The sequence below is a fragment of the Camponotus vicinus genome, unplaced genomic scaffold (assembly GCF_025532165.1).
Source record: "Camponotus vicinus isolate PSW18456_S1 unplaced genomic scaffold, iyCamVici1.0 SCAF_2, whole genome shotgun sequence".
NCBI lineage: Eukaryota > Metazoa > Arthropoda > Insecta > Hymenoptera > Formicidae > Camponotus > Camponotus vicinus.
Window position 1 is genome coordinate 21,362,264 of NW_028141956.1, and position 72,089 is coordinate 21,434,352.

The 72,089-nt window shown below is 32.0% G+C and overlaps 4 protein-coding genes and 1 long non-coding RNA gene across 10 annotated transcripts; 2 read left to right on the top strand and 3 right to left on the bottom strand.

Moving 5' to 3' along the window:
- Positions 1–13,254: 13,254 nt before the first annotated feature.
- On the bottom strand, positions 13,255–17,182 carry LOC145967000 (uncharacterized). Of its 4 annotated transcripts, XM_083091542.1 has the most exons (6): positions 16,352–17,182; positions 16,050–16,212; positions 15,899–15,965; positions 15,349–15,646; positions 14,987–15,145; positions 13,255–14,687 (listed from the first exon to the last, which is right to left on the bottom strand). In XM_083091542.1, exons 1-4 carry the CDS (start codon positions 16,456–16,458, stop codon positions 15,453–15,455), a joined length of 531 nt encoding a protein of 176 aa, XP_082947668.1. In that variant the 5' UTR covers positions 16,459–17,182; the 3' UTR covers positions 13,255–14,687; positions 14,987–15,145; positions 15,349–15,452. The 4 variants fall into 4 exon arrangements, 2 of the variants coding, with proteins under 2 accessions (XP_082947668.1, XP_082947667.1); XR_014437263.1 differs by lacking the exon at positions 14,987–15,145 and having other exon boundaries at positions 15,349–15,965; positions 16,352–16,854; positions 17,045–17,182; XR_014437264.1 differs by lacking the exon at positions 14,987–15,145 and having other exon boundaries at positions 13,255–14,289; positions 14,511–14,687; positions 15,349–15,965.
- Positions 17,183–24,159: 6,977 nt separating this feature from the next.
- Pdp (pyruvate dehydrogenase [acetyl-transferring]-phosphatase 1-like protein, mitochondrial) lies at positions 24,160–26,494 on the top strand. 2 transcript variants are annotated; one of them, XM_083090493.1, is made up of 4 exons: positions 24,160–24,589; positions 24,758–24,899; positions 25,007–25,564; positions 25,653–26,494. In XM_083090493.1, exons 1-4 carry the CDS (start codon positions 24,458–24,460, stop codon positions 26,330–26,332), a joined length of 1,512 nt encoding a protein of 503 aa, XP_082946619.1. In that variant the 5' UTR covers positions 24,160–24,457; the 3' UTR covers positions 26,333–26,494. The 2 variants fall into 2 exon arrangements, with proteins under 2 accessions (XP_082946619.1, XP_082946620.1); XM_083090494.1 differs by having other exon boundaries at positions 24,161–24,589; positions 25,091–25,564.
- Positions 26,152–30,361, bottom strand: Vps4 (vacuolar protein sorting 4). 2 transcript variants are annotated; one of them, XM_083090496.1, is made up of 7 exons: positions 30,263–30,361; positions 30,044–30,155; positions 29,534–29,910; positions 29,165–29,432; positions 27,559–28,001; positions 27,096–27,192; positions 26,152–27,025 (listed from the first exon to the last, which is right to left on the bottom strand). In XM_083090496.1, exons 1-7 carry the CDS (start codon positions 30,281–30,283, stop codon positions 26,913–26,915), a joined length of 1,431 nt encoding a protein of 476 aa, XP_082946622.1. In that variant the 5' UTR covers positions 30,284–30,361; the 3' UTR covers positions 26,152–26,912. The 2 variants fall into 2 exon arrangements, with proteins under 2 accessions (XP_082946622.1, XP_082946623.1); XM_083090497.1 differs by having other exon boundaries at positions 26,152–27,192; positions 30,263–30,346.
- Positions 30,362–33,969: 3,608 nt separating this feature from the next.
- LOC145966629 (uncharacterized) lies at positions 33,970–34,905 on the top strand. The gene is made up of 3 exons (XR_014437091.1): positions 33,970–34,087; positions 34,431–34,614; positions 34,753–34,905. It is a non-coding gene; the product is annotated as an uncharacterized LOC145966629 (long non-coding RNA).
- Positions 34,906–60,627: 25,722 nt separating this feature from the next.
- LOC145967185 (uncharacterized) lies at positions 60,628–61,753 on the bottom strand. The gene is made up of 2 exons (XM_083091838.1): positions 61,718–61,753; positions 60,628–61,494 (listed from the first exon to the last, which is right to left on the bottom strand). Exons 1-2 carry the CDS (start codon positions 61,736–61,738, stop codon positions 60,628–60,630), a joined length of 888 nt encoding a protein of 295 aa, XP_082947964.1. The 5' UTR covers positions 61,739–61,753.
- Positions 61,754–72,089: the final 10,336 nt, after the last annotated feature.

Below are 72,089 nucleotides of genomic sequence, written 5' to 3' on the forward strand. Positions count from 1 at the left end.
ATTTAGAATTGTCCACCCTCTTTCCATTTCACTTATTAGTCTTCTTCCTTCACTGTTCATTATCTTATCTTTCGATTTTCTTGAATTTTCCTTGTCCAAATCTTCATTTATCCATCCGCCTTCGTTTTCTGTTCTCGCGTTCCAATCTCCTGCTATTATTAAAACATCCTCTTCATTCTCCTCCATTCCATCCGATATTGTAGTCATTATTTCCTTTACATTCTGACTATACATTTGTAACGGTCGTATTTTCGGGCGTTTTTCGCAGCTACGGATAGAACGCCGGTGCAAGGTCCTTTAAAGAAAATACGCGATGTGTGTGTAATTGGATGTCTTTATTTGTATTTGAATAAATGTACAGAGTGTATGTGTGTGCGTGCGCGTGTGAGTGTGTGTGTGTGTGGGTGTGTGTGTGTGTGTTGTGCGGATATTAGTTGCGCTAAATTATTATAATTGACGTGACGACGAAGTGACGTGGTAAACGCAGTTTCGAGAGTATCGAAATATGGCCTTTATTTCGGATACGTGTTCGTGTTTATAATGCGCGAATCTAGGTTAGTGTGCCGCACGCGTTTTTGCGGCGCTTTTTCCGCGAGGAATCCCGGCGTTCCGAGAATCCCCGGTTTCGCGCGATCGACGGTCGCTTTTGTGGAAATATTAGTTTCCCAGATGTCTCGATCTATCGCAAAGATGTTAAATTATGCGTCCGGCTTTATTTAGACGGTGTTCTTCAACGACGGCGGTGGAGGCCGCAATAAACGAATGTGCTGTGCGTTCGGTGATAGTTGCAATGCGTGAAATAGGATCGCGTCGCGAAAGATGAAATTCGCGTTGCAGCTGGGTCGAGATCACTCGACTCGGGGTGGCTCTGAGCTCCACCTTCCGGGATGGCCCAGCTGCAGGATTAGGCGGATGCACTCGTACTCTGGAATCGAGATCACTCGGCTAAGACGGAGTTCGCTCCACCTTTCGTCCGTGGTAGTCGTGCTCAGTAGGATTTCTCTGTTCTCTTTCTGAAGCTCACTACTTAGAGCGGATCTGGAGAAGTGGTCCTTAGGTGCCGAGACGTGGCCTTTTTATTCCGGCTAATTACCCGCGTCGGCGCGCGGTGGTATTACCCCTACCGAGCGGAATTTCGGAAACGGTACGGTCGGGCCCGCTCGAAGGGGTTCGGGTGCACGCCGAACACGAGTTTTCGCCGGCCGGCGGTTCGGGCCACGTCAGCTACCCTCGGCGATGTTCGGCCGTTTCAAGCGGGTGTTCTGCCGGGCGGCAGCTTCCGGCGGGTGTTATGCCGGGAATCGTAACGATGCACCGGGATGCATCGTTACACACTGTCATTACTCTCCATTGTTTCTCATTGTCATTCTCTGTATTTTAAACTATATCTTTTTACTTATTCCTGTTATTATTTCTCCTCTTGCTCTCCCCTTTTCACTTTCTCTCATTGCCAGTCTACATCTCCAATCTAAATTCTTTGATAAATTATCTTTCATTTTCCTCCAACCGTCCTCTTCTATCCATGTCTCCGTTAGTCCTATTATATTCGAATTTACTCAGATACTCCCACACTTCTTTGTCCTTATTTACAACTCCAGCAATATTCCAAAAACACATTCTCGCACATTCTCTCACCTCCTATTCTCCCTTCTTCCTCCTTCTTCTATTGTTTTCCTCTTCTTTCCTTCTCCTCCATCACACAGTCTTCCTTTTCATTCCATTTAAACCATTTTCCATCTATACACTATATTTCATGTGACTTACTTATATTTCATGTAACTTACTTTTACCTCCTTTTCTTTTTCTTTCTCTTCCTTTGTCATTTTTCTTAATCTTCCTTGAATCTCTCTTTCTCTCTTAGTTAAATCATCATCTATATATATATTCCTTTCTCCAGATTATTCTTCTTCATCATTATATTTCTTTTCATTTCCCAATCTTCTACTGTCATTACTATGCCTTTCTTTCTGTCTCTCCCTTTTATCTCGAATGCTTTCTCTACTTTTATTCCTATACCTAGTTTCTCTTCTACAAACTCTTCTATTCTCCTCTCTATATTTGTTTTTTCAACGTTCACTCCTCTTATCACCAAATTCTTCTTTCTTCTACTTCTCTCTATCTTTTCCTGCTCCATTTCTAATCTTTTTATTCTTTCTAGAATTCCTTTTTTCTCTTCCTTTCATTTGCTCCATTCCTCTTCTCTTGCTGCTCTATCTTCTTACATTTCCATTTTTATGTTTTCCAATATTTTCTCCATCGTCTCCATTCTCTTGTCATTATGTTCTTTTATTCTTTCATTATTTTCTTTCATTTCTGATACCGTCTCCTTTTTAAGCATTCTCATTAATCCTTCTAACCTCCTCCCCATGTCCGGCTCCTCGTTTTTGCTCATGCCAAAGGGTCTGTTCTTTTCAGCTGCACTGCTGCACTAGTGCAATAAGTTAGAAAGAGACAAACATACTTTCTTTCACTCTAACTAATTGCACTAGTGCAGCAGTGCAGCTGAAAAGAACAGACCCAAAATCTTCTAACGTTTTGTCCTTTGGTTCACTCTTACTTCCTGCTGGTCTTCCTACCTTCCCTGCTACCATCTAGCGTCACTTCTCCAAACTTCTTACCGGCCACCTGTCTACACTAGCTCCTCGCTCTTCGAATCACTCTAGAAGGTTCTTCCTTAATCTCCAAATCCACCTTCTAATCTTCCTCTATTTCCTCTGTGTTCCTTTTCCTTCCTTTCCTTTCTATTCCTTTCACTTCCTCACTTTCCCTCTATCTCCAACTCACTCACTGCGCTCTATTTTCAGCCCTACACCTCCTCTTAACTTAGAAATCACTCCCTCTTTCCTTCCCACTAACTGCGAGCACTTTACACTATAGCTTTCCAACCGGACGTTAATATATTTAATTAATTAAATATATTAATATTAATTTAATATATTAGTTAATTTTTCACAAGAAATATTCTCTTTTGTGTTTTCCATTATGGGAATGGCATATAAAGTTAATATATCAGTTTCTTCTTCACCACTTAAAAATTCATTTTTATCATTACTGCTACTTGAGAAACATGAGTCTTTTTCTTTTATTACAAAAGAAGATGAAACAGATATTATCGCAATTAATTGTGATTTAGTAAATTTTAAACCGTCATCCATATTGCATGAATTGCATGAGATCTGTTCCGTTATTAGAGGTGCATGATCTGTGCGGGAGTGCCTCGTTTGACCACGTTGCGATTGACCACAGCCAATTATATCGACCTGTGCCTAGGGTAACCAGCAACGGTTGACTAATCAGAGAGTCCTATTTTGAATTGGCCAATTGGCGACGTGGTCAATCGGGTGTCACCCGATCCATACATGAAGAAACGGAACGGACTCTGCACTTCATGCTCTGCACTAGACACTCATCCCAGTAAGCAAAATGTTAACAATTGCGTGCAAATTGGCAGCAAATTTAATCAAAATTCCACACCAAATCCATAGCCATCTGTGTCCGCATTAAGCTCGTGTTTTGCTAGCAAACCTTGCTGACATAACCTGACAGCAAATTGGTGACAAAACCCGAGCAAAGCTTGCTGACATGTTGACGTCAAATTGTCGGCAAAAACCGAGCAAGATCTGCGCGCGTGCAATCTGACAGCATATTGACGGTAGAAACCGAGCATGATCTGCTTTTGACCAAAGTGCAATAAAATTCAATATTACAGAATAAGTTTTATTGGTAAATTATAATTTTCTTTTCATAAATAACTATGAAATGTAATGTTATATCGTAGTTATATCTCACGTAGCAAATTCTCTTTCAACTTAATTAAATTAATAATAAAGTAAATTGTGAAAATAATTAAATGTAATTTATAAAATTGAGACATAATTTATATGATAATTAAACTTTTGCTTTATGCTTTAAATAGGATAATTTTCCATTTATCCTGTTGATTCTAATCAGTTTAATATTCTCATATTAGGCTTGTATGAGATATCAAAAATTAAACCAATAGAAATATACTTTTGATCTTTTATTAATAGCCACTAGCAGGCTTTATATCTACTTCTAACAGAAATTTGATTGCGAGAAAGCGTGCATCGCGTAACGGAAAGCGAAGGAACTATTGAATCAAGGCCTCTAAATACCGATTATGCATGTTTTGCTCGGTTTCTGCCACTAATCTGCCGTCAAATTATGCGCGCAGATCTTGCTCGGTTTTTGCTGCCAATTTGACGTCAAATTTTGTGTGCCCAGATCTTGCTTGGTTTTTGCCGCCAATTTGACGTCAAGTAATGCATCAAGCTTCGCTTGCTTTTTGCCGCCAATTTGTTGTCGGATTTTGTCAGCAAGCTTTGCTCGGTTTTTGCCGCCAATCTGCCAACTTAATCAGGTAATAACAACTCTTGTAGCAAAATTGTAGCCTTTTTGCTGACAACAATTTTTAGCAAGCACTTGGCGAAATCTGTTCGAGCAGACTTGGCTAACTGGGGTGCGTTTCATGCATGAAACCATTGAACTATAGAACTAACTGGAATGAGCGCTCCTTTGTTAGGGCCAGCGCACAAACATTGCCGTAGCGCCTTACGCCACCTTACGGAAGAACCTTATGTTACGTGTCACGTTACATAAGGTTCTTACGTAAGGTGGCGTAAGGCGCTACGGCAATGTTTGTGCGCTGGCCCTTACGAGCTGAGCCTGTCTGTGCGACGAAGGCCATCGCTATTTGGAATCGCTTTCTCTGTTACACTAACATGCTATAGTATATTTCTCCTATAATTTCATGACGTACTATCTGTGCCCATACCTTAGTCAGTATATGTTTGAACAATGAATATACAAAAAATATTATTGTAATGAAATGGATTATTTAAGGAAATATAATGACGACAATAAACGAAATAAAATAATGCTTTATTTTTTATGAAAAAATTCTGTACGCAACTTTAATGCGCAGACGTACATTTTTAGCTAAGGTAATACATGAAAAAGAGAGACGGCAATACCAAATAGATACTGTCTCCCTCGGCTCGAGGTCACCGGGCAATAACAAAGGCAGCGCTCGTTCCAGTTAGTTCTATAGTTCAATGCATGAAACGGAACACACCCCAAATCATATCTCCTATCATCAACTTCCTGCACAAACACAACCTTGCACAGCACTGGCAGTAAATTCGGAACACGGCCACAGTATATACAGGGTGCTATCTAATTGTTTAACACATATGTGCACAAATGTGCACAGGAAAGGACAGTGTAGCGATGTGCACGATTCAATTGGAACGAAATGTATACCATAGCATGGTGTAAGTAACAAGGTGTGCTATCTTCTCGGACGAATTTTGGTCACATTCTGCGCAGCACCAAGTTTCCTCCATCTTACAAAATCACCATAGCAACGCGACGCTGAATTTAAACGAAATATCATGAAATGTCATGATACATAGTGTCATAATGCACAGTTTTGCAGCAGTTTTGTGAATGCAATACAAAAAAAAATCCTTTTTATAATGCCGTCGTGTTCATTTAAAAAGTGTAAAAATACATCACGAAATAACAAAAATGTAAGGTATTTTTCATTTCCAAAAAATCAAGAGATGATTACGAAATGGAAAATATTTTGTAAAGAAAACGTCAATCCAAAGAATGGTATGTATATAATACTGACAGGTGGTAAATGGAATTTAACACAATTAAAAAAAATTAAAATATAATAAAATTGATAAAATACATTATTTAAAATTTGTTTATCTAGCTCGGGTTTGTTCCCAACATTTTCATTCTTCACAATACAAAGATCGATCGTTGTTACTTGGGCTACTACCTAACTATAGCCCTGTGAAGTCTCGGAAATTGAAATCTGATGCAATTCCAATGGAATTTGTAGAGGACAATGCAACAACTGTGGTGGAGAAGGATCTGAGTATGTATAGAGATATACTTCCATTTATGTGAATAGGTTTATGTTTCAAGTAATTGTATTCATAATGTTTAAATAATACTGCTATCTTCCATATAATATATTGAATATACTTTCAGGAACAGATGTAAGAGAATGTACACACGTTGCTACAGACTGTGTTGAATCGAGCTTTAAGAATTTTGCGATATCGATGCTTGCAAGTGAAACCGCATTAAACTTCACAAATGAAGAAGCATCATGTTCTGCGAATCAAGTCGCATCGAACTCTGAGACTCGAAATACACCAAGCTCTGTGAATCCAGTTGCATCATGCTCTACAAGCAGTGATAAACTTTAGTACGTCCTTCTATTATGATTTCTTTGCTAAATTTTTAGCAAAGTTTTATTTATTTATTTTTATATCTCCTCATGAAGGTTCAATACAAGTTCCTTTCAATGAAGATGACATACAGAAACTGATACGGGAAAATGCAGACTTGGTTCACCAAAATGAAATTCTTCAAAACAAAGTTCTTCAATTGGATCAGATTAATAAACAGCATGAGAAAGAGATCAAGAATATTAATAAACGACACGAGCAAGAGATGAAGAACAAATTGCAAGAGATGCTAAACCCCTTTTTTACACCTGGACAAGTAACACTTCTAATGAATCCCATGCAGAAGACAACCCGTTGGTCTTCAGAGGATATTGCAGCTGCAATATCATTGAAAAGCGTAAGCCCGAAAGCTTACAAATATTTGCGAAAAACCAAAAAAATTCCTCTTCCGGCACTGTCAACTCTCCGAAAGTGGGTAGCATCATTCAACATTGATGCAGGAATTTTGTATGACGTCATGCTGATCATGAAATATAAAGGTAAAAACATGACAGAGTTAGAGAAAGCTACAGTAATCTGTTTTGACGAAATTCACTTGTCAAATCAAATGGCGATTGAAAGAAAGCAGGAGAGAGTTATTGGTCCTCATAAAAAATGCCAAGTCGTTGTAGCTCGTGGTTTATTTAAAAAATGGAAACAGCCTGTCTTCTACGATTTCGACCAAGATCTCACCAAAGAATTATTATTTAAAATAATTGTCCAATTGTATAATAGTGGCTATACTGTGTTCGGAATGACCTGTGATCTGGGACCATCAAATCAAAATTTAATAAAACAATTAAAAATTAATATAATGGAAAATGAGGATGAAACATACTTTGAGCATCCGTGTGATGAAAATGTAAAGGTCCACGTTTTTACCGATGCTCCTCATTTAATGAAATTACTTCGAAATCATTTTTTGGATTCCGGATTACATGTAAATGGGCATTTTGTGACTTCGGCGGCTTTGGAAAGGTTACTTGAAATTAATAATGGGGATTTGAAAATTGCATTCAAGCTGTCGCGTATTCATTTAGACGTCCAAGGAACACAACGACAAAATGTTAAACTCGCAACCCAGATTTTCTCTGCGACAAATGCATCTGCAATTGAATGGTGCGGTTCACGAGGATTTATGGATAATTGTCCAGAATGGGTTGCAACTGCTACATTCTTAAAAATGTTCAACGATTGGTTTGACATTTTTAATAGCGTTTGTAAATACGGAAATCATCCTGGACGAAATGGATATGGTATTGATCTTGTACAGCAAAATAATATTCTTGCCAAAGTAACATCATTGCAACAATTAAACATATGAAAGTTGGTAGTCGACAGGGTTTGCTTCCTTTTCAAAAAGGAATTCTTATATGTAATTCATCATTACGAAACCTGTATTATGATTTAAAGAAGAAATTCAATTCAGAAATGTCATATGTAATTACAAGTCGATTGAACCAAGACGTAGTGGAAAATCTTTTCGCCTATTTACGATCAATGGGAGCAGCAAATGATAGGCCCACGGCATTAGATATTCGCTACAGACTTCGGTGGTATATATTGGGGAAGCATTCAACGGACTTCTTCACACAAGGAAGCAATACCATCGCTCATGACTCAACCATAGACGAAATGTGTCTCACTAGCGGCATTGATTTTGACTCAAATGTAATGTCACCGACCGACGATGATGTTGAGTTTAACATTGGTAATGTCACCAATTTTCAAGATTTACCTGATTGTGAAGCGAATACGTTTTATGAAGAAAATGCTGATTGTGGTAAGTTTGATAATTAGTATACTTTCATTATTAAGTATTAAGGTAATGTAATTGTAATTAAGTAATTATATATTAATAAGTAATTTACTTATATTAAGGTAATTTTAATGTAATTGTAATGTAATTTTATTCTAATTTAAATTGTACTTTTAATTAGAATGGTAGTTTATTGGTAGTTTATGGTAGTTTATGGTAATTTATGCTAGTTTATGGTAGTTTATGGTATTTTATGATAGTTTAATTACATTGTAAGCATATTGATGTACTGTTATAAAAGAAATTCAATTATATATAATTAGCCTTATATACTTTATAATTATTATAATTATTAATTGTGATCGTATTATTAATTAGCGACGTGAACAATCGAGTCCCATTCATATAAATGAGTGAAATCATTGCAAATAAATTGAAATTTCAAATTGTCAAAAAGTGTTTTTCCGATATAATATACAGGGTGATTCTAAATAACTTTATGTTTTTGTAAAAACATAATCTTGACCGAATTCTAAGACGATTTTTCCTTTGGCAAAATTTCGTCCAAAGCTTAGTTTTTGAATTATTAAAGGAAGTAGTTAACGTATGACGGGTCGAATACAAGAGGCAGGCAAGGGTGGCGCGATTCACCGTCAGACGCGGGTGCTTACGCGGGGCGCCTGCTGCGATCAGCTGGTCGCTATACACATACAGACACACATGCGAACACATACATTCTCTCTCTGTCTGTCTGTCTGTCTGTCTGTCTGTCTATGTCTGTCTGTCTGTCTGTCTCTCTCTCTCTCTCTCTCTCTCTCTCTCTCTCTCTCTCTCTCTCTCTCTCTCTTATTCGCTCACTCACCTGTAATTTTTTTTTTTTTTTTTTACGAGAGAGGGGAAAATGCATTTTATGCATACTCACCGGTCGATCCAGTGAGTTATGTGGGACTCGAGTACCAAGTCGAATTACCAACTCGGTACTCCCTATCCACTAAAAACCCCTCTCTTTTCACGAATTTCCTTTGACACACTGTCCCTCTGACTTCCCGAGATCTGTTTTCACATAACGTCAAAAAATAGTTATTATTACCTTGTCGATGACTTTTGATGTATTGCTGTAATTGCTTGAAGGAGAAATGAATTTTCCGATAGATCGTACGTTCTCAAATTTAACGTAGATATCACGTTGCAAAAGACAAGAAATCCACACTAAATTATTAACTGAAAGTTTTTCTTCTTTCATGAACTGTATTTTTTTTAAACTTTTACGTAATCACATTTATTTACTCACTCGATGAGACGAGAAATTTACTAATGACTCTATCACTAATCACTATTAATCACTGTCGAATAATAACTGTTGGCGATTAAAAATCACTCGATGAAAGAAACACGCGCGGACACGTTACTACACGACACGACGACGCGACAATGCGACGATAATTATTCGGCGACTGCAAGCAGTTTTTTGTCATGGTAGGTTGCGGTAGGTTAAGGTACTACTGGCGCTATCGAACGCGATCATGTGTTCGATTGAAGAATGCGGTAAACATAATAAACATTTAACATATTAATATTATTATTATCATGAATGTGTGTGATATCCATACATCGTATGATATCTATTTAAAAATTAATTAGATTAAATAAGTGTTTTTAAAATATTTATTACTTTTACTATTATCTTAAATAAATATTTAATATTAATATTTTATACGATAATAGTAAAAGTAATAAATATTTTAAAAACACTTATTTAATCTAATTAATTTTTAAATAGATATCATACGATGTATGGATATCACACACATTCATGATAATAATAATATTAATATGTTAAATGTTTATTATGTTTACCGCATTCTTCAATCGAACACATGATCGCGTTCGATAGCGCCAGTAGTACCTTAACCTACCGCAACCTACCATGACAAAAAACTGCTTGCAGTCGCCGAGTCGTAATTATCGTCGCATTGTCGCGTCGTCGCGTCGTCGCGTCGTGTAGTAACGTGTCCGCGCGTGTTTCTTTCATCGAGTGATTTTTAATCGCCAACAGTTATTATTCGACAGTGATTAATATTGATTAGTGATAGAGTCATTAGTAAATTTCTCGTCTCATCGAGTGAGTAAATAAATGTGATTACGTTAAAGTTTATAAAAGAATACAGTTCATGAAAGAAGAAAAACTTTCAGTTAATAATTTAGTGTGGATTTCTTGTCTTTTGCAACGTGATATCTACGTTAAATTTGAGAACGTACGATCTATCGGAAAATTCATTTCTCCTTCAAGCAATTACAGCAATACATCAAAAGTCATCGAACAAGGTAATAATAACTATTTTTTGACGTTATGTGAAAACAGATCTCGGGAAGTCAGAGGGACAGTGTGTCAAAGGAAATTCGTGAAAAGAGAGGGGTTTTTAGTGGGTAGGGAGTACCGAGTTGGTAATTCGACTTGGTACTCGAGTCCCACATAACTCACTGGATCGACCGGTAAGTATGCATAAAATGCATTTTCCCCTCTCTCGTAAAAAAAAAAAAAAAAAATTACAGGTGAGTGAGCGAATAAGAGAGAGAGAGAGAGAGAGAGAGAGAGAGACAGACAGACAGATAGACAGACAGACAGACAGAGAGAGAATGTATGTGTTCGCATGTGTGTCTGTATGTGTATAGCGACCAGCTGATCGCAGCAGGCGCCCCGCGTAAGCACCCGCGTCTGACGGTGAATCGCGCCACCCTTGCCTGCCTCTTGTATTCGACCCGTCATACGTTAACTACTTCCTTTAATAATTCAAAAACTAAGCTTCGGACGAAATTTTGCCAAAGGAAAAATCGTCTTAGAATTCGGCCAAGATTATGTTTTTGCAAAAACATAAAGTTATTTAGAATCACCCTATATATGCATGTTTTGCTTCACATCTTTTCTTTCAGAGCCAAATAGTAGTACATTTAATTATTCTCCTACTTCTGAAGAACTGAAATTATTGAACCAAGTGGAAAATTTAGAAGAAGTTGTGAACATCGTAGAAAATGAAGGCCTAAAATATATTGTGGGTTATGCCGCTTTTAAATTTATAAATAAATATAAAAATTTAGGTACTCCTACTGAGATGTTGGTTAATCCAGAAAATGACTGGATTAATTACATTTCTAGAGGGAAAATTATAAGTCCTTCTTCAGACTTATTCAAAGTGGCAAAAGTAATGAATGAAGAATTTCAAGATTACCATGGATCCTTCATGCGGAAAGATCCGTGGATATTTAAAACAGTCGCTGATAGGGTTTTAAAAAAAAATGAAAAATATAGTAATTCCGCGTGAGGTTCTATTATGTTTAGTTAGAACAAGATCATACATAAGACTTCGAATAATTAATAAAAAAATTTCGGCAGAAAATAATAGAATAAAACATAAAAGAAAAATGACAAAATTCACAAATAAAAAGTAATTTCATTTTTATTATATCTTCTATATTGTTTATTATGTGTTATGTATTCTCTATCGTTTATTATATGTTTATTGTTTCTTATATGTGTTTATGTGTCTTATATTTGTTTATTTATATTTATGTGTTTGTATTTATTATATGTTGTATTATGTGTTATGTGTTATGTATTCTCTATCGTTTATTATATGTTTATTGTTTCTTATATGTGTTTATGTGTCTTATATTTGTTTATTTATATTTATGTGTTTGTATTTATTATATGTTGTATTATGTGTTATGTGTTATGTATTCTCTATCGTTTATTATATGTTTATTGTTTCTTATATGTGTTTATGTGTCTTATATTTGTTTATTTATATTTATGTGTTTGTATTTATTATATATTGTATTATGTGTTATGTGTTATGTATTCTTTATCGTTTATTATATGTTTATTGTTTCTTATATGTGTTTATGTGTCTTATATTTGTTTATTTATATTTATGTGTTTGTATTTATTATATATTGTATTTATTATTTATTATATTTTTTCTAAAAATATATTCACCTTAATTATAATTACACACGAAAGATTTTTCATTAAAACCCTTTCTCTTGCCCGAATCTTCGTTTTAATATCCATTTAAATTATACAAGATGGCGGAATCTTGTCACGCTCTCTTATTGGTCAGTAGAAATGCCTGCGCAGTAGCACACCTTGTTACACCATGTACCATAGTATCTATACTGTATTCATGCCTTGGTATTTTTTAGTCTATGGTGGAGATAGAAACTGTTTTTAATAACAATAACATATGCATGTTACGTCAATATGTAGAAATGGAAGACAAATAAATATTGCTTTATTCATTAAATATATTTAAATTCTATTTGGTCCATATTCTGAATCTTCTTTTATCGAATAAAAGTATTTCTAAAAATAATTTGTTGCCAATCAGAGGCTTTATAAGTTATTTTTAGAAGCACTTTAAAGATGCCTTTTCACGAGTCGCTGAAACCGATTGTTCGAGCGACAAAAATGATCACGTGACAACTTTTGTCGCTGAACTATTACAACGGTAATTTTTGTACATGAAAAGGGTAGCAGCGACAAAATTGAAAATTGAGACAGATTTTGCGTTATTTGTGTAATCAGTTAAGACAGATTTTGCATTTTTTTTATTTTCTTCATGTTCATCTTCCTCGAATAGATTCATCTTTGCATCTTCATGGATTCTTTAAGAATTCTCGGTTCTGTCTGCAAGGTTATGTCACAGGTTATGTCTTTCTTGGTACACACATAGACTTCCAGACAGAGCATGAACTGCCATCTTAGGCAAGGGGGGGTAGGTCGAGAAGCAAAGGGGGAACTGTGGGTGAAAGTGGGGAGAAACTAATGTATTTCGGTTTATTTCGGTTCTTTTCGGATATATTCGGTAAAATTAGGTTAGTTTCGGTAAAGTTGATGTGCAGAGCGTTTTGCGCACATATGTGGCGCGCTCACTACAATCGACTCCTTTAGAAATGTAAATAAAAAAAAATTATATATAAAAAATTTGTATAAAATACTTTGTTATCAATATTTATTATTTATTCATATTTATATAAACTTTTACTAATTAAATAAAAATTTGTTGAAATATATATGCAAAATATATTAAATATTAATATATTATAATATGAATACGCATGATAAAAATTAAAACTACATATAGCTGAAAATTTAATTTTCATTATATAATTATGTATATGTGTGTGTAAATATAATAAAAAAAAATTAATATATTTTATGTATTTTTATTGGCCTTTAAATATAATAATTTTATTTAGCTTATGCCTATCGCTTAAATTTACATTTTGTATATAGTATGTTAACCTAACTTTGGCATATAAACTTATAATGGATTTTATTAAGTGATTTAAATGATTACTAAAAAAACATTGATCATTAATATGATCATTTAACTCATTAAATATACTTTGACTAGTATAAGAAAAAATATTTTGCATTAAGTCATTCGTAAAACTATTAATATTAATATTACTTAAATTTTTATTTATTTTTATATACATGGTTATCGCGCTATCAACTTTTTTGCATATATAAATAACATCTCTTGATGGATATATTAATAATCCTCTGTTTTTTATATTTATCAAATTTTGATCTATTTCGTCATTTTTTCCTATTAACGCATTAATACATTGGGCGCAACGTAGATTTTTCATTAGCTTCTTAACTATAAATCCTGCTATATAAGAAATAACTTCATTTTTATATGTTGTTGTATACAAAGGTAAGCACATATTAAATGAATAATCATGATCTACTTCAACTGTATGAAAAATATCCAACCATTCTTCATGAGAACTTACTGTTTTATTTATAATATTCACTGAATTTTGTAATGATGAAACATGTAATATTGGTATGTGCTCTAAATTAATGCAGTTACCAGTACTTTTCTCGCGTATTTCTGTATTTATAATTAATTTTTTTACAGCAGATTTAAATTGCTTTGTAGTTGGATTGTTATTATATCCGCCATGAGATCTTATACTTCCAAACATTAGTTCAAGATGATCTTGACTAACTTTATACATAGGTATATATTTCAAATAATTATTGTCAACACAAGTAAACTTGTACATTTCAATCATACTTTTAATATTGATTAGAAATCCAAGAAAACCTGTTTTTACTTTGGAATTTAATATATTTTGTTTGTTATTAGGTAATGACAATTTTTTAATATATTCAGCACACTCCTCGAGTTTTGTAATTATTGCTGAAGAATTTTTTACACTTATTGGTTTTTGAAATCCATGTTGTCTCTGATTTTTGGAGTTTAAAATGTCAAATAAGTCATTAAAAATGGATGTAAATTTAGCTGTTGCAGAACAATTTTGAAACTGTGGCAGTTTTAATGTATCTTTACAAAAAGAAAGTGAATTTGCAACTGACGTGCTTAGTAACTGAGCAGCTAATTTGACTTTCATTTTATTTTTCTCAAATGCTATGTGTTTACTTCTAACTTTATTGGCTAAATGCAAACCTTCTGCTTCCTGTAATTGATGCAGTTCTTCAAAATATGTATTTCCATTCAATTATATTCTCAGCTTCATCGAAAAGTATTTTTAATTTGGCAAGAATATTACGTATTAATTTTAGCATATGACTAGGATCCAAATACGTAAACATTGGTATCATTAGCTGGATGTTGAAACCAAGTCTGGAAATTATTAGGATCATTAAAATTACAGCCTAAACTCTCTAACATTGTTATATTACTTTGCAAACCATCACACGTTAGAGACACAATTAACATTCCAGTTTCTTGAATAGCTGTCAAGCATTGCACAGTTAAATTTCGTTTTTGTTCAGCAGTTAAGCCATTTATGAGATAATACGCAATAAGTATTTTCCACTCTTGATTAATGCAAACAACACAAAACACTAACGCTTCCTTAGCAATTTTTGTTGAATCGCACTCTATATAGCCACCACAATCAACGTAACCAATAAATTTACCTTTATAATTGTCAACATGCTGATGAATTGCCATTTCGTCGAAAACTAAAGCACCTATTAGTTTATATGAAACTGATTGTACATGCAGTTTTATAGCATGCAGAGCTTCAATAAGAATGCCAACTTCTCCATCAATTGAACAATACCACTTAGAAATTGCTTTAGCATGCGGCAAAACATTATTAAATTTATAACGAATAAAATCATAAGCCCTTGGTGAGTAAAAATGTAAAGATAGTGCAAATTTACGTAAACTAGGATTATATTTTCTAGGTATAGACAAATTTTTTTTTTTTTATTGCAAGTTTTACTAATTCTTTTGTTCCTTCACTTAAATGTTGCAAAATATCAAATTCACTTACTGTGATCAAATTACGCTTTTGTAATTTCTTTAAAGTAGCTTTTAAGGTAATAATTTTTCTTTTCGCCATTCTTTCGCTCTTTGTTCTATAATGTAGATTTTTCCTCAGCAGTTGCATTTCTTCTGCATGAATCTTCCGAAGTCTTTCCGAATCTTGGTAGGAGAATTAAATATTCTCTCGAGAGAAATGCGTGTCGATTGGTTAACCATAGTAGGAACATTTTGTACAGAGACACTTTTAACATTAGAGCATGTAGTTTCATTTATTGATGCTAAGATTTCTTCATTATTATTAGTAGCTAAATAATGTTTTATTATTAGTAGCTAAATAATGTTTTATTATTAGTAGCTAAATAATGTTTTATCCCTATAAGCGCATAATATTATATAATATTTAAGATATATTCAAAGTATATTTTTAGAAGATATAATATTCTAAGAATATACCTTAAATATTATATAATATTATGCGCTTATAGGGATTAATATAACATCAGTGAAAACAAGTGTATTTCTTTCATGCAAACAGAAAAATAATATATTGTATTCACCAAATTCAATATTTTCTAAACTTTCTGTAAATAAAGATTCAGGCAAAGACTGCTCCTTCATAGGCAACTAAAAACAAATGTTTATTTATTATAATATAAAATATTTATTGTAAGAAAAAAGTATACTAAATATTATTATTTTAATACGTACATATGGAATAGCATTTGCTTTTAGTTTTTTTTTTACAGAACCTGGTTTGTAATCTTCTTCTTTAAAGTGTTTGGAACATACAGTTGCTGTTTTGGATGGATTATAATTTTTCATATCTAATACTTCTAACCATTTGTTTTTTTTATTCGTATCTTTAGGAAACCTAATGATTATTTAAAATATTATTTTTAGTAATTACATAATAATCACAATATTCTTTTTAATAAACAATGACTATTATTTATTAAATTTATTAAAAATTAAAAGATAACATAACCCTAAATTTTATATATTTTACTTACAAGTGAAAAGAAAATTTATTACAATTTTTCTCTTCTTCTTCTTGTTGTTCCCAGTTCTTTCTTTTAGAAGAACTGCGATTATGACATCCAATTACACAGCAACTCATATTTTATCACTTTTAATAATTAGGTCATGAAAAACCGATGTTTTAATGTTTCAAACTAGAACTCTTTGCCTCTCTTTCGTCTAATGACCGAATATATCCGAAAAGAGCCGAAATGAACCGAAATACATTGGTTCCCCCCTTACCGCTGCCCGTACCTTCCCCTCGGGAAAATGCTCCGTCTGAAAGTCTGTGAGTACACACAATCACACAGCGCGGCAGTAGCGTTTCACATAGCAATTGAGCGATAACACTTTTTCTCTCTTTGTAGTTGAATCAGTTCAAACTACAAAATTATAGCCGCTGGAATACGTGCGACAAATTTGTCGCTTTAATTGTTTATTTTAGCAGCACGTGAAATTGCACCTTTATCGATAAAAGAAAACTCGGAATATAGGCCTTTAACAAAAATTCATTATACAAGATAATATGAATTACTTATTACCTCAATGATACTTTTAATATTAATAATTAGGAATTTGGCTCAAATAAATAAATAAATTATTTATTTAGATAGTTTTAATATTTTCGCAATCCATGTTACATTTTTTTGTTAAGTAAAAGAAAATATTAAAAATAAATCTACTACTTGTTGGAATTCTATATGCGCCCATATGCACTTTACGGAAATCGGTCAATGCCTATAATTTGTAACTATTATTTGTCACTAGAAAACACAAGCTTAAACATCCGACTAGTACTCCCTCGAGCTGAGTAGGCATGTGTAATGTTGTGTCACAACAGAGAGAAGACTGAGAGATGTCATGGCCCGCTTTTAGGTGATCCCTGAAAGCGATACGCCCTCTGTGGACTTAAAAACGTGCACCTAAACTACGAAGCCAAGGTGCACGAATGTTCTCAGAGGGTAACATATAAGATGCACAATTTCTGGTTCTGTTCCGTGCTATGTGCACAAAATGTCGGTAGCACCAGTGCTGTATAGCAAGGTGCTTACATATATCAAATAAATTTTAACATAAATGAGACATGACGAATTTGCGATCCTCTCTTTCTCTCTCTCTCTCTCTCTCTCTCTCTCTCTCTCTCTCTCTCTCTCTATATATATATATATATATATATATATATATATATATATATATATAGGGAGAGAGAGAGAGAAAGAGAGGATCGCAAATTCGTCATTTCTCATTTATATTAAAATTTATTTATATATAATTTTAATATAATTAAAATTATAATATATTATAAATTTATTTATATATATATATATAAATATATTTTATAAATTTATTTATATATATATATATATATATATTTTTTTTTTTTTTTTTTTTATGAATGCAATGAGCAGCGACATATTCTTTAAGAACAATCATATGTTTTCTTTACATTAACTGATTCCTCTTATTATTCTGTGCATAAAATTATTAAAGTAAAATAATTAAAAAATGAACATTTTATCAGATATTTTATAATTTATATAAAATTATGTCAACTTAAAGAATCAAATATCTCGTTAACTATTCAATTTTTGACTATCCTATCTTTATAACTTTTTACACGGAATATTGCGAGGAATCGATTTATATAAAAAAATTAGAATAGTTCCATTAAAAAATATGAAGATAATCTTGAAATCTTTGAAACGCTTCCACTTACGAAAACAATATTACTAGCATATCATGGTCCTTTTAATCGTACAATTTTCATAATTACAATTTTTTCATATCTGTAAAAATAGCGTAGATATTTCAAGTTTGCAGTTATATATACAGGGTGAGCCATTTTAATTAACGCACGCAATTATTTCGGAAACAAAGCATTTTAGAGAAAAATGTTTCAGACAAAAGTTTTGTGGTTTCGAGGGGGCCATAAGATGGTATCATTGGTTTGACCTTGAAGACTTATTTGAAGGTCACATGAAGGTCACCTTCAATTTCTTAAATGGAACCTACTATTTGTCATTGCATATTCTTGTAACTTATCTCGAAAGCTTTCCAAAACACTATAATTAAGTACCTTTTCGTTAAGTACTTTTTGAGTTATGAGGCTTGAAATAATTTCTTAATTTTACATAAACCGTAAAATATCTTGTAAAATATTCATTTTTCGATTATCTTATCTTAATACTTTTATGTACAAAATAATGAGAGGAATCAATTGGTGTAAAGAAAACAGTTGTTTTTAAGAAAAAATATGGAATTGTTAATTGCAAATAATATATTTTTTCTTCAAAACAACTATGTGTTTTCTTTACACCAGTTGATTCCTCTCATTATTTTGTACATAAAAGTATTAAGATAAGATAATCGAAAAATGAATATTTTACAAGATATTTTACGGTTTATGTAAAATTAAGAAATTATTTCAAGCCTCATAACTCAAAAAGTACTTAACGAAAAGGTACTTAATTATAGTGTTTTAGAAAGCTCTCGAGATGAACTACAAGAATATGTAATGACAAATAGTAGGTTCCATTTAAGAAATTGAAGGTGACCTTCATGTGACCTTCAAATAACTCTTCAAGGTCAAACCAATGATACCATCTTATGGCCCCCTCGAAACCATAAAACTTTTGTCTGAAACATTTTTCTCTAAAATGCTTTGTTTCCGAAATAATTGCGTGCGTTAATTAAAATGGCTCACCCTGTATATATATATGTGTGTGTGTGTAGAGTATACGGGAGTTATGTGAGCAAGTAAGAAGGTAATAAGAGAGAGCGAAATGGCAATAAGAACGAGCGAAATAGCAATAGCACGAGTAACGAAGACTCGGAAATCGAGTCTTTCTTGCAACCTGGCATACTATTTCTCTCTCGCTCGCTCCTATTACTATCTCGCTCGCTTCTGTTATTGTTTCACTCGCTCTTACGTACTCATATACTATCATGTTCATCTCGTTATCAAGCCTGCCGCTGGCAAACGGCCGATGACAAATTGTGACAAATAAATAAGTTAATCATTTTAAGATATGTTTATAAGGGTATGCGAGTAATTTTAATGGAATAATGAAAATTTTGCGATTAAAATAACATCAAACACGGTATCAATCGGATAAATGTAGTTAAATATATATAATCAAAATTTTTATTATCAGACCAATTAAAAATTATCCGATTTACGTCGTGTTTGATATCATTTTAATCGCAAAAATCTCAATAATTCATTAAAATTACTTTCAAATGGATAAAATAAAAAATTAAAGTTTCAGTTTTTACTTTATAATCTCGTAAATTGCGAATGGATAGATGAAGTGAAGAAGCCGATTGTGAGAGACTTCGGAATTCTTTGATGATAGGTCATCTCGTTCGCTCTCGACTCGCGGTTTCGCTGTCGCTCTCGCACTTGACAGGTCGTAAAGATAAGCGGACTCGGTTTCCTCGCGAATGTAAACATCTTATAAAATAAAAACTGAAACTCCTATTTTTTATTTTATCTATTTGAAAATAATTTTAATGAATTATTGAGATTTTTGCGATTAAAATGATATAAAACACGACGTAAATCGGATAATTTTTAATTGGTCTGATAATAAAAATTTTGATTATATATTTAACTACATTTATCCGATTGATACAAAGTTTTCATTATTCCATTAAAATTACTCGCATACCTTTATAAATATATCTTAAAATAATTAACTTATTTATTTGTCACAATTTGTCATCGGCCGCTTGCCAGCGGCAGATTTGATAACGAGATGAGCATGACAGTATCCCATACAGCACAGAAGCTTGCATCAACATTGCTGCAATGTTACAACATTGCTCACTGCAGTGTAATATTGCAGAAATAATGCAGAGACATTATTTTGTAATATTACTTTGGCAATGTTGCAGCAACGTTTTAACATAGCGAAAACGTATAACATGTGTTTCTTTACTTGCCGCTACGTGGCGACACCACATTTAACTAACTCGTATTTGAAGTTATCTAAAGTGGATATAAGGTCTACAAAGGACTAATGTAGTAATTATATTTCTTGTCTTGTGTCAGTTTAATTTCTGATAAACTGACTTGGTTTATTTAATATTCTGAATCCTAATGAGGGATCTAGATTATTAAACAAATAATTTGTTTAATAATCTGGAACCTTCATTGGGTTTCAGAATATTAAATAGATTTTTCTTAATTGAATGGGTAAATAAGAAATAGTTCATTTATTGCACGAATTAAAATATTCTGGTGTCGAATGTATGTTAAATAATTGTATGTATATTATTGAGATAAATATTTAAGAAACATCTAATAATAAAAAACACTAATAGATGTTTTTTTAAAGGCATTTTTCCTATCTTTTTTAAACATTTTTTATATTTTCAAAGTTTATTTATTAAATTTAAAACGGTGTCTGCATTTGTAGCAAAACGCGTTTTAATATTACAAATACGTTGCACCGTAACATTGCTACAATCTTACATTGCAATATTCCTAAAAGCGGACATTTTAACGTTGCTGCAATCCCACAACAATGGTGTAGCAACATTTTGCAGTGAATTTGCAACATTGCAATATTGCGGTGAAAGATTGCTGCAATGTGTATGCAATCTTTGTGTGCTGTATGGGATATGAGTACGTAAGAGCGAGTGAAACAATAACAGAAGCGAGCGAGAGAGAAATAGTATTCCAGGGTGCAAGAAAGACTCGATTTCCGAGTCTTCGTTGCTCGTGCTATTGCTATCTCGCTCTCTCTTATTACCTTCTTGCTTGCTCACATAACTCCCGTATACGCTACACACACACACGCGCGCGCACACACACACACACACATACACACATATATATATATATAACTGCTCACTTGAAATATCTACGTTATTTTTACAGATATGAAAAAATTGTAATTACGAAAATTGTACGATTAAAAGGACCATGATATGCTAGTAATATTGTTTTCATAAGTGGAGGCGTTTCAGAGATTTCAAGATTATCTTCATATTTTTTAATGAAACCATCCTAATTTTTTTATATAAATCGATTCCTCGCAATATTCCGTGTAAGAAGTTATAAAGATAGGATAGTCAAAAATTGAATAGTTGACGAGATATTTGATTCTTTAAGTTGACATAATTTTATATAAATTATAAAATATCTGATAAAATGTTCATTTTTCAATTATTTTACTTTAATAATTTTATGCATAGAATAATAAGAGGAATCAGTTAATGTAAAGAAAACATATGATTGTTCTTAAAAAATATGTCGCTGCTCATTGTTTAGAAAAAAAAAAAAAAAAAATATATATATATATATATATATATAGAGAGAGAGAGAGAGAGAGAGAGAGAGAGAGAGAGAGAGAGAGAGGATCGCAAATTCATTTCTCATTTATATTAAAATTTATTTGATATACATAAGCACCTTGCTATACAGCACTGATGCTACCAACATTTTGTCACAGATATCTATACTATAACTAGATCGCTAACTCCCATTGATTTTGTACATAAAATGTGTCCCCGAAAACCATGTAATATCCCTGGCAAAAATGAGACGTTTCATGAACGTTTGTTTGGCGTTTACATGAACGTTTGTGGAAGTTCGTCGAGAGTTTAAAAACGATTAGTAAAGAGTTTGTAGAACAAAAATTGCAACACTGCAGCGTTTGAAAGATGTTTGTACATAGCGTTTTTGAGAGTTTGCATAGCGTTTACATGGCGTATGCAAAGAGTTCTTTAAACATTTATAGATCCTCTATTAAGTGTTTAATTTCATCTTTGGAAACTGCGTGCATCCTCTATTAAGCGATTACCCGACAAAAACAGTACGTGAAATCCACGTTATTACCACGTAGATTAATATCGTTGAATCTACGTGGATATTCGAGTGGATAATCCGCTCAAAAACGGTACTAGAATCTACGTGGAATCTATGTGAAAATTTCATGAACTTTCGAGACATATTACTTTTTTCATTTTTGATAAGTGAATATCTTGGACATTTATAAAAGTATATAAATACACTCGGCCATAAGAATAATTTTATTTTTATTTATATTTTATTTTTAATATACGCAATAAATAGGCTATCTCCCATTTATCCGTTTAATTTCAAATAATCTGTTCCATATTCTGAATCCCAACAAGCGATCCAGATTATTAAATAAATTATTTTAAATTAAATCAGTTTATTAAATTAAACTGACTAAAGAACCGTCTACAATGAAAATAATATCGGTGCAGTGGACGGTGGAGTAAGACTAAGAGTAATGCGAAATGGAAAAGAATCATTCGCTTACGCCTTACTCCACCGTCCACTCCATATTACTTCCATCGTAGACGGTCCTTAAAAGAAAAAATAAACTTCGGATCGTGTTAGTATCAGTTCTTTATATACACTTTATGACGGAAAGTTGAATACGAGTTAGCTAATTTGATGCAGCGCCGCATAGCGGCAAAGCGAGGAAGCATATTCTATATACACATGTACTATTACATTTCTTAGGCGTTTCTTAGGCGTTTCCAAGCCGTTTGTGTAAACGCCGTACAATTCGCCACATTGAAAAAGTATTTGCTGAAAGTGAAAAAACGGTATTGGAAAAAGTGTTTGTTAAACGTTTGAAAAGTCTGATAGTAAACTCTGTACACGAAGATGTATCAACGTTTACTGAACGTACTCTGAAAAATGTTACCTCAGCATTGCAAAACTTTCATGTAACATTATATAAAGAGTTTGTAGAACAAAAATTGCAACACTGCAGCGTTTGATAAGCATTCAAAACCCAACAGCGTTATGTAAGTGCTCTTACAAAGTTTGAAAAGCATATAAACTCTCAGAAAACCCTCACTCAACGGTTATTAACGCTTTATAAAGTTTCTTATTTTCGCCAGGGATGGCGGTCGCGCATGCGTAATATTGGTGGAAAACTAATATGGTGGACACTTGTAGCCAGTTAATATTTAAGTTTTCACCTTAAAACTTGTACTTTTTACATTATAAACTTTTAATTTTGTAATAAAATAAATATAAATATATATATAAATGTTATATACATATATTTTTAATCTTTATATATTTTTAATCTTCTATATATATTTTTAATCTTGATTTTAATTATATCATATACCTTTTAAATATATTTTGATATATTTTATCTTTAAAGGCTGTAATAAATAATTAAAAATGAAGAACATTATATATTATTTAAAAATAACTTATATTCAACTGTAAGTTTATACACAAATTACACTTATGTACATTGTACATAACATCAACCAATCACAAACGTGACTGCTGTCCACCAACGTTACGCATGCGTGAGAATTTAGTACATAAATTTCGTGGACATGTATTTGACGCAAGTTAGCGGTCTAGTATATAGTATAGATGTCTGTGCATTATGTGCACATAGTACGGAATAGAACCAGAAATTGTGCACCTTATATGTTACCCTCTGAGAACATTCGTGCACCTTGGCTTCGTAGTTTAGGTGCACGTTTTCAAGGTCCACAGAGGGCGTATCGCTTTCAGGGATCACCTAAAAGCGGACCGTGACACCTCTCATTCTTCTCTCTGGTCACAATTATGGCAATTGGAACGCACTTTGTGTCACTGTGTGCACGAAAGTGTCTAGGGATATTGTAATTGGAAAGCACCCTATAGATTCTCAGTACTGGCAGTGAATTTTGGAACACAGCCTGTATATACTGGGCCTGTTCTTTTTAGCTGCACTGCTGCACTAGTGCAATTAATTAAGAAAGTATGTTTGTCTCTTTCCAACTTATTGCACTAGTGCAGCAGTGCAGCTAAAAAGAACAGACCCACTGACACGGCCATTATAAAACAATAATAAAACATACATGAATCGTATTATTGTTCGACAAACTTTAGCCTCTTTAATTAATTTTCAAAAAGAAAAAACTCATTTTATTATTAAATTGCGTATAAATTCTGATATATAAGGAAGTTCTTGGATAACGAATTCAAACGCACATTATTATGTATTTATATAGCTTTAACCTATAAGAAATAGAGAAAATGTAGCGGAAAAACGAAGAAAGAATAAAATATTAACACAGTTGCAAGGTGCTCTATATTCGGAATGGTTTTACAAAAAATTGACTTTAATTTTGTTAAAAGTTTTCGACATGTATGTGTTAAAACAAGCAAGTCCCGCGGTAACAGAAGTTTCCAACGATTATATACGGCATTACCACGGCTTACTCCGCAAGAGGTTCATTTATGCTTATTAATTCTTTTTTTTTCATTATATTATTTATATATATCTTTTTAATATATTTATACGTTTAATCTTTATATATATTTGTTATATATTTTTATATATTATTTTATATATTGTATATTTTTATATATACACATTATGCATGTTATTCTGTTACAGGTCACAAATGTTTTGCAAGCTAACGAGTATACCAAAGAATTTTCTGGTTTGAGTTCTGTAAAATATTACGATTCTAATCAATTGGCATCTAATAATCCTATAGAAGATACACGAGCCGAAGCCCAATGTTTATTAACTAAAGGTATATAGGAGCAAACCTGTAATTAAATTTCTTAAATTATCTGTTTCAAAGAATATAATCTAACTCTTATTTACATAGATAATTTAAAGACATAATTTTATTGCCAGGCTCTAACATTCGCAGATTCGTGAGTGATTCATGTTACTACAAATATATTATAACTAGTTATGTTTCCAATTTCTTATTTATAGGTGTATTATTGGGAGTTTTCGATGGTCATGGTGGTGGTGCCTGTGCACAAGTGGTATCAAAAAGACTATTTCGTTACATATCAGCATGTTTATTACCACCAAAATTACTGCAACAATATTTAAATTCTATTGATTCTGACAAAAAATTAGAATTGCTTCAAACTTTCAATGATAAAGTAGAATTTGTAGCAGAGATTAGAGATCTTTACCAGGAAAGCTTTTTAAATTTTGTAAGAGATTTGGTACAATCTGGTAACAGAAAAGAATTTCAAATGGAAAAAGCTCTGGAAAATGCATTTCTTAGATTAGATAATGATTTATCGAATGAAGCTTTGTTACAACTGAATAAGAAAGATGCAAGAACTCTTGCTGTTGCAATGTCAGGTACAGTAGCTGTTGTGGCACATATAGATGGTCCTCATCTCCATGTTGCTGGCGTTGGCGATTGTAAAGCTGTACTAGGAGTACTCTCAGGTTCGATGTTTTTTTTTGTTTTATTATCTTTTTGTTCCTTTAATATTAATTACGATTAAAAAATACATTAATAAAATTTATTGTTTAGAAAATGATGGATGGTCGGCTAAAATAATGACGGTAGAGCATAATACCGACAATCGCGCGGAGGTAGAAAGAATTATGTCGGAACATCCATTAAATGAGAGATCAACTGTGATTAAGATGGAAAGACTGCTCGGACAATTAGCGCCACTTCGTTCGCTAGGTGATTTTCGCTATAAATGGAAAAAGGATGTTATGAAAAAAATTGTGCCGATTTTTGGAAAGACAGCGATTCCTCCGAATTATCATACACCACCATACTTAACAGCCAATCCAGATGTCAAATATCATAGATTGACGCCTAGAGACAAGTTTCTTATAATAGCTAGTGATGGATTATGGGAACTGATTTCACCATTGCAAGCTGTACGCTTAGTAGGAGAACATATGAGCGGCAAAGTTACACTTAGTCCATTGAGATTACCTCGTAAAAATATGAAATTGTTAGATATAAACGAGATGTTGCTGCAACGTAAGGAGGGCTTAAAAAAAAAACCTCTTGATAACAATGCAGCGACGCATTTACTGAGAAACGCCTTAGGTGGTACAGAGTATGGAATAGATCATGTCAAATTGTCGCAATTATTAACTCTGCCGAGCGAAGTAGTACGGATATTTCGCGATGATATTACCATAACGGTCGTTTATATGGATTCAGAATTTTTAAGGCATTGTCCTCCCTAAAATTGTCGCAAACTCTTACTACTTTTTAAATATATTAGTATATAGTTTGTTATTTATTTTTAATTAACAATAAAAAGAATTTACATGAAAACATCATTCTGAATATTGGCAATACATATGTATGTAACACTCAGTGTATTACATAATACTCATTATGATCTATTTTTTTTTGTTAGTGAATTCCTTAAATTATCTATCCGCGCGATTCGATTTCCGATCACTGTTGAAACCGCACGAATTAGAATCGAATAATACACAAGAGCAGTTAAGACCATAATCGAAAGTGATAAAGAAATGACTAAAATCTATATATAAATCTATATAAATATGTGATTTACACAATTAAATTGTTAGATACATATCAGTAATTACATAATAAATCATTAAACACAAAGTTTGTCATATACCTTATCATCATCTTTCTACTTCGCATTTCACAATAAAAATAATTTACCTCTTTTTTTCTGTTTTACAAATCTAAGAATTTTTATCTCAAAATACATATGGTTCATTTTTCTTAATTTATGTATTATTTTCGCTAAGTAAATAAGCAATAAGCTTATACAATACCAGGTTGCATTTATTTTGCGCTTAAAAAGGGAAATAAAAGGAGAAAAAACTCACTTTCGAGTATATTTATATAGACATTTAAGTCGAATGTTGTTATAAGAAGATTAAGGCGAGCGTGGATAACTAAAAATATTTAAATTGAATTATAAATCTGTTTACTTAATTATGAAAAAGCTCAAAGATATTTCTCAACCTTCTTGACCAAAATCTTCTTTAAATTTTTCTAGCTTTGCCAAGTCTTCTTCATTCACAGTAGGACGGGTCGTTGCTAGTGATTTTAACATATCTTTCTAAAATGACAATAATATTACATATTAAAATATATCTTTTTTTCGTAAATATACAGGATATTTCAAGGTTAAACATTCTAATGTAAAATATAAATTTAGAAGATCTCAAAATAAATAAATAAAATTCTTCTCAGATGTGATTATACTTTGTTTATGAGATTTTGATATCTAAATATTTTTATAAATATGAGTGTTATATAAAATTATCATTAGATTATTAGGATGTTATATAAAATTATTATTAGATTATAATAAATAAAGTAATAGTATGTTTAAACTATTTTATTGCTGGAAAGTATGAAAAAAACATTAGAACATTTAACTATAAGACCTATAAAAAGAAATAGAAAAGTAAAAAAAATTTACCATAGTAACTGGTGGCTCAAACAATTTGTCACTATCTATTTCCATCCAATTCATTTCTATAGCAGCTGGATCGCCAGGAGAACATGGAGTGAGTAAATCATTGACAATAATAGAAGGATCCTTCGGTGACGGTCCTGTAACGCGCTTAAAATGTGTAGCCGTTTGTACTTGCCGGATCGGTTGCATTAAAGCATCCCGTACAATGATGCTTATATCGGCTCCTGAATAACCATCAGTAGATGCTGCCAATTTCTTAAAATCTTCTTCTATCAAACAATGTGATGTATTACCCAAGTGGAGTTTAAACATTGCAGCGCGCGCTTGTTTTTCAGGCAAGGGAATATAAATCCTCTTTTCAAATCTTCGTCTGATTGCAGAATCCAAAACCCAAGGTATGTTGGTGGCTCCCAGTACAAGTATATTCTCATTATTGTTTCCTACACCTTTTTTTGGAAGTAGAAAAAAATATTAATGTAACAAAATTGTTATGCTTGTTTACTTTGGCTAGAAATGTAAAGAGGAAGTTTTATTTCACAATATATGGTTTTTTGTGAAAAAAAACCATGCCCCTTTTTTTAAACCTTCATTCTTTTTCAAATATATTAACATTAAAATTGATTTTTTGAAATATTATCTTTCTAATATATTATGAGATATTGCAAATTGACTTTTTATTATTTTTGATTTTTTAAATAATAGATTTGGATTAACCACTATTATTTTAAATGTAGATCACATTCCAACTGGTTATATAGTTAGGTAATTACTATTTTTAATAAAGATAAATTCCCAAAAAACAAATCAAAATTGAATGAAGGTAAATTCTTAAAAAAACAAATTAAAATGAATTGAATGAATAGTCTTCATTACAGACACAAAAATATTTATAATTTTGATAGTATTTGCTAATATTTATATATATATATATATATATATATATATATTTTATATATAATTAATATATATATATATATATATATATATATATATATATATATATATAATTATATATATAATTAATATATATATATATATATATATATATATATATATATATTTATATATTTATATATAAATATTTGTATATATATAATTGTGAAAAATATTTTAGTTACTTTTTAATATAAAATGAACATACTTTAAAAGATGTATTTAAATCATATTTTAATACAATAAGAAACAATTAAAATTCTTATATTTTTAATTTTTTTTTTAAATAAATTTAATAGATAAATAAAACTTTTACAATTAAAATGATATCAAATGTAATTCAGATAATTTTCAATTAAATACATCATAAAAATTTTTATTATACATGTCTCTCTTTCTCTCTCTCTGAAAATTATCAGAATCATACCATGTTTGATGTAATTTATTACAAAAGTCTAATTAATTTTATTAAAGTTACTTTTGAACAAATGTAAATTAAAAATATTAAGAATAAAAGAATAAAAATATAAAAATTTTTTTATTAACAAAAAAGAAAAAAATAATATATTTAAATAATACTATAAAAAACATGTTTTTTTCAATAGTTTTCCATTTTAAAAATCGATTTTTTTATATCTCCAATTTTAGTTAATAAAAATTAATTCTTAGAGTATACCTTGCATCTGAACAAGAAATTCTGTTTTTATCCTCCTTGCAGATTCTGACTCATTGTCTGAACGTGATGAGCACAAAGAATCTATCTCGTCAATAAATATAATACTACGTTCCTTTTGTCGTGCTAATTCGAACAAATTTTTTACAAGTTTCTCGGATTCTCCTAACCATTTGCTCACTAAATCTGATGATGATGCAGAAAAGAAAGTAGCTTGGTTAGCTTCTGTTGCCACTGCTTTTGCCAAATATGATTTACCAGTACCTGGTGGCTACAAATGTTCAAAAAAAAAAATCATTAAAAATATATTTTAAATCAGAAGATAGAAGATATGTATTAAATTAATTTTATCAAATTGTAGAATATACTTACTCCAAATAATAGAATACCCTTCCAAGGTATGCGTCTTCCAGTAAAGAGATAAGGAAAATGCATTGGTAGAATAACAGCTTCTTTTAAAGCTTCTTTGGCTCCATCAAGACCAATCACATCACTCCATTTAACATTTGTGTTTTCGTTTATTATAATACCTTCTAACTTGCTCTGCAATTTTTTCTTTTCAGGGTCACTATCAGTATCACTGTCACCACTGTCACTTTTTTTATCTTCATTCTTGGTATTATCTTCTCCAGCTTTAATTGGCTTTTTCTTACTCTTCTTCAAATAGGCTTTTAATTTTTCTGCTCTTTCTAGATATTGCATACATTTTGCTCTTATACTTTCTTTTACTTTATCTCCGTGTGTCTCGTCTGAAAACCATTATAAAAATATCCATTGCACTAACTTCATATAATCATTTTTGTTAAATAACGAAATACTTTATGTTTTAGTAGACCTAATATATTAGAGCAATAATATGTAACTTTATATAAATGCTCATACATTTGATTGAATGCAAAAAATATTCGACACCATGCTCATATAATCTAAGAGCCTCCTCATAGTTTTTATTACGATCCTCTTCTGTAGCCTTTGTCACAAGATCAATGGCTTTCTATAAAATCATTGTTATGTGAATTTATTTATGTTAACAGTATATGTCAGATTTATGGATACTCTTACTCTATCAGTGAAACAATCTATAATTTATTTTGCACTCACCTGCAATATCGCCGAAGCCATGTTAACTTTCTATAAGGCATGAGTCATGAAGTATGAGTAAGAAGACTTAACATAGATTGAAAATGGCTGCGTTCAGCAGCCTTGCTGCTTTGCAACTGTTGTAAAATTCGTGAATCTGATTGGTGTATGCTCTTAAATTTAGTCAAAATTAAGAGCATACACCAATCAGACTCACGAATTTTACAACAGTTGCAAAGCAGCTTTTTCTGCTGAACGCAGCCATGACTAAAAGCTAGCGCCAGACTATGCACGTTTTCGCGAATCGTGATGCGTGATTCGTATAACGTTCGCGAATAATGTGGAGGGAAAATTCGTCGATTCGTCATGCGCGATTCGTCATTCGCACTGATTCGCTAACCGAGCGGCTTTTTGACGAAACTCAAAGGAGACGAATCGTTACGAATCAATCCATTCGTGTCGCGCTACACTATGGCTGGTATTCATAGGCCGGTATTCATAGTCCGGTCTTATATTTAAGATCGTCTTTAGTTCATCTTCAGATAATCCATAGCCAATAAAATGATACATACAATATCTAAAGATGAACTTAAGACGATCTTAAATATAAGAACGAACTATGAATACCGGCCATAGTCCGATCTTATATTTAAGATTGTCTTAAGTCTGGTCCGAGGTTGACTTAAGCGTTGTCTACAATGAGATTTTAAGGAGACTTAAGGCGTAAGATTTAAGAAATTGACCAATTACAGTCGAGTATTCTCTTAATACTTGACTGTGATTGGTCAATTTCTTAAGTTTTACGCCTTAAGGGGATCCTAAAGTGACTCTTTTACCGATATAACATTATATTTCTTTTTGTATCGAAATCTTTTTATTAATTGCACAGAATAGTAAATGCTTCTCCACGATTAAAGTACACACAGAAACAAACCGGGAACCCCCGATTTTATGTTAAAAACCAAAAAAATTGAAAAATCGTAAAAAAGTCGTAACAATATTTGCTTAATATAAAAGTTTTGCAGTTTGTATGTACAAAATAAGATAGGTTCCCGCTAGATATTGCACGAAGGAATATAAATAAACTCATTTCTAAAAGTTTATTTATATTCCTTCGTGCAATATCTAGCGGGGACCTATCTTATTTTGTACATACAAAGCAAATATTGTTACAGAAGCCGATAAAAAAATTGTAATTTTTCAATTTTTCTTGTTTTTTAACATAAAATCGGGAGGTTCCCGGTTTGTTTCTGTGTGTACTTTAATCGTGGAGAAGCATTTACTATTCTGTGCAATTAATAAAAAGATTTCGGTACAAAAGAAATATAATGTTATATCGGTAAAAAAGTCACTTTAGGATCCCCTTAAGTCTCCTTAAAATCTCATTGTAGACGACGCTTAAAGGGTGCGTTCCGATGGAGAAAGAAATAGCGGAACGGAATAGTAACGGAAAAGTAACTATATGATGGCTAACCAATCAGAATGATTCCGTTCCGCCTTTACATGGCCGGGTTCCCCATGGCAAACATTTTACGGAACGGAATGAAAACGGAAATTATGTACTACATAATGTCATCATGTATTAATATAATATAATGAATATTTACCATGTCGCGTTAATAATAAAATTAATTAAAAAATCATTAATGATAATATTAATGTTAATTATATAATATAATGTTAATTATTGGCTGCGTTCAGCAGGAAAAGCTGCTTTGCAACTGTTGTAAAATTCGTGAATCTGATTGGTGTATGCTCTTATATTCAGTCAAAATTAAGAGCATACACCAATCAGGCTCACGAATTTTATAACAGTTGCAAAGCAGCTTTTTCTGCTGAACGCAGCCATTGATAACATAATGTTAATTATTTTATTACACGTGATTTCAGTAAATTGCTTCACCAGGTTATAGGTTATCACAGACATGATATATCTATGTAATACATGATGATATTATGTAGTACATAATTTCCGTTTTCATTCCGTTCCGTAAAATGTTTGCCATGGGGAACCCGGTCACGTAAAGGCGGAACGGAATCATTCTGATTGGTTAGCCATCATATAGTTACTTTTCCGTTACTATTCCGTTCCGCTATTTCTTTCTCCATCGGGACGCACCCTAAAGGTGGAAGCACATAAAATTACAGGAGCGCATAACCATAAGCGTAAGAAAATTGATTGGTTCATTTTCTTATGCATATATTTGTGGACCAATCAATTTTCTTATGCTTATGGTTATGCGCCTATGCAATTTTATGTGCTTTCACCTTAAGACCTCATTCAACCAATCAAATGGCTGTGTAGCATTTCAAGCTCGAACTTAAGACGATCTCAAATATAAGATCGGACTATGAATACCGGTCTATGCGTAATTAGTCCGTGTTTCTCTTTGATAGGTTAATGCATCAATTATAATGAAGAGAGAGACAATGGAGAGCTGGACAAATCGCGTGCTTGAATTTGTAGAAGACATAAGAGAACATAGGCCGGTATTCATAGTCCGTTCTTATATTTAAAGCGTCGTCTACAATGAGATTTTAAGGACACTTAAGGCATAAGACTTAAGAAATTGACTAATTACAGTCAAGTATTAAGAGAACACTCGACTGTAATTGGTCAATTTCTTAAATCTTACGCCTTAAGTCTCCTTAAAATCTCATTGTAGATGACGCATAAGATCGTCTTAAGTTCATCTCTAGATATTGTATGTATCATTTTATTGGCTATGGATTATCTGAAGATGAACTAAAGACGATCTTAAATATAAGACCGGACTATGAATACCGGCCATAGATGTTCATTAGAGACCTATAATCAGAGATGCGCCAATGGCGAACAGTTTTTTATTGGTCACTGTAAAATCACGTGGTTTTTCCGCCATCTTGTACCCCATGACGTCATTAATGACGTTACTGATGACGTTACTGATGATTATTGACGTCATGCTAATTGTTGCTCGTGTTAAATCTGAGTAAGATCTTGTTTTTTCATATATTATGTAATATTATAAGTTCATAACATAATAATCTCAATTAGCTTACATAAATTTTTTTTAAATTAAGAAAGATTGTTTTGCTAGGAACAAGCACGGCTGTGTTCCAAAATTCACTGCCAGTACTGAAAATCTATAGTGTACGTCACGTAAACTATAGATTTTCAGTACTGGCAGTGAATTTTGGAACGCAGCCCACATGTGATGTCAATGACGTCATAGGGTACAAGATGGCGGATAGAAATCGTGGTGGGAAGTCATTGGCGCATCCATAGACCTTACAGATAAGGTCTACGGGCGCATCTCTGATTATAGGTCTCTAGTCCATTCGTATTAAGTTAGCCGGAAATTTTTCAGCCAACCAAAAATCTCCTTATGGAATCGTTTGTATTTCGTATGAAGATGTTTGAAGTGTGATTAAAAACGTTTGTGAGTAATTAGAATAATTATAAAAAATTAATCATTTTTACAGTATGTAGTTAGCCAACATAACTAAATATTAAAAATTCTCCTTATGAATCGTTTGTACTTCGTATGAAGAGTTTTGAAGTATGTATAATTAAAAAGGTTTGTGAGTCATTCGTTTAATTTTAATTAAATTTTTTTATATTGTGAAGTTAGCCGGAAGCTATATAAAATGGACGCCGTCCTGTGATTGGTCGATTTGTTTATGGTAAATACTAAAATTTTTTCATGTGTACTGACTTTAAGTGTAAGCAAAACGAGCAAATTTATCTCTTTTGTAACTTTTAATCCATGACTAATTTATTATTAATTCCGCATAATCGCATAATATATCATGGATCGTGGATAAGCGTAGATAATTGAAATATGTTTTTCTACCACTAAATAAGTAAATCTTTTATAATTGTTTTATAATGTAGTCATCATTCAGAAAATGATCACAATTTGTGATTATGTATTTAATTGTTATTTTATATTCGCTTTCAAATAATAAACTATATAATAATAAAATTTATATAAAAAGATGGTAATATATGTAATCCAATTAATTATAATTGACAAAATAATTTCTTGTGAAAAAATAAAAGTAAAAAATATAGAATTTTTTTATAGCTTGTATAAAAAATCAGTTTTATGCTAAGTATATTATAATTTTCTGGACTGTAGTAATATTTAATATATAATTTTTGCTATATAAATATATATTTCTGATATAAAATCTGTTTCTACAGATAGTAAGATCGGCTGAGTTATGTCACAGAATATCGGAAGGCTTACATCAAAATGCGAGAGAGAGGAGATGGCATATATCAATATGAATCCATTGCTGATGTTGTAAGAACAAAAATAGATATCTCTGTAGATTTTATTATTTTTGCATCCGAAAACTTGAAAGTTGCCCATGCCTTATCGGAAGTAAGTCTTCTTTTGTATTTTCAAATATATAATATATATAAGCGCATATTTTTAGCATATTTTTTTATGTTATCATTTTTTTTGTTAATTATTATTGATTATTATTGATTACTTTGTTAATTATTGTCAATTTTTCAGAAAGAAGCTAATATAGCCATAATAGATGAATACTACATAATATCTGGTGCAACTTCTTGTAGTAAATTGTAATGAAATCCGTAATGTTATGGGATTGATTCATAAATCAAAAGCACTTTGTCACAAATACAATATTCGTTTTCTCTCTGCCAATGTTTTCGTCAGAATTTTTATGTATATTATCGATCAAAACTTTTCATCACAATCATTTCACTCAAGCATTACCTGGACATGAAAAACAGAAATGTAATATTTTATTGTAGTATTGTATTAATATTACACATATATATATATATATACATATATATATATATACCATCTTTTTATATAAATTTTATTATTATATAGTTTATTATTTGAAAGCGAATATAAAATAACAATTAAATACATAATCACAAATTGTGATCATTTTCTGAATGATGACTACATTATAAAACAATTATAAAAGATTTACTTATTTATTGGTAGAAAAACATATTTCAATTATCTACGCTTATCCACGATCCATGATATATTATGCGATTATGCGGAATTAATAATAAATTAGTCATGGATTAAAAGTTACAAAAGAGATAAATTTGCTCGTTTTGCTTACACTTAAAGGTCCATATTCTGAATCCTCTTTTATCAATAAAAGAGGATTCAGAATATGGACCAAAGTCAGTACACATGAAAAAATTTTAGTATTTATCATAAACAAATCGATCAATCACAGGACGGCGTCCATTTTATATAGCTTCCGGCTAACTTCACAATATAAAAAAATTTAATTAAAATTAAACGAATGACTCACAAACCTTTTTAATTATACTTCAAAACTCTTCATACGAAATACAAACGATTCATAAGGAGAATTTTTAATATTTAGTTATGTTGGCTAACTACATACTGTAAAAATGATTAATTTTTTATAATTATTCTAATTACTCACAAACGTTTTTAATCACACTTCAAACATCTTCATACGAAATACAAACGATTCCATAAGGAGATTTTTGGTTGGCTGAAAAATTTCCGGCTAACTTAATACGAATCTCTAGTCCGCATCAACTTGATGCGCGTACCAACCGATTTAACAGTGGTCTAGTTTCCACCGAAGTTTTCAATCCGATTCTGCTTCGGTGCGCATCGGATTTAACATACTGTTTCCATCGAAAGTAGAATAGAAGTGAGGAAGATTAAATTTCAGTGCAGCTAACTTAACTTTTGTTGAATGTAATACAGTATGTGATCTAACCTCTAAATATATATAGTGCACACAGTTGGATAAAAAGAAAATGAATATTAAAACAATTTTACTTAATTATGAGTTAAATGTATCACATATAATCAATCATATAATCATATGTATCACATATATCAATCAAGGTTAGCATGAAAAGTAAAGGTTGGCACTATTTATTATCAAGCGTTTCCACGGACTAAATTTGGTATCAGTTCGCTGCCACTCCGATAAAGCTTGTAGAGCGAAGCGGGAGTGAAATGAGTACGGTTAGTCGCGTTTCCTTCGACTTAAATTTGATTCTACGCCGCACTAGATGCGAATTAACGCCTCGGTGGAAACTAGACGAGTGTAAACTAGGTCACAGTCAAGTATTAAGAGAATACTCGACTGTGATTGGTCAATTTCTTAAGTCTTACGCCTTAAGCTAGCGCCAGACTATGCGTGATTCATAAAGCGTCGTCTACAATGAGATTTTAAGGAGACTTAAGGCGTAAGACTTAAGAAATTGACCAATCACAGTCAAGTATTAAGAGAATACTCGACTGTAATTGCTCAATTTCTTAAGTCTTACGCCTTAAGTCTCCTTAAATCTTACGCCTTAAGTCTCCTTAAAATCTCATTGTAGACGACGCATAATTCGCGATTCGTAATTCGTGATTCATAGAGATTCGTTGGACATTCAGAGAGATTCGTTATTCTTCAGTGTAAACCTTCCACACTATTCGCGATTCATTGTATATCATTCGTAATTCGTAATTCGTCGCTTCTTAGTTCGCATTACTTCGACCAGTTTTTTTTCTAATATTTATTTTTCGGATTCCATAAACATTAAAGACCTATAATCAGAGATGCGCCAATGACTCCCCACCACGATTTCTATCCGCCATCTTGTACCCTATGACGTCATTGACATCACATGTGGGCTGTAGAGACCTATAATCAGAGATGCGCCAATGACTCCCCACCACGATTTCTATCCGCCATCTTGTACCCTATGACGTCATTGACATCACATGTGGGCTGCGTTCCAAAATTTACTGCCAGTACTGAAAATCTATAGTTTACGTGACGTACACTATAAATTTTCAGTACTGGCAGTGAATTTTGGAACACAGCCGTGCTTGTTCCTAGCAAAACAATCTTTCTTAATTTAAAAAAAATTTATGTAAGCTAATTGAGATTATTATGTTATGAACTTATAATATTACATAATATATGAAAAAACAAGATCTTACTCAGATTTAACACGAGCAACAATTAGCATGACGTCAATAATCATCAGTAACGTCATCAGTAACGTCATTAATGACGTCATGGGGTACAAGATGGCGAAAAAACCACGTGATTTTACAGTGACCATCAAAAACTGTTCGTCATTGGCGCATCTCTGATTATAGGTCTCTAGTTGGCATGCGGGGCCGGTTTTTCGCGCATGCGCGGCAAACGAAGCCTCAATGAAGTATCTAATACAGACAAAAAGGTGTGCCACTGGTCGCCCGAAAAAATTTTCTCTCAGAAAATTGATCAACAGCACACATTTTTATCATACACTATACGAATAACTCACGACTATTTATTAAATATCACAAAACTTTTAATAAACTGTGTCTCACTCAACTATGTCTGTATGCCACGTAATTTTCCTCGAGCCCGCCAAATCTTCCACATGTGATACATCGCTGGTTAGCCGCCAGTACTGTCGCGCATGCGCGAAAAACCGGCCCCGCATGCCAACACTGAATAGGCCTATGGCAGAGAACTAAACGTAAGCGCTTACGTCTGTCGTAGTCGTATACGTAAAGTAAGGCAGAGAAAATACGTAACTACCCACACAGAAGAAAATATCTAATGGATATCTACTGGATATCTACATATCCATTTAATGTCCATATCCACTATGGATAACCAATAGATATCTAATAGATGTCTAAAATGTTTATATTTCCTGAATAACCAATGATGATATCCATTGAATATCCATATAAAATCCCTATATCCATATCTACTGAAAATCTACTAAAGATATCCATTGAACATCCATATATTGTCCACATATCCATGTCCACTGAACATCTACCAAGGATATCCATTAGACATCCATTTTATTGTCTACATATCCATGTCCACTGAAAATCTATCAAGGATATCCATTGGATATCCATATAAAATCCACATATCCATATCTACTGAAAATCTACCAAAGATATCCAATGGATATTCATATACTTCCACGAGCTTCATGCCTCGCCGCTAGGTGGCGAAAAGGAAAACGCCTAACCCGAAAGTGGGATCCATCTAAGACAGTATATAAGGCCGCAGCACAGGTCCCACGAGTCACGGCTTATCGGTCAAAGAGCGCAGACTATTATAGCCGCATGTCCTCTAGCTTTTGCGAGGAGCTCCAGAGCTCCATATAATTAACCGCAGACGGTTAATTTTTTTTTAAATTCCGTTATATATGGTATCTACATGTATCTATATATAATAAATATCCACTGAATATTGTATAGATATTTACAGTATATTGGTTTACATATCCTGTAGATATTTATGGAACATTGAATAAATATCCACGCAGAAATCTGATGAATATCCAGTATACATGCAATGGATATCTACAGAAATATCCACTAGATATTGTATGAATATATAATGGATATTTATGTAGATATCCTATGGATATTTATGAGATCTCGAATGGCGGACATCTGGATATCTAAAGCACGTCTAATAAATGTTTCCTATATATTCATGGATATCCCTAATGTCCATTGAGAATATCTAATAGATATCTAATAGATATTATTTTCTGTGTGGGTATGTAAGTCGTGTGTACGAAAAGTGCAAATAAGTGTGTTTTACATCAGACAAGGTAAGTAAAAACATGTAAATATATATTTTAATAATTTATAAGTAAATATACTAAAATAAAATAAAAGTAGCTTCACTTATAAAGGCAATGATTTATTTATAAATAAATACTATATACTAAAATAAAATAAAAGTAGCTTTACTTATAAAGGCAATTTATTTATAAATAAATCATTGCCTTTATAAGTAAAGCTACTTTTATTTTATTTTAGTATATTTACTTATAAATTATTAAAATATATATTTACATGTTTTTATTTACCTTGTCTGATGTAAAACACACTTGTTTACACTTTTCGTACACACGACTTACATAGTTACGTATTTTCTCTGCCTTACTTTACGTATACGACTACGACAGACGTAAGCGCTTACGTTTAGTTCTCTGCCATAGGCCATAATCCTTCGTTCTTTGATGCACAAATGTTTACAGCGCCACACATATGCTTGATACGCGTATTATTTGATACGATACGCCTTCTCGATGCGTATCGTACCAACTCAAATGGCATTATTTACACCATACATTTAGTACGAACATAACATTTGATACGCGTATTAAACGGTCGGTGTAAACCAGGCCTATATCTGGACCACGGTCTTAAGCCGTAATCACACTACGGGTTGCAGGCTCGGTTGCGGTTGGAATTGACCAATCAGAGTAGCCAGGTCGCAAATTACTTTATTCTGATTGGTCAATTCCAACCGCAACTGAAGCCGCAACCCGTAGTGTGATTATGGCTTTATACACAAGTCTTGAAACGAAGGTCCTGAAAATGGTTCGCTTGTCGATCTCAAAATTATTTCGACTTGTGCTCACAGGGTGGCGTAGCGATCGAAGAAAGAGTACGCATATTGTATTTTCAAATTAATTGCTCAAATATATATTAAAATATTGCAAATAATACTCGAGTCGAGAAAGAAAAATAGCAAATAAAACGTATATGACAATAATATTTTAGATAAATAAATAAATGAATTAACCTTCGTAAATTCTATACATAAAAATGAACTAAACAATTTGTTAATCCAATCAGCACTGATTGTGAGATAAATATACACGATTTTTGTTCTTATAAGGCCCGATTGCATCAACGTTATTTTAACTTTAAATATGTCTTTTTTTATTTAGAAAGAAGGATAAAGATAGATGCATATTTAAGTATCACTGAAATTCAAAATAAGATAATTAAATTGTTGGGGAAAAAAATTAAATTAAAACGGTCTGTAAATAATAATTTATTTTAATGTTTAGTCCATTTAGATATTTTTTTTTTGCGGCGTTGTTTTTCGGCATTTTAAGATTTTCTTGATAGGCATTTTGCCTCATTCTTAAACGTATGTAATACAAAATAGCATATGACAAAATCTCGGAGGCATGTTCCATGCAAGGGAAAGTAAACTTATGTGTGGAAAGAACTTCATCCAACGTAAGATCGAAAACATATTTACAAGAAGCATATTTGGCAAAACACGTTTCGACGTGACGAATCAAGTTAAAAAATCTTAAATTGGAATGTATTAGTCCACCTCTTGATTTTATGTCCACTGATTGTGACACTGGAGGTGTAACAGAAGAATCTAATTTTATAGATTGTACACAAGTAGAACAAGATTTATAAATTTTTAACACCTGCTTGCATAAATACCCTATGAAAACCATGCATAAGAATTAGTAAATAAGGCTGCGTTCGGAAACATCCCCGAGTGCATTCCCTCTCTCTCTCTCTCTCTCTCTCTCTCTCTCTCTCTCTCTGTATCACTTCTATCTCAGTGATATAGAAAGAGAGTGAATGCACTTGGGGGACGTTTCCGAACGCAGCCTAACATTCAGGGCTGCTTTCACGAAAAAATCAAAATGATCCAGATTAAAATGATCCTGTGCTGTTTGGTCAAATCTGAAATTTTATTAATATTTATTTAATGAAATTTCAGATTTGACCACTCACAGCGCAGGATCATTTTAATCTGGATCATTTTGATTCCTTAACGAACGCAGCCCTTAGTCGAACCTAGTAAACACCAAGTAAAAATAATAACGTCAGACAAGGGAGAGAGCTCTTCAGTATAGTATTATAGTATATAACTCAGTAGCACAATATATTTGGCAGACAATTGTTTTTTTTCTTTTCATAAGTATTTCTAATCGTTTGGAAATCATTTGGAGAAATTTAGAAAATCATTTTTATAATTTGGAAAAGAGTACATAATTAATAATTAATAAAAATTATTTAAGCATATAGTTGGCAGACATTAACTGATTTTTTTTTTAGATTCAAAATGATTTGGAAAATCAGTTCCAAGATATTTAATTATTTGGAAAACAATTTTTATTAATTTATTAATAATTATTAGTACAGGGCCTAGAGGCGGAAGGAGACGTCCCTGACCTACATCATGTACATGCTAAGGCCCTACGCACAATAGGAAAAATATTAAATATTAAATATTAAATATTAAATTTATAGAACGAGAGAAAGAGGAAGGAACTCTTCTCTTCTCTTTTTCTCTTTCTATTGTGCGCAGAGCCTAACTTCCTTTTGTCTCTAAAATTAAATGCTGTTCTAATTGAAGCTATCTCAGAATCCGACGAAGAAGGAGACTGATACAAATGTGAACGATGATTATACTTCCAAAAGTCAACACAATGAAGAAAAACTAGAAACATTTGATTTGTTATTTTCAAGTGCAGAATGGACACTAATTAAACCAGATAATTTCACAGATAATCTTAAAAGGAGATTGAGGAAGAGAACATAGGCAGCAATTGTAACAAGAGCGTTTTGGAATAGAAATAATTTTATTAAGCACAAATGGAATGACTTAATAATACAAAAACTGTTTCATATATATAAATTAAAATTTCATGTATTTATTAACATCAAAAAATAAATGGAAACGAAATTAAAAGAACAAAAAACATTTTGCAATTAGAAAAGGAAATGATATCTCTGTAGTATATATGCTCTGTTTCTAGACTGGAGGATGATTTTACTTGTGGCTTATCCGACTTATATTTTCGTCTGTTTACACTGCACAATTTTTGTGTTATGTTATATTAGTATTATTGACCTTAAATAAAACCGATAATAATTTTAGTATCTAGCCTATAAAACAAACAGTTTTTAAAAGCTAACTATTTTTACTCGTTTACATTACTCACTAGAATGAGCTACAAGTAAGATCATCCTTCAGTCTAGACAGGGCTATAAATTAGAAATAGGTTTAACTCTGTTCTTTTCCCTATTTTTAATAAGTATTGCACCTCGCAGAGTAGTAAAGACAATTACAGCCATTTGTTTGAAAGCTGACTAGAAATATTTAAATGGCCAAATTAAAGACGGAAATAATGTAATACATTGTTTTATTCTTCCAACGAACTGTGCAACAGCTATCAGTTGCATTGTCCAAGAAACAAGAGCTTGCTATATGTAAAACCTGTTCCATTTTTTGTGTAATGATGCACGTCACTGAAAAATAGTTATTAAAATATTAATAATGATAATGTCTCAATGTAAAGTTTAAAAAATTTTTCCAATATATTTAGGTTTTTGTAATTTGGTCAAGTTTGCTAGAAATCCTTCCACGACGTTTAACATCCGCTAACTGACTTTGTTGTGTTAATATATGTATATCTCCACCACTACATTGACTGTATTAAAACTTCAATTGCTTTATTTATGATCTTACTAACGTCATCAATAACAAATTACATTTTAAAAAAATGATTATTAACAAACAGAACATTTTATAAGCATAATTACCGCTTCTTGAGTATCCTGAATATATATAGTTACTACTTAGTTATTTAATTATATTCCTTTATCAAATTATAAATAAAACAGATTTTATCGATTGCTTTACTACAAATTATCAACAAATTTTATCGATTGCTTAACTACAAATTTAAAAAAATCTCAATAATGAAAAGAATGGTTGATTCGAAATATTTAATAATTGATACCCAGTAAGCAAAATTTTAGCAGGTTGGCAGCAGATTGGCAGCAAATTCGATCAGATTTCCATATCAGAACCGTAGCCATCTGTGTCCGCATTAAGCTTTTGTTTTGGCGACAGAGTCTGTAAAACATAACCTGTCAACAGACTGTCGGCAGAATCTGTAAAACCTAACCTGACAACATATTGTCAGCAGAATCTGTAAAACATGATCTGACAACAGATTGTCGGCAGAACTCGAGCAGAATCTGTGCACGCAATCTGATGGCAAATTTACAGCAGAAACCGAGCAGGATCTGCGCGATGCAATTTGATGTTAGATTGCCAGCAGAAACCGAGCAGAATCTGCGCATGCAACATAATGGCAAATTGATAGCAGAAACTGCACAAGATTTGCGCTTACTTTTATTAATATTATATAAATGCAACAAAATTGATTATTACAAGTGCTAAATAAGAATATTATCGGCAAGTTAATTACAATTTTCTTCTAAAATGACATATATGTCATATGTTATATCGTAATATATGTTAATGTAATATATGTTATATCGTATCCGGTAAAAAATTTTTCATATATAATTAGACAAAACTGATTATATCTACTATTATACAAACTTATATATCAATTTTGTCCATATAAAAACAGATATGCTTATGTATAAATGGATATGAATATATATATATATATATATATATATATATATATTTGTATATTATTATATAAAGGTATATTTTTATAATGAAAGTAACAAATATAGGTTTTTTGTTTTTTATTGTTGCGTGCTTGTTACAAATTATTTATTAAGTGTTACATCGCATTTTTATTGTCTTACATTTAACTAGATACAGTACGATATCCTTTGTAATCACGTGTATATATATATATTGATTTCCGACATTGATTTCCGACATTCACCCGACATAAAAAAAAATTATATTCGTATATTTATTTCGAAATTTTATTACTTTTTTTTACTACGTTTGTTTTTTAAGATACAGCCTATATGATGAATCTATCTGAAAATTAGCGTTTTTTGTAATGGATTAAATGTTTTCTCGTATTTGAAAAACACACTTACCTTGGTGGGACTCGAACTCGGGACCTCTGGATCGTAAGCCAACTGCCTTACGTGATAGACTACTTCTTCATTTAATTTAAGTGTTATATATTATCTACATGTCATAACTAGCGCAAATATATAATTTTCCATAAATTATTTTAAGAATCAAATTTATCATTAAGAAACAAATTCAGTTTTAAGAAAGTAATAAAATTTCGAAATAAATATACGAATAAAATTGATATATTTTTTTAAATGTCAGGTCAATGTCGGACACCAGTTGTCACGGTATTGCCAACATTGACCCGTGAGTCGGCATCTGGCAAGAGTCGGCTAACCTCGCTTAGGCCGATGTCGCGCCGCGATCGGATAGTGACAGTCGGTTGCCATGATATCGCCAACGTCGATCCGAGAGTCGGTATCGAAAAAAAAAAAATGTAATTGTTAATTGCAAATTACATTTTTTTTTTCGAAACAATTATGTGTTTTCTTTACACCAATTGATTCCTCTCATTATTTTGTACGTAAAAGTATTAAGGTAAGATAATCGAAAAATGAATATTTTACAAGATATTTTACGGTTTATGTAAAATTAAGAAATTATTTCAAGCCTCATAACTCGGAAAGTACTTAATGAAAACTAACTTAATTATAGTGTTTTGGAAAGCTCCCGAGATAAGCTACAAGAATGTGCAAAAATATATAGGGTATTCCATTTGAAAAATTTAAGTTGACCTTCATGTGATCTTCCAGCGACTATTCAAGGTCAAACCAATGGTACCATCTTATGGTCCCCTCGAAACCAAACAACTTTTGTCTGAAACATTTTTCTCTAAAATGCTTAGTTTTTGAAAGAAAAGGGGTGTACGGGTGGTCTAGGACACCCTGTATGTTTATACAGGGTGATTCAAAATAACCCCTGTGTCCCTGAAATTACATATTCTTGAATCAATTCTAAGACGATTTTTCCTTTGGCAAAATTTCGTCCGAAGCTTAGTTTTTGAATTATTAAAGGAAGTAGTTAACGTATGACGGGTCGAATACAAGAAACAGGCAAGGGTGGCGCGATTCACCGTCAGACGCGGGAGCTTACGCGGGGCGCCTGCTGCGATCAGCTGATCGCTATACACATACAGACACACATGCGAACACATACATTCTCTCTCTGTCTGTCTGTCTGTCTATCTGTCTGTCTGTCTGTCTGTCTCTCTCTCTCTCTCATTCGCTCACTCACCTGTAAATTTTTTTTTTTTTTTTTTCTACGAGAGAGGGGAAAATGCATTTTATGCATACCCACCGGTCGATCCAGTGAGTTATGTGGGACTCGAGTACCAAGTCGAATTACCAACTCGGTACTCCCTACCCACTAAAAACCCCTCTCTTTTCACGAATTTCCTTTAACACACTGTCCCTCTGACTTCCCGAGATCTGTTTTCACATAACGTCAAAAAATAGTTATTATTACCTTGTTCGATGACTTTTGATGTATTGCTGTAATTGCTTGAAGGAGAAATGAATTTTCCGATAGATCGTACGTTCTAAAATTTAACGTAGATATCACGTTGCAAAAGACAAGAAATCCACACTAAATTATTAACTGAAAGTTTTTCTTCATTCATGAACTGTATTCTTTTATTAAACTTTAACGTAATCACATTTATTTACTCACTCGATGAGACGAGAAATTTACTAATGACTCTATCACTAATCACTATTAATCACTGCACTAAGAATGCGGTAAACATAATAAACATTTAACATATTAATATTATTATTATGTTAAATGTTTATTATGTTTACCGCATTTTTCAATCGAACACATGATCGCGTTCGATAGCGCCAGTAGTACCTTAACCTGCCGCAACCTACCATGACAAAAAACTGCTTGCAGTCGCCGAGTCGTAATTATCGTCGCATTGTCGCGTCGTCGCGTCGTCGCGTCGTGTAGTAACGAGTCCGCGCGTGTTTCTTTCATCGAGTGATTTTTAATCGCCAACAATTATTATTCGACAGTGATTAATAGTGATTAGTGATAGAGTCATTAGTAAATTTCTCGTCTCATCGAGTGAGTAAATAAATGTGATTACGTTAAAGTTTAATAAAAGAATACGGTTCATGAAAGAAGAAAAACTTTCAGTTAATAATTTAGTGTGGATTTCTTGTCTTTTGCAACGTGATATCTACGTTAAATTTGAGAACGTACGATTTATCGGAAAATTCATTTCTCCTTCAAGCAATTACAGCAATACATCAAAAGTCATCGAATAAGGTAATAATAACTATTTTTTGACGTTATGTGAAAACAGATCTCGGGAAGTCAGAGGGACAGTGTGTGAAAGGAAATTCGTGAAAAGAGAGGGGTTTTTAGTGGGTAGGGAGTACCGAGTTGGTAATTCGACTTGGTACTCGAGTCCCACATAACTCACTGGATCGACCGGTGGGTATGCATAAAATGCATTTTCCCCTCTCTCGTAAAAAAAAAAAAAAAAAATTTACAGGTGAGTGAGCGAATGAGAGAGAGAGAGAGAGAGAGAGAGAGAGAGAGAGAGAGAGAGAGAGAGACAGACAGACAGACAGACAGACAGACAGACAGACAGACAGAGAGAGAATGTATGTGTTCGCATGTGTGTCTGTATGTGTATAGCGATCAACTGATCGCAGCAGGCGCCCCGCGTAAGCTCCCACGTCTGACGGTGAATCGCGCCACCCTTGCCTGCCTCTTGTATTCGACCCGTCATACGTTAACTATTTCCTTTAATAATTCAAAAACTAAGCTTCGGACGAAATTTTGCCGAAGGAAAAATCGTCTTAGAATTGATTCAAGAATATGTCATTTCAGGGACACAGGGGTTATTTTGAATCACCCTGTATATGACGCAAGACTTATTGTATATAATTATATATTAAACTAACACAGAAATCCATATATAATTATACATAAAACATTGTGAACATTATATACAGGGTGACCCATTTTAACTTAGGCAGCCAAATAACTCGAAAAATAAGCAAGATAGAGAAAAATGTTTTAGACAAAAGTTGTATGGTTTCGAGGGGGCCATAAGATGGTATCATTGGTTTGACCTTGAAGAGTCATTTGAAGGTCACGTGAAGGTCACTTCAATTTTTTTAAATGGAACATCCTATATATTTTTATACATTCTTGTAGCTCATCTCGAGAGCTTTCCAAAACACTATAATTAAGTACATTTTTGTTAAGTACTTTTTGAGTTATGAGGCTTGAAATAATTTCTTAATTTTACATAAACCGTAAAATATCTTGTAAAATATTCATTTTTCGATTACCTTACCTTAATAGTTTTATGTACAAAATAATGAGAGGAATCAATTGGTGTAAAGAAAACACATAGTTGTTTCGAAGAAAAAATATGTAATTTGCAATTAACAATTCCATATTTTTTCTTAAAAACAACTATGTGTTTTCTTTACACCAATTGATTCCTCTCATTATTTTGTACATAAAAGTATTAAGGTAAGATAATCGAAAAATGAATATTTTACAAGATATTTTACGGTTTATGTAAAATTAAGAAATTATTTCAAGCATCATAACTCAAAAAGTACTTAACGGAAAGGTACTTAATTATAGTGTTTTGGAAAGCTCTCGAAATAAGCTACAAGAATGTACAAAAATATATAGGGTATTCCATTTAAAAAAATTGAAGTGACCTTCACGTGACCTTCAAATGACTCTTCAAGGTCAAACCAATGATACCATCTTATGGCCCCCTCGAAACCATACAACTTTTGTCTAAAACATTTTTCTCTATCTTGCTTATTTTTCGAGTTATTTGGCTGCCTAAGTTAAAATGGGTCACCCTGTATAAGTATGCAAAATGCGCACTTATATATAATTATATGTAACAGTTATTGCACTTATACAGGGTGAGCCATTTTAATTAACGCACGCAATTATTTCGGAAACAAAGCATTTTAGAGAAAAATGTTTCAGACAAAAGTTTTATGGTTTCGAGGGGGCCATAAGATGGTATCATTGGTTTGACACTGAAGAGTCATTTGAAGGTCACGTGAAGGTCACTTCAATTTTTTTAAATGGAACACCCTATATATTTTTGCACATTCTTGTAGCTTATCTCGAGAGCTTTCCAAAACACTATAATTAAGTACCTTTTCGTTAAGTACTTTCCGAGTTATGAGGCTTGAAATAATTTCTTAATTTTACATAAACCGTAAAATATCTTGTAAAATATTCATTTTTCGATTATCTTACCTTAATACTTTTACGTACAAAATAATGAGAGGAATCAACTGGTTTAAAGAAAACACATAGTTGTTTTGAAGAAAAAATATATAATTTGCAATTAACAATTCCATATTTTTTCTTAAAAACAACTATGTGTTTTCTTTACACCAATTGATTCCTCTCATTATTTTGTACATAAAAGTATTAAGATAAGATAATCGAAAAATGAATATTTTACAAGATATTTTACGGTTTATGTAAAATTAAGAAATTATTTCAAGCCTCATAACTCAAAAAGTACTTAACGAAAAGGTACTTAATTATAGTGTTTTGGAAAGCCCTCGAGATAAGCTACAAGAATATGCAATGACAAATAGTAGGTTCCATTTAAGAAATTGAAGGTGACCTTCATGTGACCTTCAAATAACTCTTCAAGGTCAAACCAATGATACCATCTTATGGCCCCTTCGAAACCATAAAACTTTTGTCTGAAACATTTTTCTCTAAAATGCTTTGTTTCCGAAATAATTGCGTGCGTTAATTAAAATGGCTCACCCTGTATTTATATATAAGTGCAATAACTGTTACATATAATTATATATAAATGCGCATTTTGCATACTTATATATAATGTTCACAATGTTTTATGTATAATTATATATTGATTTCTGTGTGTGTGTATGTGTGTTATTTTAATATACAGGGTTTAGCAAAAGTGTGGAAATCCCTTAATATTTCGAAAAATACGCATTTAAAAAAAAAATGTTTCATACAAAAGTTATAGGGTTTTATGTGGCGCATTACACAGCAACATTATTATGACCTCGAATAGCGTTGTCAAGGTTATGTGAAGGTCACCTCCAACTTTTTATATGGGACACCCTATATGCTTTTGCATATTCTTGTAGCTTATCTTGAGAGCTTTCCAAAACACTTTAATTAAGTTAGTTTTCATTAAGTACTTTCCGAGTTATGAGGCTTGAAATCATTTCTTAATTTTACATAAACCATAAAATATCTAGTAAAATATTCATTTTTCGATTATCTTACCTTAATACTTTTATGTACAAAATAATGAGAGGAATCAATTGGTGTAAAGAAAAAACAACTGTGTGTTTTCTTTACACCAATTGATTCCTCTCATTATTTTGTACATAAAAGTATTAAGGTAAGATAATCGAAAAATGAATATTTTACTAGATATTTTATGGTTTATGTAAAATTAAGAAATGATTTCAAGCCTCATAACTCGGAAAGTACTTAATGAAAACTAACTTAATTATAGTGTTTTGGAAAGCTCTCGAGATAAGCTACAAGAATATGCAAAAGCATATAGGGTGTCCCATTTAAAAAATTGGAGGTGACCTTCACATAACCTTGACAACGCTATTCGCGATCATAATAATGTTGCTGTGTAATGCGCCACATAAAACCCTATAACTTTTGTATGAAACATTTTTTTTTTAAATGCGTATTTTTCGAAATATTAAGGGGTTTCCACACTTTTGCTAAACCCTGTATAATTATATATATAAGTCTTGCGTCATATATAAATATATATAAGTAACAAATATAGTTCAGATACAATCATAATTGTATGCATAATTGTATACGATTCTATATAAACGAGAAATTTTGATCGAAATGTATATGTATCTTTTCCTCAATGCACTCATGAACAACGGATAGAAACATTTTGTTTTGTGCTTAATAACTGTGATTGGGATATACTTATATGTATACACATTGCAAAAGATCTAGATACGATGTTAATAAATAAATAATCATAAAATTATCTCACTGTTGATATAAATAAATGTAAAATAAATTTTCTTCTAATATTATGCTTTCTACAACCGATTCGCTGTTGCTTTCAGGTATATATATATATATATATATATATATATATATATATATATATATATATATACAGGGTGAGTTTTATTTCGTGTGTCAATCTTTTTATCATGCGGGAGATTATCGACTGCATAATAAATTGATCGGTACATAAATGTCAATTATTTGGATCGACCGTATCAAAGGCTCGAATATAATGTGTAAAATTAAAGCAAATTAAAAGCTAAACTTATGTAGTATGGATTTATTATTATTATTATTATTATTATTATTAAAGCTACGTATTTATTATTATTATTATTATTATTATTGTACACATTATATTCGGATCTTCGATACGGTCGATCAAAAAAATTGACATTTATGTACCGATCAATTTATTATGCAGTCGATAATCTCCCGCATGATAAAAAGATTGACACACGAAATAAAACTCACCCTGTATAATGACGGTAGTATATATATATATATATATATATATATATATATATATATATATATATATATACCGACTGTCATTATTCGATCGCGGCGCGACGTCGGCTAAAGCAAGGTTAGCCGACTTTTGCCCGATACTGACTCACGGGTCAACGTTGGCAATACCGCGACAACTGGTGTCCGACATTGACTTGACATTAAAAAAAAATTATATTCGTATATTTATTTCGAAATTTTATTACTTTCTTAAAACTGAATTTGTTTCTTAATGATAAATTTGGTTCTTAAAATAATTTATGGAAAATTATATATTTGCGCTAGTTATGACATATGTAGATAATATATAACACTTAAATTAAATGAAGAAGTAGTCTACCACGTAAGGCAGTTGGCTCACGATCCAGAGGTCCCGAGTTCGAGTCCCACCAAGGTAAGTGTGTTTTTCAAATACGAGAAAACATTTAATCCATTATAAAAAACGCTAATTTTCAGATAGAATCATCATATAGGCTGCATCTTAAAAAACAAACTTAGTTAAAAAAAAGTAATAAAATTTCGAAATAAATATACGAATATAATTTTTTTTTATGTCGGGTGAATGTCGGAAATCAATGTCGGAAATCAATATATATATATATATATATATACACGTGATTACAAAGGTGATATTGTACTGTATCTAGTTAAATGTAAGACAATAAAAATGCGATGTAACACTTAGTAAATAATTTGTAACAAGCACGCAACAATAAAAAACAAAAAAACCTATATTTGTTACTTTCATTATAAAAATATACCTTTGTATAATAATATACAAATATATATATATTCATATCCATTTATACATAAGCATATCTGTTTTTTATATGGACAAAATTGATATATAAGTTTGTATAACTAGATATAATCAATTTTGTCTAATTATATATGAAAAATTTTTTACCGGGATTGTGTTTGCCATGTTAGAAGAGTCTCTCACATCTAATTCTATTAATACGTAAATGTTCAAGTTGTTTTCTTCTGTAATAAGCCTCACACATCCAGGCTGTGTACATTCTATATTAAAAATCTGAGGATGATAAAGAACCGCTTTTTATAAGTCTTGATACCCATTTTTTTAATGATTTTATCATTTACAGATAAAAATGATATTTTCTCGTTAGCTTTTCCAATGCAGTTTACATTGCTACAGTGATAAATTTTGAATCCACTTGGCTCATTTCTGAACAAATTATTCCACGCATTTATAATAAAATCCTCTGCGTCTATTTCATAGGGTGACAGAGACGTCCAGGCACCACCCTGGCGAAAATAAATATCGGAGCGTAAGTCGAATGTAAGGAAAGAGTAACAGAAGTGTAAACGAAGCTTCTAGGAGGCGTAAATTGAAACAACGAAACGTAAATGAAGCGTTAACACTTCGTTTACGTTTCGTTGTTTCAATTTACGCCTCCTAGAAGCTTCGTTTACACTTCTGTTACTCTTTCCTTACATTCGACTTACGCTCCGATAATTATTTTCGCCAGGGCACTTTTCTTGATTGGATAGAATTCATTAAGAATCTTCAAACGTTCAAGAAAAATTTGTGTGGTAAGTCCTTTTTTCATCACATTGGTAATAAATTGTAAAGTACTGTTCTTTGAATTTTGAATAAACGAATAATATAATAGATAGAATTGTCTAGTGCACTGAATTGTATGAAAGAAGGCATCAAAGACACAAGTATTTTCCACAAAAACTTTAATTTCATTATACTGTTGTGGATGTCTTTCAGGTTCGTCCAAATTGAAATTCCATGAGAATTGAGAACATTTGATTTTTATTACATTGCTGATTAATCCATTGATTAATATAAATCCCTTCTTTCGCGATGATTTTCTTTCATTTAATAATTTAATTTCAGGAAATGGTTGAAAGTAAAATCCTTTTGATTTAATAATTTTCTGAGCTTTTACCTTATATTCTTCTCTTCTTTTTATTGATCTGTCTTGCTTTTTGAGAATTTCTTGTTTGTATTCATCACTTGTTAGATATGCAGGAGAATGTATGTCATCATTATCATGTTTTTGATTATCGAGTTCTTTTTCCTTTCTCTCTTCAACGATCTCAGCAGTAGTTTTTATTTGATTATTTTCTTATGCTTTCTCCTCATCAGTTGATATCAAAACAGTAGCATACGTGTGGTCAATCAGTGGTGTACTTGTGTACCCTAGATGTCTGCAAAATGTAGTATACGATTGTGATTTAGTTTTTGATGTTTCTAAATTTAATTTTTTATATTTTTCTAAATCACTAATAGAAATATCAAAAGGATTTTCTTCACAATTGGTTACTTTATCTTCGATTACTTCCGGTTTACAGTTCCATTCACTATTAAATTGAAATGATCATCAACGAAATTATTTGTCTGTGCTTCATAATCAAGAATTTGAGAAAGAAGACTTGAAGTATTATGAATTCTCTTTCCATCTGTATGATCTTTAACAGTTTCTCTCTCTTCTTGCTGAGGAGGTGAAAAAGGTTTCTGTGCTTCATAATCAGGAAGTTCAGAAGGAAAACTTGAAATATTATGAATTCTCTTTCCATCTGTATGATCTTTAACAGTTTCTCTCTCTTCTTGCTGAGGAGGTGAAAAAGGTTTCTGTGCTTCATAATCAGGAAGTTCAGAAGGAAGACTTGAAATGTCATGAATTGGAGCTTGTTCTGTTGTTACTTTGAAATTATGCACCATTGCAGATTCATCATCAGAATTCTCATTATTTACAATGAAAATTTGTTCATTTTTAAGTCCTTTCCATTTTTCATATGCTAGTACGTCCGAATCATCTGTCACATGAGCTTTTTTTTGTGAAAGTTTTGAGTTATTTGTCTCACCTGTTGTATTATTTTCAAGAGTTTCTTTTTGCTGAGGTAGAGGTGAAAACTGTTTCTGTTGATGATTAAAATGTTTTAATTTTGCAGCGAGTAGATTATTACCATTTTTTAAACTGTCCAGATGTTCAATTATAAATCGAGGTGCTGAGCATGGTAAATTTGTAAATTCAAAAATTCTTCTTCGCATGTGTGCAAAATAGCCCTCTTGATAGGCAGTTGAAGCATGATTTTTGTTACCAGGAATCGCTGCAGCGGTCCATAATGGGAATTCCTTTGCGATTCTCTCTAATTCTTTGATATAATCTGGTAAATACAAAACATTTACTAATACCTCTGATCCTTTGAAAGTAGAAGTTTTTGCTAATGTTATTAATTTTTTAATCCATTGATGTGTCAGTGTTCCACTCTCACCTTCTTCAAAGGATGGAATTGTATCTCCTTTTATTTCCTGGCAACATGTCATTGAAGCTTCAAGATCATCGATATTTACTTTTCGAACGCTGATAAACTGCTCCAGTTCCTTTCGAGCATCTAAAACTGTTATTTGAATACTAGATGTTGAAATCTCAGTATCTTCATAAAACTGCAATGCAACGATACAGATAAGAAAAAAAATTCTTTGGAATTCTTGCACACTTTGAGTGTCCACTAACTAAACAACACAACGAAGAAAGAAATTCTTTATGTATGGATGGTCCTTATGTGTCAGGCATTTCCATTTGGATACAAGAGCCATGAGATGAGCAACGTCGATTCGAATAAGTGTTTTTGCTGGATGATGTTTACGTTTTTTTTCAACTGTAGTCCATAAAAAACAAGTATCGACATAATCTTTTAAGCTCATGTTATTAAAAGTTAAACAACAGGACATTGGTATCGCACGTTCGTAATCAGAAAGTGATTCACCTGGAGCTGGAGCACTAAGTCGCATCCAGAATTTCAGCCAGTCTTCAATGAATTCTTGAGTTTGAATTTCTGATACCATTTGATAAACACAAATTGTTCTGCCCTCAAAGTTAATGGTTACAGTGTATAAAAATATATGACCGGTTATTTTCCCTGGAAAAATTTCCAATTTTTTTATCACTCGACCTGTGGCATCGATGGATATTTGTGATGTTTCTTTCAGCACTTGAACGTATTCTTTAAAAACATGTAATTGTTCTTGAGTGCAATACCAAACATAAAATCTGATACTTCCTACATTGTGGATATTATTTATGTATCGAGAATCAATAGCCAACTTTTGAAGAGCTTTTATTACATCCAATTTTTCATTAGGTTTCATATTTGCTTTTTCTTTGTACATCTCCATTTTAACTTGTCTGTAAATATGATTTTCCTGAATAAAATATGGAACATCCTGTCCAAACTCCATATTCTCTTTCAATAATTTTTCTCGATAGTTAGCAGCACTCTGTTTTTGTAATTTTGACCTTACTTGTTTCCTTTCAGCACCATTAAGAGGTCGTTTTACTTCTTTGTGGTACTCTCCACGTGTATCACGAGTTTTAATAAGTAGTCTTAATCCTTTGTCATTGGGTTTCTCATATGCTGTACCAATCATTATATTTTTGCAGTTTTGATCATCTTTGCAATAGGCCACAAACTTTAAGAAATATTTGTGTTTCAGGTTCGAAATCAGGACAAACACGAGACCACTTTGCTAGAAATGCACAGTTAAAATTATACCTATTCCAAAACGCTCTTGTTATGACTGACCCATGTTTTCTTCCTCAATCTCTTGTTAAAATTATCTATGGAATCATCTGGTTTAATTAGTGTCCATTCTGCATTTGAAATTAACAAATCAAATGTTTCTAGTTTTTCTTCATCGTGTTGATCCTTGCGAGTATAATCATCGTCTACATTTGTATCACAGTCTTCTTCTTCGTCGGATTCTGAGATATCTTCAATTAGAACAGCATTTAATTTTGGAGACGTTAGAATACGTTGATTCCGTCGAGCTTGTGAAAGATCACCTCGTTTATTACTTCTCACATGGGTATACACAGTGCAAGGTAACCACCTGCCATTGAGATCTTGACTCAGTTGTGTCCATAATTTGTCGCTGAATGGTGGAAAATTGTTGGTTGTGAAATGATCGATATATTTTTCAATTAATTTAATTTTTCCTCTTGTGTCACGTTCGGTTTTCGACTCATTGTTTTGTCAAACCCCTAAAAATGAAAGAAAAAAATAAGTTTACAACATTTATAAAACTTCTAAAAAATATTTCGATTAACATGATTACCTTTTTATTTTTTCCAATAATTGTACAAAGATCGATAAATTTAATAGAGATGGAAAAAAGATGTATTTTCTCTCCTGCACATCTCTTACATACCTAAAAATAACAATTAATCGAAACTTTTTCAAAATAAACGGCCATAAAAACCTACATTCATTCTTTTTTACTTTTTCTTGAGATAAAACGAACTGATTCAAGAAATATTTTCTTTGTTATAATTTATTGCAACCATCTTTTGTCTCACAGTCCAAAACAATGAATTAAGTTAACCAGACGATTTTTTGAATAAGAAAACCGCGCTCTTTTTAAATGTATTTTCTTTGCAATTTTTTATCGTCTCCATCCTTAAAATTATTTTAAAGAAATATTTATACCATTTTTCCCAACAAATTATTTTAGAGAAAAGTAAATTATCTTTCACCATAATACTTGAATTGAATCCGGAAATATTTTGCTTTGTGCACTGGAGTGCAATAAATAAGTCACAGATTAATAGACAGATAGCCAAAGGCCTGGATAAAGACTGGACCGCCATTTCTGTGCCACAGACTTTGCCCCCACTGAAATATACAGGGTGGCAGGGAAATTTTGACAGTCCCGAAGTGTGAAGGTAGATTGGCTCAAATTAAGAAGGAAGTTACTATACTATTTTGCGACATTCGCAATAATTAACGAAAAATTAATTAAAGAAGATCGACCAATGCGCGTGGCTCGAAGCACACGACGGCGAAGGCGGTCTGACTGTAACATAATGGCGGCGCGCGGCGATTGGAGAGGGGAGGAGCCTTCGCCACGCGCTTACACACTCATCGCTCCTCCTCTCCCCAATCACCGCTTCGCCGCGCGCCGCCATTATGTTACAGTCAGACCGCCTTCGCCGTCGTGTGTTTCTAGCCACGCGCATTGGCCGATCTTCTTTAATTAATTTTTCGTTAATTATTGCGAATATCGCAAAATAGTATAGTACCTTCCTTCTTAATTTGAGCCAATCTACCTTCTTACTTCGTGAGCGCTGGGCCTGTCGGTGCGTGACGAGAGAGAGCATGTCAAGGTGTCTCTCGTATCGCTCTGTCCTTGTTTAATACAGTCTGAATCAAAATTATTAGTCTTTATTAGCTACACTGTAACTTACATATTTCAGTGTTCTGATGTTATGACTTTTTGCTTGGACTGTATGCCATCCTCCCCACTCTTGACCACAATGTAAGTTAGACAAAGATAACCGAGGAACTTGGGACCTCTCTCTCGTCACGCACGAAGACAATGGTTTTGTACGCCAGCGCTCATTCCAGTTAGTATATATTTCAGTGGTTGGGGCATGCGACGCGAACAAGCCTTCGATTATGGCCGCATTCAGCAGACTCAGGGCCGCTTCGACCAAATTTAATCGTTGATTAAAGGGTAGCCAACATGACAAAATAATTCAGTGTGACCAATTGTATTTCTAACAATATACAGAGAGAAGCCAATATAATTGTAGAAATACAGTATATCGTCAGAAATACAATTGGTCACACTGAATTATTTTGTCATGTTGGCAACCCTTTAATCAACGATTGGGCGCGTTCAGCAGATACAACTGTTGCACAACTGTTGGATGAGTGTCTGTTCGGTGAACGCACTTCGCTCAGTCACCGCTACTCAACATGTTTAGAGAGCGGACGCCATTTTTTCCATCAAACTTTTTCTCCGCTATCTAAGCGCAACATGTTGTTAAACAATATGGCGGCACATTTGAAAAGTGACACATGTCAAAACACGGTTAATGTAAAATCAATTTTTTGAAAAAATGAGTTGTGAACGAGAAATGTATAGTGTAAATAATACCATCGGTGATGCGCAATATAGTATCACTGATACAGAAGAGATCCATACAAGATTACAATCAGGTAAATACATATATGTATAAAAATATGCCGTTTGTATCTCCGCTTTCGCTCTCTTTCCGCTCGCGCTCTCTCTCTCCGCGCTCTCGCTCTCTCTCTCCGTGCTCTCGCTCTCTCTCCTCTCTCTCTCTCTCTCTCTCTCTCTCTCAACAACTTAAGTTAACCGATAATTCCCTTTCAGATGCAGATTTTGTCACAGTATTTTGCGAATGCCACAACTGCACCAGAATTTATTTCAGTTGTAAATGAAACTACTGAAAATACTTGTACTGGTATGTAAATCATTTCTCTCTTTCGCTCTCTTTCTCGCTCTCTCTGACACATACTGTCTAAATTCTATCGAAGCGCTCTTTATCATAACAATTTTTTAATATGCATTACATATTTTCTTCTAAATCAATTCTATTACTGCTTTGATAGTAAAACAAACTTCGTATATAATAGATTGTTCCCTTCTTGCTGGAAAATAAAAAACATCTTATCCATGTTTTATGTAATTATAGATTCCGTAACGAAAAATTTTACATGGAATACACAAGCGACAAAATTTTTAAATAGTTATTTGGATCGGAAAGATAGGTTCCGAAATCCAAAAATAAAAAAAAAGACTCTCTGGACAGAAATTCTTGAAATTATAAAAGAAAACGGTTATTCAAATTTAAATGAAGATCTCCTGGATAGAAAAATGCGAAATATGAAGAAATCATATAAAAATATTAAAGATAATAATAAAAAAACTAGTACCGGTCGAGGACGAGTTTCGTGGGAATATTTCGAAACGTTTGAAGAAATATTTGTCAATGATATTACTGTAAATTGTTCCACAACGCTTTCATCGATGCAAAGGGACAACGAGATAATAACGAGTGAACGAGTAAACGAAGATGCCACTTTAACACACGAAGTAACCACTTTAACACACCTTTTTTTCTAATTCCTGTAATAATCCTTATCATATTTTTACCCCGTCATCTACTTCACCAAATTTGCCATTTCAGCCAATTCCTCCTGCTGTTGAAGCAAATGAAGGCTCTTTTCCAACTACCTCTAGTCCTTCGCTTCCCACACAGCAATATGACTTCTAAAAGAATTCTTAAAGAGTTCTCACGTAAGATTTAGACATCCGAATGTATCTTCTGAAAGAAGACTTAATGACTTCAGAAAATAATCTAATGCGCCACTTTAAGAAATAAGTAAGACTTCTTCAAAAAGATGTCTTAAAGACTTCTTTTTTCTGATTTCTTAAAGACGACAATAAGAACGCTTTTTTTGAGAATTGATGTTTCGGAAATGATATTATTATTTCAATACATATGTATTAAAAAAAGTTTTATTTCAGTTATTTGATTTTTGTTGATTTATAAATTTATAAAGAAAATATAAATTATGTCTTATAAATAATACAAGTAAAGCATAATCACATATATGTTTATAAAAATACATAGTATAATTTATATTATTCTATATATATATATAATATAAATTATGCATTGTGTTTTTTTTCATAGTATCGAACGCGATCACCGGCATGCTGAAACCAGCTTTGTATTATTGTCTGGACCTCATGAATGGTGCAAGCCTCCGAAGCGATCATGGCTTCTGAAATTATAATTAAGCTGTGTAAACACCTTTAAATATTGATTTTAATGAAAAAAAGACCAGGCTAGGGTGACCAAGCTAGTGAATAAACGATTTAACCAATCAGTTAACAATTTAATAACAGTTTTTATTTTTTAATAATGGAGAAATTTAAAAAATTGCAATTAATATTTAAAGAATGACGACTTAAGTAGTTATTAACCATTTTCATCATGTGGTTATGAGGAAAAATTTTGATTACATGCTTAAGGAGGTACCGTTAATGCATACCAGTCAAGTAAAAGCTACTGCCAAGCATCTTTCTAAATGCGACTTGAAAAAAACGTTTTTAATATCAAATAAATCCTATTAGTAATGTATAAAAATTTTTGAATACTTAGTATTATTGTATTACATATATATCTTGTGAACTTCTTTTTTATTACCCTGGCGAAAATAAATAACGGAGCGTAAGTCGAATGTAAGGAAAGAGTAACAGAAGTGTAAACGAAGCTTATAGGAGGCGTAAATTGAAACAACGAAACGTAAACGAAGTGTTAACGCTTCATTTACGTTTCGTTGTTTCAATTTACGCCTCCTAGAAGCTTCGTTTACACTTCTGTTACTCTTTCCTTACATTCGACTTACGCTCCGATATTTATTTTCGCCAGGGTACTTGTTTTTTCATGAGACTTTATTTTATTACGCCGATTTGACACAAGTCATGAGTCAATCTAAAACTCGTCATAAATGAGATAACAAATTGTAGTCTGAATTAAGAAGTCTTTCTGATGACAGAAAAAAGATTTCTTTAAATTGACGTCTATAAGAGATCTTATTCGCAGTTCTAAAAGACGTCTTAAAAAAGAGTTCTTAAAAATATCTTTCAGCGTTATGTGCTGTCTGGGTTGGTATAACACCCCCAGTTCTTGAAAGGTCAACAGATAAATCTATCAGAATGAGCACACTTCATAATTAAGAAAAAGACAACTCGATATTGAGGAAAGACGCATCACAGCTATAAGAGAATTAAAGACAGCTATTGATAAAAGTAATGAGATCCAACAAGAGAGGAACAATTTATTACGAAGCATGTTACTTTTGAGGCAAAATGAAAGCAGAAATAATAATTTGGACAGTATGCGTCAGTTATATACATTTTGAAATATATATATATATTTTTATATTTATTTATAAAATTAATTAACATTATTATGTATATTTTACAGATTTGAGATCCGAGTAAATGCAATATTACCTGGTTTCATCGAAACATTCCCACGAAACTCGTCCTCGACCGCATTTTTCTATCGAGGAGATCTTCATTTAAATTTGAATAACCGTTTTCTTTCATAATTTCAAGAATTTCTATCCAGAGTCTTTTTTTTATTTTTGGATTTCGGAACCTATCTTTCCGATCCAAATAACTATTTAAAAATAATTTTGTCGCTTGTGTATTCCATGTAAAATTTTTCGTTACGGAATCTATTATCTATTATTATCTATTTTTTCAATAATATTGGAAGAAACTATTCTTAATAAATGCATTAAAATAATTCTTATAAATGCGTTATAATTTACACGTGTGTTTATTTTATAGTAAATTAGTAACAATTCTATTTCGTTTGGCTACTGCAAGAAGGTCTTCATCATTCAATATTCCTATTGTCATTTGGTATCGCTTCTTCGATTGGCATCGCTTCTTCGATCGGCACTTCATATTGAAAATCGACTTCGTGTTGATCAATTAAAAAATTGTGTATGACGCACGCTGCTGCTATTATTGTATTTCCCAAATTGGAATCGTATATATCCAAATATTTTAATCGTCGAAATTTGCCTTTCAAAAGCCCGAATGCTCTTTCGATTATAGATCTGATGGTACTTAATTTAACATTGTAATTATTTTGTTCTATCGTTAAATGGCCATTATCACGAAACGGTGTCATTAAATTTTTCATTAAAGGATAGGCGGAGTCTCCAAGAAGATGCATATTAGGGGGTAATAATGGATTATCAGCACGATTTAATTGTGCGAACAACTCACTCTGTCTAAATACCCGAGCATCATGCATTCGTCCAGGCATTCCAACGAAAATGTCTATAAAACGTGCTTTGTGATCACATACACCTTGCAGTATAATCGAGTGTATTTTATTCCTATTATAATAATCTATGGGATTGCCTGCGGGAGCTTTTATAGGAATATGGCAACCATCAATCGCACCAACAACACCGGGAAAACCGTGAGAACGTCTTCGGAATACAATTTCCTCTTCATGACATCTTCTTCTGTTAGGCCACGTTATGTAATTCGGTAACAGACCAACTACAATCGTAATAATTTCTTTAAATATGTAATGACCAGTGCTTTTGGGTAATCCAAAGCGATCTCCGGCAGTGAGAAAACTTTCTGATTTAGCCAAAATCCAGACCGAGAACATAACTTTTTTTCTTAATTCCGCAAGGTAATTTGGATTCCCAGGGATAGCACGTCCAATTACGTTGACCAAGTCCTAAAAAGATTTGATCCAGGCTCAAATTTTGGCCTTTATCTAATTTTTAAAATAATTTAAAAAATTTTTTTAAATTTTAAATTATATTTAAATACCGGCGGTAGTTTAATTTTTAAAATTTAAAATAATTAAATATTTATTTATTTTAAATAAATAAATTAAATTAATTATTAATTATTTTAAATAATTTATTTGCAGTTTTATAAAATGTACTATAATGTACCTCGAATGTTGCACGAGACATTCTAAAATGTTCCTTAAATAAAAGATTATTATATTGAGGAACAATAATTTCATAATAATTTTGATTTGTGGCCCTTTGGTCACGTTGCATCACTTCTAAATCATCCAACTCTGGTAATGGTTCCATAATTTCATCCAGCATAAGACGCAATGCGTTATTTCGATCATTTTCACCATCATCCATAGCAAATATGTCAATAATATCCAAATCGTCCATCGAAAATTATAAAATTAAATACCACAGACTTCTATAAAATTACCAAATCTATGGTTATGTTAGGAACAGTGCGAAGCCACGTGACATATGCTATCTGAAGCTTGGAGCTCAAGTCGTTCAGCAGACACGATCTATATCATAAAGCGCTCACTGATCACTCGCTCAACCGCTTTGCAACTGTTGGAATCTGCTGAACGCGCCCATTAAGTTTGGTCGAAGCGGTCCTCAACTGCTAAGTAGCAATCGAACGTGATTGGTTTCTACTTTCAGGTCCGACCAATCAGCGTCGAATTACATCGGAAAATCTAGTAATGTTGCCCAACTGTTGAGTGCGCTGAATGCGGCCAATGGCGATCCCAAGTACTAAAAAGGCTGATGGCAGAGAACGAAATGTTAGCGCTTACGTCTGTCGTAGTCATGGACGTAAAGTAAGACAGAGAAAAACGTACATGTAACTTACGTATACGTTTTTCTCTGTCTTACTTTACGTTCACGACTATGACAGATGTAAGCGCTTACATTTCATTCTCTGCCATCAGCCAAACGCGGACAATAAAGGCCATCGCACATGAATTTCCGTAACCATAAGCATAAGACGTAAGCATAAGTTCGAAAACCAATAGGAATGAGCTTTTATTAAGTTAAATGATTCCGTAAGATCAGAAATAGCCATAATCTTAAAACGTAACATGAATTTCAATCAGTTGAAATTTTTACGTACGAAGAATTGATATATATACAGGGTGTTAAAAAAGTATCGCATACGCTCAGTGCCATCCGATAGAGAAGGAGAATTTAAGAAAAAATGTCTAATACAATTTTTCGATCCCATGAATAATTTCGCCGCAATTAATTATTGTAATCAGTTAATCAGCGCGGAGCTACAAGAGGAAGCCAGGGGCGAAGCGCGCGAAGTCTGCGGCGCGATGGCTACCGCGCTCATACCATGCTCTCGTACCGAGCGGAGGGAAAGTACTTGCGATCTATTTATTTATTTTACTCACCTTCTTTTTGATAAGAGTAACAAAATAATTTACAGGAACAATCATCACGTAAAAATTCGCGTGATTCTAATATATCACGATACAGACTTTGTTAATTTAATGAAAAAATTTTTTTTAATAAGTAAGAAGCGAAAATTAATCCTCTTTAACTCATTTTTTAAAATGTTAACTGAAAATATTAATTAAATTATCTTGCCTTCTTACTTATTAAAAATAAATTCTTTCATTAAATTAACAAAGTCTGTATCGTGATATAATCACGCAAATTTTTACGTGATGATTGTTCCTGTAAATTATTTTGTTACTCTTATCAAAAAGAAGGTGAGTAAAATAAATAAATAGATCGCAAGCACTTTCCCTCCGCTCGGTACGAGAGCATGGTATGAGTGCGGTAGCCGTCGCGCCGCAGACTTCGCGCGCCTCGCCCCTGGCTTCCTCTTGTAGCTCCGCGCCGATTAACTGATTACAATAATTAATTGCGGCGAAATTATTCATGGGATCGAAAAATTGTATTAGACATTTTTTCTTAAATTCTCCTTCTCTATCGGATGGCACTGAGCGTATGCGATACTTTTTTAACACCCTGTATATATATATATATATATATATACATGAGTGATTGCTACTGAAAAGTTGTGGCACATCTCTATTCTACTCGATTTATGTTCATTGAATTGAGATGTGTATACATATATCTGTTTATGTATGATTTAATATTTAATAATATTAAAGTATATTTATATGTGATATATATAAATATATACACATTTTATACATAAAATAAAGAATATTAGAACATACAATAAAAGATTATTTATCTCTAAGTTATATATCTCTAACAATAAGTTACAAGTAAAAGGTTTGTATTTTATTTATATTTTATTATGATTTATTTTATTAGAAATTTCTTTTTATTGTTGTCGACTTTTCGAGGTTATAACAAATATTTTAATTATTAGTATTTTGTTTTGTTACATAATAATAATAGAATAAAAGTTACATAGTTATACATATAATAACCGCGTAAACATTTTTTTATTATAAATACAGATCTATTTTGCACAAAAGTATAAATCTAATTATTAATTGTATATATGTTTTTTTAGATTTTTATTATCTGCTTTGCTAGTGGTTCAATATCACTGGGAGGGTCAGCACAATTTTTAAAGAAACGACAAAGACATCCTCTTCTTCCCTGGTAAAAATTAAACGCTTCTCGAAATGTCAAAGAAGCGTAAACGAACAGAATAAACGCTTCTTAGAAGCTTCATTGACTTCCCATTAACTCTTCGCGATTTTAAATCTTCGTGCATATTTCTCGAACGCTCCATAAAGTGTATACGAAGCATTCCGTTACGCTTCCCTTACGCTTTAATATTTCATGTTTTCCTTTACGTTTCCCAAACGCTCCATAAAATGTGAACGAAGCACTCCGATATGCTTCCCACACACTTCAATGATTGACATTTAGAAACTCTTCATTTACACTTCCTAAACGCTCCACAAAATGTGAACGAAGCACTCCAATACGCTTCCCGCACATTTCAATGATTGACATTTTAGGAACTCTTCATTTACACTTCCTAAACGCTCCATAAAATATAAACGAAGCACTTCAATACGCTTCCCGTACATTCAATGATTGACATTTTAGAAACTCTTCATTTACACTTCCTAAACGCTCCATAAAATGTGAACAAAGCACTCCAATACGCTTCCTATACACTTCAATGATTGATTGACTTACCCGACAAAAACAGTTACATCCTCGTCGTATTTTACGTGGCTTACGTGGATGCAGATTTATCCACGAATTATCTACGTGGATACAACTTTCTTTTTTCATTATTACATCGAGGTACTTTATTCTCGAAATATCAATGTAGATTTCATGTGGATATTTCTATTGAAATTATGATTAATCATTCAACGATACGGTAATATTGTAATGTTAAAAGATATTTTATTAAAATTTTTCAATTTTGTAATTTTGTATCTGAAATATTTCAGAAATATACCTGCACCATGTTTTTTATAATATTTATAATATTTATATTATAATATTATAATATTTATATTTATATTTATATTTTATATAATATTGTATTTGCAATATTTCTGAAATCTTTCAGAAAGATAAAAAAGTTTGCTAAAAAAAAAGATTATATCTGTATGTTTCTAAATATGTAATAGTACATATGTATATAGAATATGCTTCCTCGCTTTGCCGCTATGTGGCGCTGCATCAAATTAGCTAACTCGTATTCAACTTTTCGTCATAAAGTGTATATAAAGAACTGATACTAACACGGTCCGAAGTTTATTTTTTCTTTTAAGGACCGTCTACGATGGAAGTAATATTGGTGGAGTGGACGGTGGAGTAAGGCGTAAGCGAATGATTCTTTTCCATTTCGCATTACTTCTAGTCTTACGCTTTACTCCACCGTCCACTCCACCTATATTATTTTCATTGTAGACGGTCCTTTAGTCAGTTTAATTTAATAAACTGATTTAATTTAAAATAATTTGTTTAATAATCTGGATCGCTTGTTGGGATTCAGAATATGGAACAGATTATTTGAAATTAAACGGATAAATGGGAGATAGCCTATTTATTGCGTATATTAAAAATAAAATATAAATAAAAATAAAATTATTCTTATGGCTGAGTGTATTTATATACTTTTATAAATGTCCAAGATATTCACTTATCAAAAATGAAAAAAGTAATATGTCTCGAAAGTTCATGAAATTTTCACATAGATTCCACGTAGATTCTAGTACCGTTTTTGAGCGGATTATCCACTCGAATATCCACGTGGATTCAACGATATTAGTCTACGTGGTAATAACGATTTCACGTACTGTTTTTGTCGGGTAGAAACTCTTCATCCACATTTCTTCAACGCTTAAACACTGCACAAAACATGTATGAAATACTTTCCATACACTTTAACAATTTAAAGAAATATTTTTAAGGACGTCAAAGTTTCGCGCGAGCACGCAAGGATCTGTTAGTTCGTTCGTTTACCGCTACGCGACGTGCAATGTGCTATCTTTCTCGTATTTAAGTTTAGTTATGAGAATTATATAAAGTTTACAAAGAGTAACAAATAAGATTAAAGATATACTTCAATTTAATTTCTGATCTCGATGCAGGAGCTTCAGATATTAAATTGATTTTATAAGTCGGACAAGTAAATGTCTGGCGAATAAACGAAAATAATCCGTTTATTACCTATTTAAAATGTAAAGTGCAATATTAACGGTACAGTATAAATATAGTAAAGTATAAACATTTCATTCGTATTCGCCAATAAGTTTGATGACATTTCATTTACGTTCTTTAAAAATTATATTAAATATTTCATTCATGTTTGTCGGAGAGTTCGATAACGTTTCGTTTACGTTCCTTAGGGAGTTTGATGACGCTCCGTTTACATTTGAAGGATATTTCGTTCACGCTTGTCGGAGAGTTTGATGACGCTTCGTTAACGCTTTTCTAACACTTAATAGCCGCTTTCTTTACGTTCCGATGTTTCAATTTACGCCTTTTAATAGCTTCGTTTACGCTTCCGTCACTTTTCCGTTACATTAGATTTACTCTCCAATTCATGCTTTGTTAACGCTCGGTTTACATTTTATTTTCGCCAGGGTTTTTAGAAGGTCTTTCAGAGATTACAAAATAAGATTTTACAAGCATTAAGAATTCTAATTTGGGTAATACTTTTATTATTTATAAACGTATAAAAATTATATCTACTATACACTGTATTGTACTGTACTGTAATTACATTGTAACATTTTATTAAAATATTGCATATTTTATTATGTCAATAAATAACAGTTCAATGTATGCTTAAAGTATAATTTAGAAAAATGTAATTTTTTAATAACTAGTGGTAACATTAATATATAATATAATAATGAATATGATAAATGATAAATATACTTTGATCTTAAAGATATATATTATTTTAGTATTTTTAGATTTTTTAAATATATGTTTGAGAGATAGAGAGAGGAGAAGTTATAAAAATATCTTATTTTGAATAATTTGCAAAAATAGATTTACAAAATTATATAGATATAATAATAACATAAATAGATTTACAAAATTATATAGATATAATAATAACATAAGTGTTACAGACAAACGTAATTCAGGTGGTAAAGCTCTCCAATGATGTTTTTCAAGTTTTGGAGATATCATCTCTAATAACATGTATCTACTGTCATTCTGGTGTAGCGAAAAAACATTATAGAATCATCTTTGAGTTCTTGAAATAATGCAAGATAATCTCCTTGTTGGATTCTATTTTCATTTATAGGTCTCACCCAAAATCTTCTTTTATGCCGGTTTCTTTTCCATGCAATGCATAATGCACACCATTGAATTATTGTTAAAAGAAAATTACTATCTTTCCAAATGTCGTCCATCTCTATAAGTAATATTTGTTTATAATTATTAATGTTATAAATTGCACTTATATAATATATAATAATTTTTATATTATAAACTATGTTTATAAGTTAACTATCTTTATATATTAATAATCTTTTAATATTTTGTAAATATTGTAATAGAAATAAAACAACATAACTATTTCACAAGCTATAGATTACTTTTTCTATTTCTTTTTTCTTCTCAAAAAGTTATTTTTTGATCGAATTATATTTTATGTTTACTGTTTACGGACAATATCTTATGGATGTTCTATGATTGGTTGAATTGTTCTATATTCTCATTCATTGGCTAATTCTTACGTTACGTCTTATGGTTACGGAAATTCATGTGCGATGACCTTAAAGCGGGGAGCACAGACTTTTGCATAAGAGCATAACCATAAGCATAAGAAAATTGATTGGTTCATTTTCTTATGCAAATACTTGTGGACCAATCAATTTCCTTATGCTTATGATTATGCGCCTATGCAAAAGCTTGTGCTCCCTGCTTAAGGTGGAAGCACATAAAATTGCAGGAGCGCATAACCATAAGCATAAGAAAATTGATTGGTCCATTTTCTTATGCATATATTTGTGGACCAATCAATTTCCTTATGTTTACCCGGGAAAAAAAAGTCCATATAAAATTGGCCATATATGGATTTTGTCAATATCTAATTGTTTTGCCAAATATAGTCATATATGATATCATATATGAATAAATATTATCAGATCTGAAAATTACAGCACTTTTTTCATAAAGAACCACCCGACAAAAACCCCAGTGAGAAATGACAAGTCGGATAGACGTCTAATAAACGTCTAAGACGTCTAATAGATGTCTAATAGACATTTATTAGATGTCTTAGACGTTTATTCGACTTATCATTTCTCACTAGGACAGTACGTGAAATCCACGTTATTACCACGTAGATTAATATCATTGAATCCACGTGGATATTCGAGTGGATAATCCGCTCAAAAACGGTATTAGAATCTACGTGGAATCTATGTGAAAATTTCATGAACTTTCGAGACATATTACTTTTTTTCATTTTTGATAAGTGAATATCTTGGACATTTATAAAAGTATATAAATACACTCGGCCATAAGAATAATTTTATTTTTATTTATATTTTATTTTTAATATACGCAATAAATAGGCTATTTCCCATTTATCCGTTTAATTTCAAATAATCTGTTCCATATTCTGAATCCCAACAAGCGATCCAGATTATAAAAACAAATTATTTTAAATTAAATCAGTTTATTAAATTAAACTGACTAAAGGACCGTCTACAATGAAAATAATATCGGTGGAGTGGACGGTGGAGTAAGGTGTAAGACTAGGAGTAATGCGAAATGGAAAAGAACCATTCGCTTACGCCTTACTCCACCGTCCACCACCAATATTACTTCCATCGTAGACGGTCCTTAAAAGAAAAAATAAACTTCGGACCGTGTTAGTATCAAGGCTACCAGATTGCACACGCTGCGTCCAGCGGCGGCACGATTTGTATCCCCACCACTTTCGCGCACTAAGGCATAAGCTCTCATCCGTGTACGCTCGACGTTCGGTCATCTTCGGTTTACAGAGGAAGACGGATAGATTAGCTTTTGTCCCCTTCTCTCCTGAGAGGTCTATTGTATCTTATCTATCTCTCTGAATACAATAGCTATGTGATCCTCGAAATCTCGAGCTGGCGAGTTGGCGATGCAAGTTGCATCGTTGCAAGTATCACAGCGATACTTATCACACATATTTTCGTATTGATTTTTTTTTATAAAAGTTTATATGTTGTTTAAAAAAGAGAATATAACATATACAAAAACAAATTTTACATATTTTTATCTAAATTTTTATCTAACATATTTTTATCTCAATTTTTATCTAAATTTCTCCACTCTTGGCCAATATGTACGCTTTTTTATTAAAAAAAAATTTCTTTAAAAAAATAATTGTAATAAAATAATATTTAAATTTATTTTAATAGAATTGTATTTTGTTATTATTATTTTGTATTAATGTATGACGTACATCTTGTTGCTCAACGGAAACCGCGAGAAGGTGGTGGTCTCTTCCGTTAAAAAGGAAATGTAAAAAATTTAACAAATGAACAATAATAAAAATAAAATTAAAATAAAATAATAAAATAATGATAAATAATAAATAAAAATAAAAAATAAAATTATAATAAAATAATAAAATATAATCAATTTTCTAATTGATAAAAGGTCAAAAGATTATTTCACATTTCCTTACATACATACATACATACATACATACATACATACATACATACATACATACGTGTGTGTGTGTGTGTGTGTGTGTGTGTGTGTGTGTGTGTGTATGTGTGTGTGTATATATCTTTACACACTTATTTCTTAAGTGTATATAAAAATTTTTACACACTTAAAAATCTTTACACACTTATTTTTTAAGTGTATATAAAAATTTATTTTAAAATTATTTATCGCAGGAAGGGCCTGCTACGTCAGCATCCGCATGGACATTTAAATTGTTTTTATTAGCGGCATATAATTTATCCGCCGACATAAGAGATAAATGCTCTTCATTAATGAGCATATTTAAAGCTGATTCTCCTCTAGTTTTTAATGCGGACTTAAACACACAAATAGCATTAACGGAAACCGTTGAAAAGCTATTACGTGTTTTCGTTTTTAAATTGTTCAAAAGAGAAAACATTCTCTCAGGATCGGCATTAGAATTCGGAAGCGTTCGAATAGTATTTATAATATTCGTTAAATTGGAATATTTAGGAACATTATTCGTGTGCCGACGTTGTAAAATTGCTTTCCACATATTGTCAAAATTTAATTTAGAAAAATTTTGTTTTTCTTCCACTGTAAGGTCTGATGCTAATGCAATCCATTCTATTTTTAAAGCATCTTCATCAAAACCGCCGAGAGTTTTAGCTACGAGAGAAACATCATCAAATGATGTTTGTCTATTATTATCGAATAAACTTACAGATGGTTGAAAAACTTGTAACTTTAATAAAAATTCATTATTTATATGTAACCTTTTACAAATTTCTTCTGCAGCACTCACATAAAATGTTAAACAGTTCTCTCGAACAATTTTAACTATGTTTATGTGATCTTTCAACGTTAATTCGTTCAGATATTCCTCACAATCTGATCCCAAAATAATTTCATTAATAGGTTTTTGATTTTCTTTTAATGAGAATATAATATTTGAAGAAAATGGTTTTAAATATTCTTCTTTTATAAAATTTCGACAGATTTGGAAAAGAAAGTTTTTAGATTTTGGCTGCAATAAATGGATTCTCGTTTCTGACGCTTGAAAGAATGCATTAAATGCGTTAAAAAAATTTAAAACATATTTTAAAAAAAGAAAATAAGCTTTTATCTCTATGTTGTTCATCATAGATAATAAATATTTTCCAGAATTTGTTTTTTCACTCGCAACCATTTCAGTAAGAAAATATTTAATTGTATCCCAAGATTCAAGAAGTCGTTCGATGCATAAATAATGAGAAAGCCAGCGTGTGTCACATAATTTTAATATTTTGTGATTTGTTTCTTGGAAACATTCACAAAATTCGCGAAAAATAACTGTTCGTTTTGGATTGCTATTTAAATATTTTGCAATTTTTTTTAAAAATTCATCGCAATATGCAGGCATTTTGGAACAAGCAGCATGCGCTGCTAATGCGGAGGAATGGCACGCGCATGAAAATGTTAAAACATGTGGGCATATTTCTTCCAATTTTTTTTTAAACGATAAATGTTTCCTGTCATGACGGAAGCATTGTCGCATGATAGGGCAACAATATTTAAAAATGGTATCTGTAATTTCCACATTTCACTTTTAAATGCATTGAACAACTTTTCTGCGCTTGAATCTTTGGCATCAATATTTATTAATTTAACTAATTGCGAGCGAACATCTAATGTCTCCGGATCAACGTATCGGACAAAAAAAGTCATCCATTTATTATTAGTGAGATCAGATGTTTCATAGATAAATATCGAAAATTTTGTGTTTTGAATAATATTGACAACACGATTAGTCTCAACCGGGCATACAACGTTTGTAATAATATTTGTACATTTTGTTCGGCCCATACTCATACTATTCAACACATTAGGATCTTTTCCTATATGTTGGAAAAAATTAAGAATTTCTTTTGCCGTTTGATAAGAAATATTTTTCTCGGCAATTAATGCGGCATATCTGATTTCCGCTGATTTCTTACGCTCATCAAAAGATAAAAGTGATTCATTAATTTGTATATTTGAATCCTCATTCGAAACTCTTGTTTCAATATAATTTTTTTCTTTATTTATATGAACATTAGATTCTGCGTGACGATAGATTTGCCATAAACCGCCAGCGATAGATTTATCACAAATCGAACAAAAAAATAAGCTTGCATCATGTGGCACTTCACGTAACCAACATTTAAATTGCTGAATTTCTAACCATTTTTTGAAATTTTGATTTACGCAATTTTTTTATTGGCAAATCAACATTATTATTATTCTCAGTTAGCGTATTTATCTTAATATTATTTTTGTGACACGCAGAATCCGCATGTCTTGATAGTGTTGAATTGCACGAATAATTATTATTGCATATACTACAATAATAAAGACTATCGTCGGATGGTACTTTGCGTATCCAAGATTTATA

What these genes read in the sequence shown, in the direction of transcription:
- LOC145967000 (XM_083091541.1), bottom strand. Translation starts at nt 16,458, where the DNA reads ATGAGTTGCTGTGTAATTGGATGTCATAATCGCAGTTCTTCTAAAAGA. An exon ending in AATAAATTTTCTTTTCACTT is followed by an intron (nt 16,213 to 16,351) that starts GTAAGTAAAATA and finishes AATAATCATTAG; the next exon opens with GTTTCCTAAAGATACGAATA. An exon ending in AAGCAAATGCTATTCCATAT is followed by an intron (nt 15,966 to 16,049) that starts GTACGTATTAAA and finishes ATTTGTTTTTAG; the next exon opens with TTGCCTATGAAGGAGCAGTC.
- Pdp (XM_083090493.1), top strand. Translation starts at nt 24,458, where the DNA reads ATGGTTTTACAAAAAATTGACTTTAATTTTGTTAAAAGTTTTCGACAT. An exon ending in CCAATGTTTATTAACTAAAG is followed by an intron (nt 24,900 to 25,006) that starts GTATATAGGAGC and finishes TTTTATTGCCAG; the next exon opens with GCTCTAACATTCGCAGATTC. An exon ending in TGTACTAGGAGTACTCTCAG is followed by an intron (nt 25,565 to 25,652) that starts GTTCGATGTTTT and finishes TTTATTGTTTAG; the next exon opens with AAAATGATGGATGGTCGGCT.
- Vps4 (XM_083090496.1), bottom strand. Translation starts at nt 30,283, where the DNA reads ATGGCTTCGGCGATATTGCAG. An exon ending in TGGCTTCGGCGATATTGCAG is followed by an intron (nt 30,156 to 30,262) that starts GTGAGTGCAAAA and finishes ATGATTTTATAG; the next exon opens with AAAGCCATTGATCTTGTGAC. An exon ending in ATTTCTTGTTCAGATGCAAG is followed by an intron (nt 28,002 to 29,164) that starts GTATACTCTAAG and finishes TTCCAAAAAAAG; the next exon opens with GTGTAGGAAACAATAATGAG.
- LOC145967185 (XM_083091838.1), bottom strand. Translation starts at nt 61,738, where the DNA reads ATGTCTCGTGCAACATTCGAG. An exon ending in TGTCTCGTGCAACATTCGAG is followed by an intron (nt 61,495 to 61,717) that starts GTACATTATAGT and finishes AAATCTTTTTAG; the next exon opens with GACTTGGTCAACGTAATTGG.